The 72,089-nt window shown below is 37.2% G+C and overlaps 1 protein-coding gene and 1 long non-coding RNA gene across 6 annotated transcripts; both read right to left on the bottom strand.

Moving 5' to 3' along the window:
* Positions 1–4,132: 4,132 nt before the first annotated feature.
* LOC148874736 (uncharacterized) lies at positions 4,133–7,539 on the bottom strand. Of its 2 annotated transcripts, XR_016104723.1 has the most exons (4): positions 7,471–7,539; positions 7,085–7,351; positions 6,615–6,877; positions 4,133–4,674 (listed from the first exon to the last, which is right to left on the bottom strand). It is a non-coding gene; the product is annotated as an uncharacterized LOC148874736 (long non-coding RNA). The 2 variants fall into 2 exon arrangements; XR_016104694.1 differs by lacking the exon at positions 7,471–7,539 and having other exon boundaries at positions 7,085–7,444.
* A 6,981-nt stretch (positions 7,540–14,520) lies between these two features.
* Positions 14,521–37,794, bottom strand: LOC148874737 (uncharacterized). 4 transcript variants are annotated; one of them, XM_088942085.1, is made up of 7 exons: positions 37,175–37,794; positions 35,975–36,262; positions 28,909–28,987; positions 16,920–17,079; positions 16,690–16,797; positions 15,882–16,276; positions 14,521–15,749 (listed from the first exon to the last, which is right to left on the bottom strand). In XM_088942085.1, the coding sequence occupies exons 2-7, from the start codon at positions 36,199–36,201 to the stop codon at positions 14,706–14,708; spliced, it is 2,013 nt and encodes a 670-aa protein (XP_088798211.1). In that variant the 5' UTR covers positions 36,202–36,262; positions 37,175–37,794; the 3' UTR covers positions 14,521–14,705. The 4 variants fall into 4 exon arrangements, with proteins under 4 accessions (XP_088798211.1, XP_088798210.1, XP_088798209.1 ...); XM_088942084.1 differs by having other exon boundaries at positions 37,463–37,672; XM_088942083.1 differs by lacking the exon at positions 37,175–37,794 and adding an exon at positions 36,668–37,052.
* Between the last annotated feature and the right edge of the window lie 34,295 nt (positions 37,795–72,089).

Here is a 72,089-nt window from a genome sequence, read left to right on the forward strand (position 1 = left end):
CAAAGCAAACACTTCCTCCAGAGAGGGAAGAGCAAATTCACCTAGTTTTTGTGCTCTCACCAGTTCATATTCAGCCTTCAACCCTACTAGAAATCTGGTTACATCAAGTTATTCCCGCTTGTTGCTGCTGAACTTTGACATCAAATGTAGGGGGATGATAAACATTCAATTCATTCCGAGGATTCTTCGTACTAGCATAATACTCCTCAAGACTTTGATTGCCTTGTTGCAAATTAAAATACTCCTGGTAAAGCTGATATACTCTGAGTGTTGTCTTGTCTAGAGTACGACTTCTTTTCATGGTCCCAAATCTCCTATATTGTATCTAAGAACATAAAATTCACACTAACCTTCAATTCCATATTATTCAACAACTATGTCATAATTTGTGCATTTTCTTGTTCCCACTCGGTGTAACCTTGAGAACCGGCTGAGAGTTTCTCCTTTTTCACATGCTTCACATTCTTCTTAGCCCTAAGAAAGACTTCTACAGGCTTAGCCCAAGGTACATAATTCTCACCATTCAACTTAATAGAGGTCATCTCTGCACACAAAGATAATCAAGGGGAATGATAACACTAGATTTATGTCCACTATTGTCTCCCTCTTCTGCTTTAAAGAAAAAGAAAAAAACTCCACCCACTAGTACTTCACACCACTTCACTTGCTAACCACCACACTACACATGTTTTTTTTTTCTTTCTTAACCCTAACTGTCACTACAGCCCTGCTGTTTCAGCACCATAGAAGATACCCAAATGCACCAAAACACATACTACCAGACCTGAAACTGATTACTACCTATCTCACACTGTATCACCCATTAACCTACTTGTTTGAGCTTCACAAATCAGTCCAGCACTGATCTGATCACCACACCACCTGAAACAGCCCTCTTCGATCCATCGATTAGAGGGTTTCTACAAACCACATGAAACGAGCACCACACAACCAACTGGAGGCATGAAGACCTCCAAAAGGGAAAAACGAAAACTCCTTTTCAGCCTTTCTGTGAAACTCCAAGGGACCGATGAGATCTCTGCAGAAATCTAGGACAAAAGACGAACCAGGAAATTCTGGGTTAACCTGAACTGTTTATAGTGGCTCTGGTACCATGTTAGAGAACAAATCTGTACTGGTTTCAGCCCTAGATTAGTAGAGAATAAAGACAGAAGAAAGAGAGAGGAGAGAAAGAAAAGGAGGAGAAAACTGGTTCGATCTAGAGAATATGTTCTTTCTCTAGTCGGCCAGATTGTATTTATATGTTTCTGATTAAGTACATAAAGACAATTATGCCCCTAATTAAGTATGGGACATATAAGTTAAACGTGAACATAATAGACATTACATCACACTAATAATATACTGAAAAGACAAAACTACCCCTGTATAGTTGACTCTAACAAATACAACAAATACAAATTCCATAAAACTAGGATCTATATCCTCCATTCTTTGTCTCCTTTCAATCCTGTGAAGAACTTCATATATAAAGTGTATGGTTGGCTCATGTTTTCCATGAATTCAGATCCTATCTTATGTTTACATTTGGTAGGAAAGTGAAGGAAAGCCAAATGCAATGCAAAGAAAAGTTGGAAAAAAATCAGAAGTAATAGAAAAGGGTTGCTGTTGTTGTTGCACAAAATCATTAAACAATTGTGAAGCCCATAGCAGGAATAGAGCTAGACAGTGTGAAAAAGACTTGCAGATAGGCTAGCGCGGCATCATAACATAACAAACAGATCAACAGAAGTAGAATAGAGAGAACCTTACTCTCTAATGAGGAAGAGCAGCACACAGATAAAGGTCACTCCATTCAATCCAAACCTTGACCAAAGCATCAGCAAGAAAGTTAGTTGATATGGGACCTATGAAGAAATTTGTCTAAAATATTAGGTTGTCTCATTTTGTTTTCCAAGAACTGGGTAGGATGGAAGAAAGTCAACAATGCAAAGAAAAATTGGAACAAAAGAGGAAGTAAAAGGAAAAGGGGAATATTATTAGTGTGACTTAAAGCCTCCAAGGATCCCCCAGGCGAAGTCATGAGAGGACCCAGAGACTAACCCTATAAATTGGACCTATAAGGTAGCAAGTAGATATTCTGTACAACTGAAAAAGAAAAGAAAAAAATTTGTACATCTTAGTTTTGTATAATTTTGGGAACTTAGATTCATGAACATAAGAAACAAAAAAAATTTTAGAAGATTATCCCTAATTAACCAGGCCCATTCAAAAGGTTACAACCTACAAAGTTTAGAGCCAGGTAAATTGAGAAACCAGGTAACCGATGTAGAAGTTCTTTTAAGTAGGTTCTAGTTGCGATCATTTGATCTTTTAGATTTTTATTTTATTTTCTTCAGTTCTTCATTGCCTCTACCTGAAGGTCAATGAGTCAAGGTGGTTTTAATAGATTTCTATAGGAATAGCAAGAGATTTGGTTCCTTTAGATTATGTCTGTAGGATTTGCCACCAATATGGTTTTGGTTTGGCTATATTGTTTCCACAGGACTCAAAGCAGATTTCACTTCTATGTGGATTGTGTCCATCTCTATGTATGCATTGTTCCCTTTCTCCAAGTAATATTCCGAGATAAATAATCGCCAAAGAACTTCACCCTAAATAGGTTATAACGGCTGGCATGCTGTACGTTAAGTTTTTACCCATTTGGTTGCATTTTCATCTGCATGAGAGGGGCTAGTCTGGCTTGGACCATGGTTGTTCCATGTGCTTCTCTCACACCTTACATGGCTGGACTAGGTAAAAAAGCCATTGTCTAATCCCGAAGAGATTCCCTTTTAGTCTGGTGAAAGCCTTTGAAACCAACATGCATGATTTAATTTGAATTAAAAGTTCTTGTCCATGAAGTTGATTATTTTGCATTCCAGGCTAGACTTCAATATATATATTCTCTCTAACGCCCGTCAGTTGGGGAATTCTTTGAGTTGTCCAGTCACTGTTGAATTGCAGACACTTGGTCACATGGATTTTTGGAATATACAGTTTATTCATTAATTCTGCAGCATCAACTTCACCACTCCCTTAAGTTCAATTATTCAATATACCCTTCCAGAGCATCATTGCTAATGTTGCAGAGATCCAATGTTTGGTGAACCCAATAGATGCTGCTCTTTATCGAGTTTTAATCACCATTTATTGATTATGTTTTGATCCAGGCCACTCGAGGCCCTTAGTGTGTACATCAGGATGTTCTTTTGCTCAGGTCTCATGATCAGAAACCACAACCATCTGCTAAAATTATTGATCATGAGGCCTGAGCAAAAAACATATATTATTTCAGCTTCTGCTTTTAGTTACCATTTAAGCAATGATTGGATGGTAATTATCCCCTGTAATGTTAGATAGCTTATTAACCTATGTTACATGAAACATTGTAAAATCATTAGGTCCAAGCAGGATGATATTCTCTTTTAGTTTTGCAGCTCCCTGCAGTTGTTTAGAAATATATTTATTCTTGTAATGGTCCCTCAACTATCATTTTGATGTGACTATAAATTTGCAAGGATTGTTGCATACCTGTTCCACCTAATTAGTTTGCTCTTTTAAATTGACAAATCCACTTTGATGTTGGCTTTCAACAGTTAGCCTTTTGTGGGTTCATATTAGTTCTAAAAAGCAACTAGGGATGTAAGCTGGTAAGGCTACTGCAGCTTGGACTTTACCCAAGGCCTGAACTACCTCAATCTCAAGCCAATCCACACCATGTATAGAGCGGGCTAGGGTGGGGGGGGGGGGGGAAGAAGGCGGGGTGAGACCATTTTTTAACAAGAGAATGAGCAAAAAAGAATGATAAGGGAAAATGATAAAAATACTTTAACTTGATATCTACATGGAATGGAAGTTATCAAGTAAAATGCATCATAACCCAAAGCCCATTAACTGTCATTCTACAACTTCAACCCAGCCTTAACCCAATTAGGAGCATAGCAAACCCATCTTAATAGGGGTAGCTATCCAGGTTACCCAATCAACCCCTGCCCTCCAAGGGGGCAAGGAGGTAGCTCTTATAATTGGTCTGTTCAGCAATTATGTTCAGACAATCTTGCCAAGTGACCATAATTTTGAGTTCATCAATAGTTAGATTCTTGGCTTAAATAGCCATCAAAATGAATTCATGGAGAATGTAATTAAATTCACTGAAAATGTAAGTCAATAATAAATACAAGCCCAAGAAGTAGAATCTAAAACAAAACCATCACTCTAGAAAATTTTGGTCTTTTCATTGTACACATGTATGCATATAATAGAAATATATGTATTTGTCTGTGATTGGAAAGAGAATCCTGCACGCCTGTATCTTGCAATCTCTACATGGCATTTGAATGTAGTATCTGCAGGTGAAAGTTCCTACTACGAAATGTTGGAGCAGGGGAAGTAATGAAAGCTCCTACTAAGAAATGTTGGAACAGGGGAAGTAATTTAGTAGCTCATTGCATACTCCCGTGTCCATTCCTTTGCTTTCTTTGCATATGTTGCCCTATCATCTCTGTAAAGAAGAGCAATTGGATGGTCGTCAAATTCATCAACTTCAACTGGTTCAAGAAGAAGTGACCATATTGAAAATAGCAGCCCTTGAATAGTAAAGGCAGGAGTCCACTGATCCCAGAGTATGTCAACATGGATGGTGCCATGTTCATCAATATTTGGATGGAAAACCTACAATTCATACAGCATTGAAATATCAATCTCGATAGTCTTCAGAGTTCGTTTTTGATAATGCCACGGGAAACTTTTGTAACATGCTTTCTTCAATAAAAGATGTTAATTTAGAAAACAGGAGAAACACATTTAGGATGAAAGTTTCCCAAAGCATTGGAAATGGCATGCTTAAAATAAATAGGTGATCCAAGATGTCGACCCCATATGGCCAAACTGAAGAACTATTCAGGGAAATTAATTATAAAGGCTTTGTTTGTTTGCACTTGCAGTGCAAAGCTGAATCAGATTCATATTTTACACCCAGTTCAGTTTTGCATCGTTGTGTTTGTAACTATGATTTGCACTCCTACAGTCCTACCTGATACAAAATTTTGCATTTCGTGTCTTGTTTGCACTCATTAGCAGTGCAAATTTTGCATCCCAAAAACTGATACAAAATTTGCACGACTTTCCTGTAGACCACATCATCTTGCTTCCTAGTTCCTTCCAAACAAACAAATAACCCTCCTATTTCTATTATCTTTTCATTTTATTTCCTATTTTGGTTCTCACATGAAAATAAGACAGTCAAATATGAAGCAAAGGTAAACCAGAATCTACATTCAGCCTATTTGCACTTCCATGCATTTACACCAGCTGAATTTATTTGCAATGCAAAAACAAATATGCTGGTTCATGAAAATGCATAGTTGGTTCAGTTTTACATTGATAAATTTTGTACTCTTGCCAAATGTTTTTTGTTTTTTTTTTTTTTGTAATGAGTACAAACATGAATTCCAAGACTGGAATCCACCTTTTCTACATTGACCAACTTTGAGTGCAAAGTTTGTAACCATTGCCCTCATTTTGAATGCAAACATGTCTTGGAAGTTGTGATAGCTATCATTTTCAGTACACAAATATTTTGTTACCAAATGCTTGCAAAATGAACCAGAGTACAAATATCCATCGACTTGGCATTTGCACTACAAACAAAGGCAGCCTAAAGAAATTCGCATTGTAAACAAACTTTGCAAGTGCAAATAAAATTGGCACTGGAAACGAACTGAGCCAAAAGAAGTATGTTTGCAGCAACTACTTGTTGCAGCAGAATCATGTGCTAAACCTTACACTAAATCCAGATCGAAAATGAATTGTGTATGACTTTTCCATTCTGATGTTACATATGCAAAGTCTATTAATAATGGTAGTAATAATATTATAAAACTGTGGTTTAAGAACTGCAGTAAAAACAGAGACTACTTTTGGATAATCCAATCAATGGAGGGGCAAAGTCCCCAAGTTTATGTTTGACATATTCTTTTCAGTTTGTGTCAATACTGCATAAACAGTAAGTAGAAATTAGACTATATAATTAACAAATTAATGTGTCCAAAAAATTAAGTAATGGAAATAAAGGACATCCATTATGATATTAAAAGAATAGCATAGTTCTTCCAGGAAACAGTTAAGCAAAAATGAGATAAGGTCCTACTGTTCCTCCACAATAACTCAAGTAGTGAGTTGGCATTTATGAAAATCATTCTTTTTCCAACTTCTCTATTATTTAATATTTGATAAGTCATTACCAAGACAAAATCAATCTGGTAAATGAATTAGCAACTATGTTTTCAGTAGTGACCTCTTGCCACTGGTGCCAAATTTATAATATTGAATTATGTGTTTCTTCTATGGACCATCCCATTCCGTCATTTTCTAGATTGAATTCTAGAATTACTGTGTTTCTCTGTTCTCAATTTTATCATCCCACCGGCAAAAGGCCACCAAATGTACAGCACTCTGCTCTTAAAGGTGGAGTGCTTGGTGAAAAAAGAACAAAGAGCTTGCTTTAAAATTTGGCACATTTCAGTCCTCAAACTCTACTTAGCATGTGACTGGTGAACTTCAGACCAAAGATATACGGTTAAAAAAGAATGCAAAAGAAAAGAAATGCTTGCCTTAGTTTTAAATTTGATCTGAGGAGGGCTATAGGGGTAATTCTCAGGGATGCTGATAGACAGAAAAAAAAGGCCTCCCTCAAATGGGGTATACATTGGCCCTTGTATCATTCCCTGCCACTCAAAGATGTCATCTTCCACAGGCCCACAACTGCAATGATCCAGCGGTTCTGTCTTCATGCTTTGCAGTTCCTTTAGCAGTCTCATCTTTGCGCACTCCTCGGGATTCAGGGGATGAGAGAAAAGATCCATTTTCCTTTACACTACAAATGAAGCCAAGAGATAAAAAAAATAAAAAAATAAAAAAATAGGGAGCAATATTAAACCAAGAGAAAAAATATTAATCAGAAACAAGAATTCTGCTATAAACCCAAGTTCGAAATCTTTCATAAGAGATGAGAAATGATCAAAGAAAACAGAGAGAGAGAGAGAGAGAGAGAGAGAGAGAGAGATTTTAGATTTATATTTACCATTGTTAGCAGTAAATGGTCTAGCCAGTGGCATTCCAGAAGCTCCTGACCCGGCTACAGCCTACAAGCTCAGGCACCACCTCAGGAGGCTCAAGAAAAATATGATCTCGGACATTCAAGCTCTGACTCTTCTCTTCTCTTATTAAACACACCCACACACACTCTCACCTATCCTTACCCAATTAAACTCTCTCTCTCTCTCTTGCTTTGCTTCTCTTTTTCTTCTTCTCTGTTGAATGAATGAACGGGCAGCTGTTGGCTAGATTTCTACGTAGAAAGAATGCACCAAGCAGATGTGAATATGAATAAAATGTTGTCTTGTTGATCAGAATCAAGACCTTGCAAGATAAAGATAGGAGACTTTGGATTTGAAGCAGGAAACTTACAGTAAAAAATCACGTAATGATAGACTCTTCCCTGCTGGTCAATGCTTGTTTGTTTTATTTCTTCTTTTGTATTGGACCAGTTCCTCATCCTCTGTTTCATCTCAACTCAACCGGGGGAATACGTTATGTTATTTCCCTCCATTCCGACGGTGGATAACAAAGCCACGTCACCTTTTTTTAGATGTTTGAGATCTGAGAAGAGCTTACGACATTCACAAATCACAACTGCTCGGATCCTTCCTAGTAGTAACGAGCCAACACCCACGTCATTGACTAAGGGTCCGTTTGGGCTTCAGCATTGACTACGCCACTTCGGAGAAACTACCAAATATAGTCATATCAGAAAGTCAACTTTTCATGCTTTTGCCTTTTCAGATTTTGTTTACCAAACAGAGATTCTAGGCTCTGTGTGGGGCTCATCTTGCGAAGCCAAAAGCGGCACTAAGGCTTTCATGCAGAGGTTTCTGGCTTTGCAAGCTGAACCCCACACATAAACCCTAGAAGTTATTGTTGGGTGGAAAATTTAGAAAGCCAAATTTGTGCTTTAACTGAGCTAATAAATCAAATTTTCAATGAAGCTAGTGCCCATTTGAGAGGACTTTCAGAGTGCAACTTGTGATGTTCCGAGCATGGTTTTCAAAAGCGGACCAGACCGGATGGTCGGACTGGAAAAACCGGGAACCTGTCAAGTGACCAGTTTCATTTTTCCTCAAAACTGGATTTTCTCCAAAAACCGTTGATTTTGGTCAGTAAACCGATGACCCAGGCAATTAACCGTTTGAATGGTTTTGACTATTTTTTATTTTTTTTTTGTCAGAACGGGCTGATCATTCAGTTCAAATGGTCGAACCATTTGACCTGGGAACCCAACCCCTGACCAATTCATTCTCCGGGTTGATTTTAAAAACCTTGATTAAAACTACCATCTAATTCAACTTGACATTTTAAAGTGAGTGGAAAATGTGAAAGGGCATGAATCCAAGGTTTTTTATCCAAAAAGTACACCTAAAAATTATCATATCACATGCAGTCCACCCCTTTTCTAAACAAAGTTATAATGTGGAGAGGGTTTATTTGTTTTATAAAAGGTTTTTTTTTTTTGTACCAATAAAGAGAAAATTTTCATTAATCATAAAGGTTTTAAAAGCCAGATCGGACACGAAATCATTTTGGGGACTGATTCCTTGACTGAACAGTTCGACCATTTGGTGAATGGACAAACCATTCTGATTAAAAAAAATAAACAATAAAAAATAGTCAAAAACCATAATCCAAGTCAATGAATTTCTGATCAAATCAAAACCAATTGTCTGACCGATTCCTGGATCAACCGGTCAACCATCGGAATTCTAAACACAGGAAGGGTAGGGAGCCAAGGTTCCTGCCAAACTTTTATAGTCTCCCTAGTACCAACTTGCCAAAATAGCCCTCTACTAAGAAGATCACGCCCTTTAATCAAGCTTCTCCAACTCCATGTAGTGGACCGAGGACAATAGTCTCACTAGTGCTCACCCCATGGTTCGTCTTGCTATGTGCACCCCCTAAACCATCTAAAGCCTGGGCTTTTCATGAAGTTTTAAAGCTGGCCTTTCCATTAGTTTCCCTCTCCAAGTAGAAAATGATTGTTTGTCTTCAATGAAGCTTCTGCTGGAGGGTAGAGATGCCAATGGATCGGGTTAAATGGTAAGCTCAGCTTGTTAGGGTCAGATATATTCGGCTTTAGGGTCGGGTCAGGGTTTTGATTATTCAGTCTATGTTGGGTTTATATCAGGTTTGAGTTTTGGCTGATCCACCCCCATTGGTTCATGATACCATGCATATATATAAAGTATTTTTGTAACTTTTGACTTATAATTCTATAGCCTTGAAGCTTAATATTCATTTACATGTTAATTTTGGTTGTCTTTTTTTAATGGGAAAGACGACACCTTATAATCTATAAAACAATTTTTATAACTTAAATTAATGGAATTTAGATCTTCAAAATGTGTTAAAAAAAGTACAGTTGAAATGCTATGGGTCGAATTGGGTTGGTATTGGGTTAAACCCTATAAGGTCAGTCCGGTTTCAGAAAATATGCATTTTAAGACAGGTCAGGTCAAGTTAGTTTTAGATAAACCCATGCCAAACCCGACCCGTTAACATCCTTATTGGACGATTCCCTAACACCACCAACACCACGATGGCCCGCCATATTATTGGCGATTGCAGAAGTTTGGCCTCATCTTTTTTCTAGTTCACCTTTACAGTACTCTCCTCGCCAAACAAACTCAATTGCACATAGATTAGTGAAATTTTCTTGTCCTATCCAAATCACTAGAGCTTGGTCTTCTTCTCCTCCAACCTTCATTCATGATCTTATTGTATCTGATTTCCCCAGTTAATTGAAGTTGCTTTGGATTGTTTCTCTCAAAAAAAAGGTATTACATTTTTTATATTATTATAAAATGGAACTTTCCTTTATGCTTGTAGAGCATGGTTTTTGATATGTTGTTGACCCGAACGGTTGAACTATTTGGCATAGGAACCGTCCAGGCAATCAGTTCCATTTTACCCTAAACTTGATCTTTGGCCAAAAACCGTTGAAAAAGTCAATAACACGTTGATCCGAGCAGTTAAACTATTGATTTGTTTAACGATTTCTGGCTGTTTTTTATTTTTAATTATTTTTATTTTTTTAGTTTTTTATTAGAATAGGCCGTCCGTTCAAACCAAATGGTCAGACCATCAACCTAGAAACTGATAGCTAGAATGATTCTATTTCCGAGTCGTTTTTTAAAACCATGTTGTAGAGTGTAGATTAGAAAGCATGATTTTCTCAATTGACACATCGAGCCTTCAACTACAATCGACAAAGTTTTAATTGCACTGGAGGCCAACCTTCAACTTCTCCATAATCAATCTTCTTAGAAAACATAGCAATAATTGATCTTCCATCTTGTGAAGATTTAAGGGTCGATTTGGCTTGCGGGAACAGGGGTTTGGAATTGGAACCACAATGGCACATTCCAATTCCAGCTATTTAATTGGGTGGAATGGATTTCAATTTCCATTCTTAGCACAATGGAATTCTATGATCATTCCAACCTCTCCCTTTGGGAATAAGAATTTCATCCCACCTTGTCAAAAAGAGTGGGTTCTTTCCACTCACTAATTTAACTATTATTTTTTTTTAAATGTCACTGAATTTGTTAATTTAATAGGCTTTGATATTTTTATTGTAAAAGTAATAATTTCAGGCCCCGTTTGGTTTACAGGAATAGAGGTGTGGAATTGGAACCACAATGGCACATTCCAATTCCAGCTATTTAATTGGGTGGAATGGATTTCAATTCCATTCTTAGCACAATGGAATTCTATGATCATTCCAACCTCTCCCTTTGGGAATAAGAATTTCATCCCACCTTGTCAAAAAGAGTGGGTTCTTTCCACTCACTAATTTAACTATTATTTTTTTTTAAATGTCACTGAATTTGTTAATTTAATAGGCTTTGATATTTTTATTGTAAAAGTAACAATTTCAGGCCCCGTTTGGTTTACAGGAATAGAGGTGTGGAATCGGAATTGGAATGGATTATTCTGATTTTAACTGTTTGATTGGACAGAATCGGAATCCCATTCCCATTCCTGTTGGAATGGCATTCCCCCATTTGAGGGAATAATCATTCCCTCCCCCTCCCTTGGGAATAAAATCCCATTACTGATGATTCCAATTCTCATTCTCATTTCTATTTGAACCAAACAGATTATGAGAATGAACCATTTTGATTCCAATTCTAAAAAATTTTGATTTCGATTCCGACCGTAAACAAAGCGGACCCTCAAAGTTTTAAGTGTCAGAGTTGCAATTTGCACTGGTTTGAGTAAGGCTTTTAAAATTTGAATAGACCCAGCCCAAAATAGTGTAAAATGCTAATTTGGGCCAATCAGCGTTGCATCCCTAGACCTAATAGTCCGATTAATAATTGTGTCGGGACCATGTCTACCCAAAGAAAATTTGAGTTTATAAAATCTTGAAATTTATTTGAGGCCCATTTGGGAGGGCTAAAGGTTCGATGGAGTTGCTTTCATTGAGCGGCTTTGAAGTTACAAAAACAAACTTCACCAGAAAACCACCTTTTTGGCTGAGTCATCCATGTGGGCCCATCTCACAAAGCCAGAAGCCCATGGATTTTAGGGTTTCTCTATAAGAAATTTTCAATTTTTATATATTGGTAATGTAATTAGATTTGAACCAGATAAAAAACCATTCTGGTCACTAAGTTGCAAATAGAATGGTCTGACCATTTGGTTCAACCATTTTATTCGCTTAAACAAAAACATTAAAAAATGTAAATTCTTATTTAATTTTATTTTGGGTTTTACTATATTTTGGTACCATGTCTTAATTTACTTTATTTGTATTGTAATCAAATAAAATAAGCTAAAATTTGAAATAGAAATAGGTCAGAATGTACACTCAAATCATTTGTAGTGTCAATCTGTCATGGTTTTGCATCAGTGCAAATTTATTTGCACTACAACCAAATACAGCTTAAGGCTTGGTTTGAAAGGAATGCAAATACAAATAAGTATAGTACAAATACAAACAAAATAATATAAAATACAAGGCTTTGTACTCTACATATTTATATTTGTAGTCCTTCCAAAGTGAGCCTAAAGGAGTTCAACTACAAAGAATTCACTAATATTGGTTGAACATTAAATACAGAGTTATGTTAAATTCTATGTACTTTGTTATTAATTCACATTTTACAAAGTGTATTTTCATATACTTTGCATGTGGCAATTCTAAATGATGGTAATGATAGTAATAGTGTATCTGAAAATTTCTATAAATATGTATTTTTTTTTTGTTTTTATAATTTTTATTTTGTATTATTAATCGGATACAGATTGTAAAATCCAAATCTAATTACATAAACACATTATCTAAATATGTGATAATTGGATCGAGTTGTGAAGTTTCAAGTATCATTAGAAGGCTTGGCTTCTTGCCTAGATTATTCCTTTTGTAATATTTTATCTTGTTGGTGCATCTTTTTCTTGGTTCATTTATCAAATAAATGTAAGATTTAAATAGAGGGAATTGAATGAAATGAAAAGTAATAATTCAATTTACAATTTAAACCTCACAATTAAATAGAGATTAAATTCAAAAAATAAATGTTTTAGTCAAAAGAAAATTTATAACCTTACTAATATTTTTAATGATAGTGTAAGTATAGAATTATATATGTGCTCAATTATATGTGTTCAATTTTTTCTATAATTTTTTATACTTTTGTGTATAAAAATAATTCTAATATGTCACACTTTCTTTTTTGTTTAATATAATAATTATGTAATAATATACATGTGATTGAATGTTTTTTCCAAAATTTATGTATTTATGTATTTTTAGTTTTATATTTTTGTATTTTATTTATTTTAATTATTTATTTATGACATTAAATGTTAACGCATTTGACCCAAAAGTTGAACTATATTCATTTTTGCCAAAAAGGTCAGTGGTTTGCTGACCAAAATCAACGGTTTTTGAAAAAATTCCAGTTTTGAAAAAAAACAAAACCGGTCACCTGACTGGTTTCCGATTTTTCCGGGCCAACCATTCAATCCAGTCTAGTTTTGAAAACCATGTTCCATGCACACATAGGTCATGAGCAAAAATGCTTAATGTGTTCATTTGACTGCTCAAACCTAGAAATCAAAGGAAAATTGCTTGCTCTTGCTAAGGATCGTACCGGAGAAGACTTAAGAACACTAGTTTCAATCCTTATAAGCTAGAAGTTCTAGACGAAACCCAACAGCCTCGTGGGTTAAAATTCGAAGGCCCCATTTGTTTTTCGGTAAGTTATTTATCCAGGTAAATACACTTATCCAAGTAAATACACTTAGGTTTTTTGGTTGACCAACTCCCCCCTCAAAATCCAAAAAACAAACACCCCCTGAGTACAAAATATTTAAATCATCCGAATATATATTGGAGCTAGATATAAAGTGGCTCAACTCATAAATCAAACCTGAATTTGAAAACAAATTTTTCTTAAAACAATGACATGGAAAACATGTTCTTGGTTTGGTTTGTGTTCTTCTTTGTTTCTAAAACTGAAACCAAAAACATTTTCTTAAATTACTGGTTTGAAAAGCATGTTTTTTAACAATACTATATATCCCAAACAATATTGTTTTCCAACTTTTGTCTTTTTTTTCAAAAGCTATGATTATGATGGTGTCAAAAACATGAATTGTTTATTGAAACAAAACCAACTTGTTTTTTACTTCTCAAAACAAAAATACAATTCAACAATATATTTTAATTTTTCTTTATTGCCTTATTGGTATAGCAATTTAAAAAATATTGTAAAATATCCCCCAATTTTGTTATCAATCCAGCTATCGACTCTCCAATTATGTTAATTTATGGCCCCCTAAATCCAGTACAAACTCCATATTAAATTCCTTTAAATCTCTCCATTTATTTGAAATCTGAATTCAAATGAACTCCTTACTCCTTAGCATAATTTTCTTTGGTAATCAATTCATTACTATAATTAATGTTGCCATATTTCTCTATTAATTAATTATTAATTCCACAAATCCCTCAACTACTTATTTGAATTCAAATTAATCCCCCCCCCCCTAAATCCTATAATTAAATTTAGGATTTAAAATTTCAGTATAAAAACTTGTATAAAATTTTAAATTTCAAATTACACCCACTTCAATATGAAAGATGAGCATCTCACCAGTGCATATTTTAATTCATTTTCCATTTCTAACTGTTTACTGAAGTGTACTATTCATCTCACATAAATAAACCATTAAAATGTATGTTATATGTTATGTTTTCATACCTCTTTTGTAGTCTATCAAGCCTTGAATTTCGTTTTACTGATATTTTTAAGATTTATACAAGTTTCAATTTCTACTGTATCCATTCAATTTGTAGTGTATCCATGTGTATCTTAATTTGCCATTCATATCCATGCATTTCCAAAGCAAATTCCGATGAGTCTCTTGAAATCACCTCTCCAACACTTTTAACCCTGGGCAGATGACAATGAGCTCTTTCCTCAAAAAAACAGTAAACGCCATTTGTAACAATAGCAGTTCAACTTTACAAAATAAAGGGGAAACTTTCATTAAAAAAACATATTAAAAGACCCAGCAAAGAAAGAATTATCATGTTAACCACCAAGTCTGCCTGAAAAGGAAAGAATTCTCTTCTAGTTCTAGTACTGATGCTCCTCAGTAATTACCATTTCCTCCTGTACCGACACAGACATACCCAAGCTTGAATCTTGAACCTGATTTTCTTCTCCATCTTTCAGTTCCTTCTGAACATTACCTTGCATCTGATTCTCGTTCGCATCCTCGTCTACCTGATTCTCGTCTCTATCCTTCTGATCCATCTCCTGAAGCTGATCCGCGTTTCCATCCTTCTCTACCTGATTATCATCTCCATCCTTCTGATCGTTCTGAACCTGATTCTCATTTCCATCCTTCTGTACCTGACTCTCATCTCCATCCTTGTAATCATTCTGAACTTGATTCTTTCCATCCTGCACCTGACTCTCATCTTCATCCTTGTGATCACTCTGAACTTGATTCTTTCCATCCTGCACCCGATTCTCATCTCCATCCTTGTGATCACTCTGAACTTCATTCTCGTTTCCATCCTGTACCTGAGTCTCATCTCCATCCTTGTGATCATTCTGAGTTTGATTCTCGTTTCCATCCTGCACCTGATTCTCATCTCCATCGTTACCTTTGTTCTGAATTTGATTCCCATATGCATCCTTCTGTACCAGATTCTCGTTTCCATCCTTCTGTGTCTGATTCTCATGACCATCTTTCTGATCATTCTGCATTTGATTCTCATTTCCATCCTTATGTACCTGATCTACATCTCCATCCCTCTCATCACCCTGCAGCTCAAAACAATCTTCCTCAGCTAAAATCCCTGGGGCTGCATTAGAAGATTCAGTGCCATTAACAGCTCCTGAAGATGCCTCTATTTCCATTTCTTTGTCCGCAGAATTTCCATCCTCCGAACCTGTTTCACCAGAATTGCTATCACCCTCAACAATATGAGGGGAGTCAACTTCCTCTCCTGTTTTCAGGTCTCCTTCCTCCATTGTTACCTCTGGCACAGAACCTCTTTGCTGGATTGGAACCGCATTACCAATAATTTGGCCTGTCCTCAGTCTTTCCCTGTATTCTTCCATCTCGCTTCTGTACCTTTCTTTATCCTTAACACCTCTCTCCTGATAAACCTGACTCCCACAAATGGAACAAAGAAAAGAGTAGGATTTGGTTCAACGATGTGTAATTCCTAAAATAAAAGTGAAATTCCATATTAATGCATAAAGAAATTCATAGCAAATAAGCTGTGGTGTTTCTCTTACAGCTTTCTCTGTCTCTGTCAGTTTGCTCCATAGATCACCAATCATTTTACTGATCTCTCTATCCTTTCCAGGGTGAAGTGGTTTCAGTCTCGCATGCTGCTCAGCAAAGAAGAAATTGTAACCACTTCTGTTAGGCTTTGGGTGTGCTGGATCTCGCTTTCTCATCTCAGATTTCTTCCGACGCCGGCGCCGGCGCGGTGCTGCAGTATCTTTACCAATACAGTTATCAAAAAAGTTGGCATAGCGTGGCATTTGGCCATCTTGGGGGTCTGTAGTATGGTAAAGAACACCTCGTAATTTCTCTGTGCCAACTGTAACTGTGACAAGATAGCCATGTTCAAATTTCCCATCAATGACTCCAACCACCGGACAACCCACTGCTGATGATGGAGTTGCTGGAAACACAGGAATAAATTAAATAAAACCTCCAAATTAGTAAGAAAAGATTCCATAAATGTAAAACAAATGTTGAAATCTAGAGAACCAGCTTAACGACTAGTATTTTTTAAGAAAAATGATGCCACTCAGCTGCACTCTCAAAAGGGAATAAAATTAACCAACAACCAAACTTATTTTCACCTGTCCAGTTCAGATGTGTAGTGATCAAGCAGGACTAAGAGTTGTATATGAAAAATTGAAGGGATCCAAATTAAATGACGAAGATGCTGAATAGGATCCTCAAAAGGAAGAGTGTTACAGTATTTTTTTCAAAAAAAGTTACCATTCCCAATGTCCAAAACATAGCCCCCCCCCCCTCCTTTTTTTTAATTTTTGCGGGAAACTATACAAGAGAGTGAGAGAAACCTACTTCTCCTCCGCTTGTGAGTTTCTGCTGCTTGTGCTTCTGATGATGCCACTACTGGTTCAAATGATCCTTGAGCTGAAACTTGTGAGGGAGATGAAATATGCACAGACGCTGCAAAATGTATCCTTGTTATAGTTGTTGCAAGGTTAATCTAAGCCTTCTTTTAGTTTCAATTCTTGTCAAGTAAACATAATCTATTACACTCACAAGAGTTTGTTATTTTATGAACTCACCAACAGGAGAGGTCCAACCTTTGGCACGAAAGAAGTAGATTTGCTCATAGTGATGAAGCAAGGAAACATAGTACTTGCGCAAGACAAAAGACGCATTTGTAGCTGTAGAGGGAAAATTGAATACAGCAGTTACATCCTTCCATCTCCTCTCTTTAATGATCTGCACAAGGGAGAAAAGAAAAGATGAAACAAGGCATCCCATGAAAAATACCATGAAAACAAGGCAAGTCCATCCCATGAAAAATACCATGAAAACAAGGCAAGTCCATCCCATGAAAAATACCATGCAAGAAACGTGATCCAATTTTCATTTGACACTTAAATGGTCCCTAATACAAACTTAAATTCATATAGATAGCATTTATAACTAGTAGACTCCTTTATATCAAGAGATAATGTTAATATTTATTCCTTCTACAGCTAAAAAATATATAATTATCGGTTAATTTAGGCCTTCTTTCTGATACCAACACATATATTCATAGGTAAGTTGCAATGGTGATACAAGGGAGGCTTATATTTCCTTCTAATAAGAGACTCAAACCTCAATGAATTCTTCTTAGAAAACCATTTTTTACCTGCTAAAAATAGTCCTGCAGTTGGCATTGACACATGAAAAAGGACACTTTCTGACATTTATTTACTCATTTAATAGGTAGGAGTCATGACATGACAGCAGGTAGAGTAAAAATTTTTTGAAAGGCAGGTAATATGAAATTCACATCATTTTTTAGCCAATCAATATTGTTGCTCTGCATTCATGCAAGGGGAATTCGTATCAAAGAGGGAAAGTTACTACATAGCAAATGTAGGGTTGAATTCAAACAATGTAATGAAACCTTGCCTGGACTAGATGGTCTGACCTTTGAACCATTACTCAGAAAGAGTGCTTATAATTCATTGTTGACCTGGACAGTTGAACCATTCAACCCATCACCCGAAAAGAAAATCAGTTTGGTTTAATCAAGCTTAAACCCCTAAAATTCCAGGGGAAAAAACATTGACAGATTGACTTGGTCAAGGACAATCAACCAGGGTGGTGATTAAACAACCAAATTGTTCAAACCAATCACCAGGTGACAGTTCAATTATGTCCTATAATTTTGAAAGTTTCTAAAGTCTTTATGGTCTAACCGTGCAACATAGATGGATGAACCATCAAAGTGACACCCAGAGGAGAAAACAGTTCGAACTCCAAGCCAATTTTTAAAACACTGCTCAGAAGAGAATTAGAAGTCCTATAAATCCTGGTCACTAGATCCTCAAAAATCATTATAACCATCTAAATCCATTGCATGCTTTCCCAAACCTAACAACTCACTAAAGCTATTAGTTAAAAAGAATACCACCATAGTAATTAAATCCTACAATAAAGAAAGAGATGTATAGTAACTAAAATACATGGCAGCAATCAAGTAGGGCTGCAAATGGATCTTTTAGAATCAAATGGGACTTGGATCAGATTTGAACTACTTGAATCCTAGATTTGCAACCAAGCCAGTATCCAACAGGTCATCCTTCCCTTCTTTTTGAATGAAAGTTACCTTTTCAAAAAAAAATCAATTTGACAAAGCAACTGTAATATTCAAATTTCATTAGCTTCTCTGGATTTAAGATGAAGTTGCTAAAAATGGGAAAATGAAACATGGATCTACACAAACACATGTAAAAAAGATCATTACCAAATGTTGCCATGTTGGTCCCAGCCATCTGGGGTCTTGGGAGGGGTATACTGGGTATGGTCCTAACCTTTGGCATTTTTTTCGCACAAAGTGTTCATCTCAGACTAGAACCCAAGTTCTCACACATGCCAGACCAAGATTTCACCATTACAACAAGTAATGGCCCCTCTACACAAACATGTGAAATCATAATCAAAAATCAAAAGGACCAAAAATAGATGAGTATAAGAAATAAGAAAATACAATCAATATAGTTCTCACAAAAAATAATAGGAAAGAAACACAACAAGAAAAGATCCCTAACAACAATGACTATCCAGATCACCACAACCTAAATGACCCAAATCACAAAAAAGAACAAGAAAAATAGAAACAAACCAATGTATATGAAGTGACCATTTATGAGAAATCAACCTAGGAATAGGTCAATCTGTTCAAGCAATAGGCAAAGCATCCATTTATCCAAAAAGAAGAAAAAGGTAAAAGAAAGAAAGGGAAAAACATGCTGGAGGAACTGATCAATCTATGCTAAGATAAAAAATAAAAAATAAAAAATAAAAATAAAAACCAGATGCACATTAAGTGACTATTTAGTAGGGAATCAGCCTGGGAATCGGTTGTACAGTTCAAACAATGGAGAAACGGCCATTTACTAAGAAAAAAGGAAAAACAAGAAAGAGAAAGAGAAGCTCACAGGGAAGGCCTGATTGACTCCAACTTTGGATCTTCAAACTCCTAACTTATTGCAGGCTTCAATCCAGGTTTATGGTTGAGATTTACTCAGTTGAGCTATTCATTCAGCCACCAAACAACAGTAGGGTTTCTAGTGTAGCATTTGAGACATATGAGTAGGGATATCTCCATCTTTAGGCTTTAGATTAAGCCAGATTACCATTTATGACATGTACTTTTCATGCAATAAGTAGGGTGATCATTTCTAGCTTGACCAAGCCCAGACTGGAAATTTCCAGGCTTGCAACTAGGCTTTGTGTCCAGGCCCAGGCCCACAATATATATATATATATATAAAACACGTTATTTAGAATATTGTATATTAGATAAAGCATAGCATTTATTCTATGCATATATTAGTTTATGTATATTTAATAAAATGCAAGTCATATAGGCCCAGAACCTGGCCCAGTGTGCAAGATGGGCCCAGGCCCAGACTAGAGCCCTTAGCATAGGTGCTAAGCCTGACCCAGCCCACCTCATGATTACTCCTAGTAATAAGAAACGTTATTAGATCTTTAATCATCCTCATTTGCTAAGGAAAGAAAACTAAAGAGTAGCTTATTAAAAATAGCAGCCATCTTCCTTACTTAAGAATGTGAAGGGCATGTAAAACCCTCTTCCTTTTTCTATACCAATAAACATGGGAATTTCTTGAATCCTAAAAGAAGGCTATTAAAAATATTTAAAAAATTGTTCTAACTAAATCCTATATCAAAGGTTGGTGGGTCTTCCAAACTAAATCTTAATTATCTTCCTTAACAAAATCCTAAATCTTAATTGCCTTCCCCTCTTAATGCTAAGCCTGACCCAGCCCACCTCATGATTACTCCTAGTAATAAGAAGCGTTATTAGATCTTTAATCATCCTCATTTGCTAAGGAAAGAAAACTAAAGAGTAGCTTATTAAAAATAGCAGCCATCTTCCTTACTTAAGAATGTGAAGGGCATGTAAAACCCTCTTCCTTTTTCTATACCAATAAACATGGGGATTTCTTGAATCCTAAAAGAAGGCTATTAAAAATATTTAAAAAATTGTTCTAACTAAATCCTATATCAAAGGTTGGTGGGTCTTCCAAACTAAATCTTAATTATCTTCCTTAACAAAATCCTAAATCTTAATTGCCTTCCCCTCTTAACCACAATTAAATTGTATGGTAAAGTCACCAAATCCAAGATATGTGATTTATTTCCCTTCTTAGGTATCACTCATCCTAGAATGATTCTACACAGCCCATTGGATAATTCCAGATTCTTTCTTGCCTTTCTCTCTCTATCTTCATTGTAACTCTATAAATAATTACTATAACCTTTGACAGCTCATAAACTCTATATTAAAGACATTAATTCAACATCCCTAATGGGCTGAGATGTGATTCAGACCAATAAAAAATAGTAAAAATATTTCAGATTATAGAGAGAGTGTAGAAGAAAAAGGGAGAATGAAGAAGGGAGAAAGGAGTTCGATAATCTCCTCTTTCTCCCCCCTCTAATATTTTATTAATCCTACTAAGATTACATAAGTTACAAGTCTGCCCTTAAGTGGGCGTCCACCTCATCAACATACTAAACATAAAGAGAATTAAAGGCCCATTAAGAACAAATAACAGGAACTAATCAATAAGATTGAAATGGGCTAGGGCCCATTCAGCCCAGTCTCTCTACACTCCCCCTCAAGCTGAGCATAGATATCAATCATACCCAACATGCTTATATAGTGAACTAGCTTTCCTTTAGAAACACCTTTTGTCAAAACATCAGCCAACTATTTTTCAGAAGCAATAAATGGCAAATAGACTTCTCCTGAAGCAACTCTCTCCCGTATAAAGTGCCTATCAACTTCTATGTGTTTAGTTATGTCATGCTGAACAGAATTATGTGCAATGTTGATAGCGGCCTAGTTGTTACAATATAACATCATTGGCCTCTCACAATCTATACCCAATTCTTCTAAAAGTGATCTCAACCACAAAAGTTCTGAATCTCCATGTGCCATTGCCACGTACTTTGCTTCAACCGATGATCTAGTCACTACAGACTACTTCTTACTCCTCAACAATACAATGTTCCCTACCACCATAGCACAGTAACCTAAAGTGCACCTCCTATCATCAATACATCCAGCCCAATCAGCATTAGTGTATGCTTCAAGCTTCATGTGTCCATGCTTAGCAAACAAGATACCTTTCCCTGGAATTCCTTTTAGATAACACAACACCCTCTTTTTTTGATGAATGATAAGTGAGTTCATACAACATCCCAGGGAGATGCTCGAGTTGCAGCCCCTCCTTGAATCTTACAAGTAAACTAGGAAAGAAAAGCAAGAATCACAACTAAGCCCAAAACAATTCTTCCCTATTTACCCCTTGCTTAGCTAACACATCTGACAAAGTATTTGCTGATCTCCCCACCCACTGTATAGTGACCAACATATTCCTTGTCAACCAACTAAATTTCTTCATTTCATTCTTGTAACACCACATAGCCTCTTCAGGATTTTTCATCCAACCCACCACCACTTTGGAATCCCCCTCGATTGTTAGGTGTTGTACCCTTAGATGGTTTGCAAATTGCACCCCTTTGTACAACAGCTAAAAGTTCTACCCTGATGGAGTCCCCAATTCCCAAGGGACCTGAGTAGAGCACCAAAATATCTCCCTTCTCATTTCTCAAAGCACCCCCCATTACGGATAATCATGGATTACCCATGCTACTTCCATCAAAGTTCAACTTCAGTGAGCCTTCAGATGGAGGAGACCAGCTTGTAATTGATTTGTCCTTTAGAGATGAACACCTCGCTACTGCTGACCAATTTCTCCAAAGGTCATTAAAGGAGAATTGATGAAAGATTTCCAAGGTCTTCAGCCAAGGCATTGCCCTATTTAACACACAGTCTTTCAATTCCTGACTACTCCTTTCCTTTTCTTGAAAAATTCTAATATTCCTTTCTTCACAAAGAATCCAAATCAAGGCAGCACGAGCACATCTCCACATAATTCTCCCTATTGTTGTAGGCCAATAAAAGGTAGAATGGTTGAAGAGCATGTAAACTTCTGCTGGTAGACTCCAACTACTCCCAAACAACGAAAGTAGATATGCCCAAAGCTCACGGTGAGGATTGTTACCATCTATTAACACAAAACCCTCTTAGCAACTACTAAATGCGCAACTCTAGGAGAATGGATGAATTGGCTAAATACACTAAATGCTTGGGAAATATCTAGTAGAGTCATGCAAATATACAATAACTTCCCAACTAGTCTCTAAAACACGCCCCTATTAGTCAAAAGTTCACCATCAGTAGCTAACAACTTATGATTTAGGTCTATACGAGTGGAAGCTAGTCGAGCACCCAGTTTGTCAGTCTACAAGAAGATCAAGAGCATACTTACACTACGAAATGAAGATACCATCCTTAGACCTGGTAACTTCAATTCCCAAGAAATATCTGAGTTCACCCAAGTCTTTAATCTCAAACTCAATGTTAAGAAATCTTCTGAGATGAGTAACTTCTTGAGTATTATTACCAATAACCACAATGTCATCAACATAGACAATCAGAATGGTCACTAAGGAATCTCTCCTCTTAACAACAAGATATGAACAGATTGAGTCTGTGTGTACCTAAAAGTAACAAGGGAAGCCCAAAATCTGTCAGACTAGGCTCTAGGAGATTGCTTAAGGCCATAAAGGGACTTCTTCAGTTTACAGACTTTCGCTTGCATCTCTTCCCATACACCCCTTGAGGTAAAGAAAGCATTTTTAACATCAAATTGATGAAGTGGCCAATCAAAAGTAGCAGCTAAAGATAGCAAAACTCAAACTGAAGTCATTTTGGCCACTGGAGCAAAAGTCTCAATGTAATCAATACCATACATCCGAGTGTATCCTTTAGCAACCAAACAGGCCACAAATCTTTCGATGGTACCATCTGAACGATACTTGATAGTGAACACCCACTTACGGCCAACTGGTTCCTTTCCCTCGAGCAAATCCACAATTTCCCAAGTATTGTTCTTATGCAAAACATCTAATTTAGTCATCATAGCATCCCTCCATTCTGGTTTGGATAAGGCTTCTAGGACAGATCTGGGAGTCACATGTGTGTAAACAAAAGCAAGAAAGGAATAGTAGGAAGGGAAAAGAAGGTTGTAGGATAGGTGTTTGGAAATGCAATGAGTTGTACATTTTTGTTTGCCTTTGAGAAAAGCATTAGTGAGATCAAGGTCAGGGAAGGTATCAGAAGTGGTAGAAGGGGGCTGACATGTTACCTCAGTAGTGATGGGAGGTGCAAGAGGCTCATCTGAAAGTGTGGAAACAACTTGCACATCCCTGAGTATATCTCTGGTACGACCTTTGAACAATAAGATGGGAAGAAAATGTTGGAGGACGAGTATGAAGGGGAGCAAGAACATGAGAAGAAGACCCAATAGAAGACTCGATGAGAGGAGACTCAATAGAAGACTCGATGGGGATTGGAAGAGGGACAAATGGAAGCATCGCAAACGACTCCTCTGAATGCTCCCCCTCAAGAGAAGTACCAAAGAAAGGAACAAACTTAGCAAATGTGACAACTCCAAAAATAAAGCGACTGCCACAAACTAGATCTAAACAGCAATACCCCTTTTGTGTGGAGAAATATCCCAAGAATACATACTTATGTCTCTAATGACTATGAATATGAACATAACAAGTGCACCCATATACTCGGAGAGAAAGAGAGAAGAGATCCTCATTTGGAAATAAGAGGCTAAAGGGGGTTTTAAACCCAGAACTCGGGAAGGCGTCTGGTTATTAATGTAGCTGTAAGGACAACATCCCCCCAAAACTCAACATGAACATGAGAAGCAAAAAGGAGGCTCCTCGCAACCTCAACGACAAGTCGGTTCTTCCTTTCCACCACTCCATTTTATTGTGGAGTGTAGGAACAAGAACTTTAATGAATAACTCCAAAGTTATCAAAGTAGGAAGGGCTCTTCTCAAAATATTCCTTTGCATTATCATATCGGAATATTTTGATCCAAGTATTAAACTGGGTAAGAATAAGTCATGAAATTTTTGTACAATATTGGGCACTTCATCCCGAGATTATAGTTTTCAAGGCGCCAAGGCGAGGCTAGGTGACAGGGGGGCACCTTGTCGCCTAGTCACCTAAGCAAGTGCCTAAGCGATGGATTCTTTTAAGTAAAAACATGTATCCTAGGGTGGTTTGCTAGGTTCCATAATCATATTTCCTTAATATTCATAATTTTCATATGAAAAGTACAAACTTCATGCTAAAGTATAGAAAATCAAAAAATATGGGGGCTAAACCCTTATTTTTGTTATAGGAAAAGAAGAAAAGAAAAGGTGTAAGAAGAAGAAAAAGAAATTAGTATATACACACACAAAATTAGTAAAGGAAAAGAAGAAAATGTGTTGATTGGACAACACTTTATGTTCTTCCTTATTGGTTCAAGTTTTGAAGTCTTTGAGGGTTCAATACAACATTTAGTAATGTTTGTGTTGATTAAACCTAACAAATAAGAAAATAATAAAAAGAAATTACTATATAAACACACAAAATGAATATTTTAGTTTAAAAATGACTATTTTATAATTATAACCTCAAAAAATTAAGAATTAAAGGTTTTTATAACACACTATAGAAAACTGCTTGGCGATTAAGTGAGGTGAGCCTCCAAGGGCACCTTCTCGCCTAGGCGTTGCCTTGACAACTATGCCCGAGATGTCATAAGATAAATCTAGGTGTAACGAGAAAAATCATCAATGAAAAGAATGAAATACTTGTAACCCCCCATAGCAGATAAATGATATGGCCCCCATACATCAGAGTACACAATATGGAAAGGAGAAACTAACCTTTTATTACTCAATGAAAAAGATTGTCTACAATGTTTTGCAAGTTCACATGACCCACAATGAAGAGTCGATAGGGATATTCCCTTAAACATTTCTGAAAACAAACGACTTAAAACTGAAAAAGACAAATGACCAAATCTCAAATGACATAACATGACTCTATGAACTGACTCTAGACTTGTTCATCGGTTGGGCTTCGAGCCCAATTTTACACTGTCTTGGGCTCGGGCTTCGGGTTGGGCCCATTAGAATTTTGACAAAAACCAAGCCCGAGCCCGACTCATGAACAGGTCTAACTGACTCTAATGAGAGACTCCAAAGCTACTCCACTAGGTGGTCCAGGACTTTGATCAAAGATATCCAACAAATATATTTCCTTCGCCTCATGGCCACTCCTGACCGTCCTTTGAGTTTTCAAGTCCTAAAAAACATAATGAGTAGGAAAGAAGGTTACACTGCAATTCATTAAACTAGCTAAGATACTAACAGATAAAAGGTTAGTGTTAAGTTTGGGAACATGAAGGACAGAGGACAAAAACATCCCATTTCCACAAAATAATTTTTCCTAATTTTTTTGTAATTTTTGTAATTTCTATAAATTAAATATTAGTGAAAAACCATTTCTATCAATACTTTTCGGCATGAAACCAGCTTATTTTGGTGCAGAGGGTCTAATATTCCCTTTACCAGAGATGGGAGCAAGAGACCCATCAACAAGGGAAATCTGCTCTCTACCAGAGAGGAACTGGTATGAAAAAAAAAGGTTAGATATGTTGGTCATATGGTCTGATGCACCAGAATCTATAATCCAAGGAATTCTACAATTACCTAAGGCTATAGTATGATTTGCAAAAGCACGAATACCTGAATGGAGAAATGAGGATGAATAGGTGTTGCCTGAGGAGGAAGCTGCAACAGTAATCTCTAAGTGATTAATTAACCTCCCATATCTCTCAAATTCTGCCTTTACAGTTGCTAACTGCTCCACAACAGATTTTTCTTCGCTTTCTCTATTTCCACCTTCAGGAGCTATAGCAACATTTGCATTCTTAGGCTTTCCATATTGACCACCTTTCTTAAAGTTGTTGTTCTGAAACCTATCTGGAAGATCTAGATGAAGTTTCCAACAAGTATCCTAAGTATGTTTCGGTTTCTTGCAGTATTCACATATCACCTCTTTCTTCTCAATTGGCCCCTTTGGTTTTATTGCAGCATGTGCAAAATGTTCTAGAAGTGGTGGACCCTGTAGCTGTACTTATCGCCTGCTCTCTTCACTCCTCGCCATAGAATATGCCTGAGCAAGTGTTACTTTATCCTTAACCAAAATATTCTATCTCGTAATATCAAATTCAGGGTTGAGTCCTGTAAGAAACTCAAACACCTTGTTTCTTTCCACAAATTTCCTGAATGTCTCTGCATCCTAAGTGCTTTCCCATACAACTGCTTCCATAACATCAATCTCCTACCATAGTGACTTCAACATTGGGTAGTAGACAACTACTCTTCTCCCCATGTTTCAAAATTTTCAAATCATTCTTCAATTTGTAGTCCCTTATAACATTCAATTTCTGAGAATATGTTTCTGTAACACTACCCTAAATCTCCTTGGCTGATGTCATCCAAAGATAATGTTGACTTATGTGGGGCTGCATAGAATTTACCAACCATCCAATAACTGTGCATTTATCTTGCATCCATTTCTCATATGTAGGATCAGTCTCTTCCGATTTCTCCTTACTACCCGTGAGAAACCCTGTTTACCTCTACTACAGGCATGAATCTTTATAGATTGTGCCCAAGCTAAATAATATGTTCCATCAAGCTTGGTTGTAGTCACTCCTGTCAAAATGGAATCTACGAGACCAACACCCGACACCAGGATCTGCTTCATCTCACTTTCAAATTGCTCCATGGATCAAATGAAAATCAAAAAACAAGGTTTTCAAGCTTTATAGACCTAACTAAGGTCAAACCAACACTTAAAAATCCCAAAACTAAGGTTCGACTGTACCTAGCCTTTGGGGAGAAAGAGAGAAGAAGTAGTCGCTCCAACCAGAGCTTCACAAACCTCTTCCAACTACAACTGCCAACTTTTGGAGATCAAAAAGAACCCTCCAAGCCTTGAGCGCCACACCTAAATAGTCTCTTTAACCTATAATTGGAAACTCTCTAGCCAACTAGGGTAAAATCAACAACCCCACTTTCTTGGCAATCTACAGCCAGATTTTAAGTCTACAAACCCTCTACCAACTAGGCATACAAGTTCTCTGAATAATCAACAACTTATCTCTCCATACACACTTCTAATCAAAAGGTGTATGGGAAAATAAAAGATAAAAATAAAAGAGAGAAGGAAGACTTGCTCTGATACCAAGATGTGATTCAGACCAATAAAAATAGTAAAAATATTTCAGATTATAACAAAAGAGGAAGAGAAGAAGAAGAAGACAGCAAGAAGAAGGGAGAATGGAGAAGGGAGAAAGGAGTTCGATAATCTCCTCTTTCTCCCCTCTAATCTTTTATTAATCTTACTAAGATTACATAAATTACGTCTGCCCTTAAGTGGGCATCCACCTCATCAACATATTTAGAAAACATAAAGAGAATTAAAGGCCCATAAAGAAAAGACCCATTAAGAACAAATAACAAGAACTAATCAATAAGTTAGAAATGGGCTAGGGCCCATTCAGCCCAATCTCTCTACAGGCTGAAACTGATCAATGTATGTTTTCTTTTATTTTAATTGAAACTAAAGTTTCTTGTTTGAATCATTTTTGTCCTTTTTTGTGCCAAACCATCAGTAATTACTTTCAGAATTGGAAACCCTTGTTATTTTCATTGAAACTAAAAGTTCCTTCTCACTACTTCCATCATTCAAAATATCTCTACAAAGTTTCACCAGAAAATTCCATCTCTACACTTAGTTTTTTATTTTCTATTTTCCATCGTCCAACAGAGAATATGCAATCTTTAGCGATTTGACCCAGGATTATTCCAACCTAAGGAAATCTTTCTTAGTCCTTAAACCTTCCCTAAACCCCATTCTAGCATACCAATATCTTCATAGACTCACCCTTGCACTATAGACATCATACGTCACTTGGTTATTAGAGAAACCATGAGCCAATCCTACACAATTGTTATTAGAGAAGGTGACCCTATATCAACAGCATTGTTAATATAAAAAATTATGTTTCCTTCAACAAGCAAGTAAATTTTTACGCTATATAAGAGGCAACATGCATCTTCATCAAGATTTGCATTTCTATACAACACAAGACAAGCTATGGTGCAAGTTGTACTCCCATGGGCTACCGCTTAGTGCAACGGCAAATCCTCAGGCAAACAAGCTTGAGGCCATTAGTTTGAACCACCTCGTGCAAAAAAAAAAGACAAATTTAGGTTTGTATCAAATCCACCCATCTCAAGATTCTGCATTAAATAATGGCCTTTTTTTATAAACTCTACATCTGAACTGTGATATAAATATCCAGTACCTTACTTAAAAAGGACATCAAACTTATTTTTGATAGAAAAGAAGGAAAGAAACTTCATCTTAAATATGATGTATGCAAGACAAAATGTGATCATATATAGAAAATGAATACAAACAACATTAAATTCCTTACACATGTAATCCACCATAGAAATCACGAACAAGATCAGAATAAGCATGAGAAGTAAAACAACAAGATGTAGATTGTTCAATCTCACTTGTTCAATGCCACCACGTGAAGTCACTTCCACAAAGAGCCGATGCAAGTTTAGCTCCTTTCCTCCTATAGTTGGTATCCTAGTAATATACATGCCAAGAGGAAAAAAAGGAATATTAATAGCAGAAATGAGAAAACCAAGAGTCACAGACATGTCATATCATAAGAAGAGGGGATCCTAGATAATAGAATGCCCACAGAAAACATTAAGTCTTAATAATCGAAAAGAGGTATGAGTGACAAATATGTCATTTTCATGAGAAAGATAAGGATAGTTCATTAAAAGGGCAAAAAGACCCTAAAAGAAATACAGTAAGACACTGTAAGAACATATCTAAGAGTCACACATACACCATATCATAAGCAAGTATACCCAAAGGGAAACAGCATTTTCTTCTGTCATGGCAACACTTAGACAAAATTAAGATTATATTCAACTTTAGTTAGTTACATCAAGCATTATATACCCAAAGGCAGAAAAAGAATTTCCTAATTGGCACCAAAACCAACCATATTGAGAGTTGAGACAAAATATTTATAAAACATCTATGTTCAATGGCCCATCTTCTTCTTCTTCTCGATAGACCAACATTGAAAGGGATATATTTAAGATAAATATCAATAGAAAGATGGACTTTCTTCTTATTTCTTAATAGGGAGAGATGAAGTAAATGAAGTATCTACGTATTCTTCTAATGTGTGCGATGTGAAATGAGAGAAAGAGGGGCTTTTTCCTGACAAGTAAATGGCATTTTGGGTTTGATTAGTTAGAAAGGTGAGAAAGGAAATGTTGAATTGGTAAGATCTCCTATTGGTTGTAGCGAAGACTTGGGATCGAATCCCACCTGCACTTGGGTTAAGGGATGGTCTCTTCTCAATTCTTTCCACCACTAGATTCCAAAAACTAACCAATCTGGTGTTTATTACTTAGAGGTAACCCTAAATATCTTAATGGCCACTCCCCACCATTCTCTCACCTTTTCATTCCAAATGAATAAATCACATATTTTCAAATCTAAAGGAGTAGGGCCTCCTATAGTACTCTGCTGAAATGGGTAATTCTAAGCAAAGTACCCCTCAAACTCAAAAGGCCGCTTTATCCCAATCTTGCAGATTTGACCATGTTAACCTAGTTTGTCCCAAAGGAATTCCTCTCAACTCAAAGGCATCAATAAAATCATTAAATTTCCTCATGATAGTACCCTTTGCCTTGCATTATTTGACTTGTTAACAAATCTGATCACATTAAAGTCTCCTCCTAAACAACAAAGCCATCCCAAAGCCCTGTTACATCTACAAGCTCTTCCCACATCAAATATCTCTCCCTAAGAGTTTGGCCCATTCAAACCCATCTTGAACACTCTTCAACTTTACAGATACTGCAAAATTCCTTACCAACTCTTTAATGCAATGTATTCTTTCCTTTTCCACACTATTATTATCCCTCCCAAAGCTACCCAGGACAAAGCAACCAATTTGCTTCTTATACAAGGAGAGTTGTGTCATGTTAGCAGTCGGCATTAAAACTTTTGCCAAACTCTTATGGTCATGGATACTGAATTATCTTTTCGTTCTCATAACAATGGATATGGCACTTAATAGAATGGAATTGTGAAACAAGATTCATGTAGCCGACCCCATATGGTTAAGACAAGAGGCTTAGATGAGGAGGAGGATGACAAGATTAGCTTCTTTTGTTTCTCTTTGGTTCTCAATCAATTGTTCCAACTGATAACCAGTGTCTGCTTCAACATTCATAACCCCTACAAAGAAAGAAAATCAAGTGGATATGTATTTGGAGTTTGGTCTATTTGAGAGGAGAGGTAAGCTAGAACTTTCTTGTTAAAATGACTTACTGTATACATTGATGAGTTTCATACTAAGGTGGCCCATCAGCTTCTCACAAGTGAAGATTTTACAAGTTTCCCACTAAATGATATTATGACAAAAAGGCACGAGGCTTCTACAGATTCATTAAAAAACAAACTCACATCATCACATTGGGATTTGCATTCTCAGAGGACCATCAAATTGAAATTTCATAGTTGTTCACTTGTTCTCTTGGAAATCTAGAAAATTCAAGAGTTTGGAATGTTTCAGAAATTCAAACTAGGAGGTAGTCTATCATTTACTCATGATCTTTTGGAGTTAGGAATTGGGCACTCATGTTCCATTGAGTTTTCAGAATTTTGAGGTGGAAGGAGATCCTCAAGTTATTACCAAGTGGATGAATAATGAAGCCTCACCAAATGCTATTTATCAAAAAAAAAAAAAAAGCTTCAGTAAACGACACTTCATTAGAGAGGCTAAAACATCTTATTCATTAGTCAAAAGATTGGCGAGTGATCTAGCTGACAGAATAGCTAGGTCAGGGATGGGCAAAATAGAACTACATTGGGTAAGGCCTGTTTCCATAGAAAATGGGCTGGCAAGGCATATGAAGGTTCAAGTTTATTGGGATATCTTAATTGAAGACTGGTTAGAGACTTCTATAGGTCCCTTTACATTTCTCTTGCAACTTCCTGAAATATATTTCATTTATCATGATGATTAATTAATAAGTGATTTTGTTATTGATCAAAAAGAAATGTTTCCTTTATTTCAACATGAATGATAAATTTAATAAAGTTGATACTTTATTAAAAGGTTCAAGTTTATTGGGATATCTTAATTGAAGACTGGTTAGAGACTCCTATAGGTCCCTTTACATTTCTCTTGCAACTTCATGATATATTTCATTTATCATGATGATTAATTAATAAGTGATTTTGTTATTGATCAAAAAGAAATGTTTCCTTTATTTCAACATGAATGATAAATTTATAAAAGTTGATACTTTTTTAAAAGGCCATTACTCAATGTTGGTCCTAGATATTTGGGGTCTTAGGACAGGTAAACTGGATATGGACCTAACATTTGGTCCTTTTTTCCACAAAAAGGTCATTCTCTCACTCAAACTCACATTCTCACACTTGTCAACCAAAGACTTACCATTAAAATGCTTTATCATTTATCCTTCTATCAAAGAATAATTGATAATTTGTTATAATTAATATTATATGCTTAGAAACCATTTGATAATGGCATAAGGGGCTGAATTAAATGTCGTATTGCTTTGTGTTTTAGCCGGTAAAATAATTAAATAATAAAATATTCAAGGGTATTGCTGATCAAAAAAAAGTTCAAGGGTATCATAGTCAGCACAACTTTTCGGGCATTGAGGAGCTCATCCTTAATAACCAGTTCACTAAAAGAGAAAGCAAAAACTATTCACATACTTTTCAAGGCATCTAGGCGATTATGGGCGACATGGAGGCCTAATCACCTAGTCACCTTGGCAGGTGCCTAGGCAACGCCTAGGCAACGCCTAGGCGATAAGAATTATATTATATAAAGAACTAACTTCTCACTAGTTCCCTAGTGAAAAGTGGAAAATCACCACATCTAAAAGAGACAAATCTTTTACATATATTAATTTCATTATTTTCAAAAATAATACTACTGTAGTAAGTATTTGATAGAGCTTCATATAAATTAGCAGCTAAAAAAGGTTAGTAACTTTATATGATAAATATTCAAGACTGATTGTAAGTAAAATATTAAAAACAAGGATGGAATTTATGTTTTATTTAATTAGAGAGAGAATAGAAAAAAATAACCTCTTTATACTTCTTTCTTTCCTTCTTTTTCTCTTCTCATAACCCTTTGATCTTTTAAATTTCAATAGTAAAACATTAAAACAAAGTACAACTGTTATATATAGCATATATTAAAATGGATTAACACACATACATTAAATACTAGAATTAGTGTCAATGTTTCTCAAATTATGGGGCTACATTAAGTACTAACCCTACTTAAATTGTAGAGGGGCCATAGATTTATTTTCTTTCTTTTTTTGGGGGGGTTGCATAAGAGTACTTGTAGAATTTGGGGTGCCATGGTGGAAGGGGATTCTTTCAAACCAAACTACCACCAAAGCTTTGTTCATGCTTATACCACAAGGCTAGTAATAAAATGAATAAGGATCATATATTTCTAAATCCAAGGTAACTTTAATGGTCTTACTGAACAAATTACAACAATAAAAACCTACCACATTTGACCTCTCATTTTCTACAAAGACTAAAGAGAATTACTTCTTGAACAAAACTTCTTTGTGTGATAAACAGCCTAAGAGTACAAATTACCAGAAAGTCATGGTATCGAAAGAGCTTTGACCAATCAAAGCACCCTGTGAATTTTGATGAACACCACCTGATTGGTCACCCCCTTATGATACCGGTTGATTGTCTAAGTTTTTCCGACATCATGTCTTTCCAATATCATAATCAAACCCATTTTTATTTGTAGCAGGTTGTATAAATTATTACCTAGATTTCAACCAACCAAAGAGTTTATTAGAATTATGGTGATTATCCCCATAAACTAATGAAATGCTTGATTGGCTTTCCAAGTTACAGGATTTTCAAGGCCTTGTGCCTTTACCGCCTACAGTACTTGTTAGAAACTTAAAATAAGAGTTAAATGCAAGATGGTCATGACCAGAACAATATCAAGATGTGGAAATCAGAACAATAGCAAATGAATAGCTTGATGCATTCTTTATGTGACCAGTATTTGGATCGTCTCTTTTGAATAATTTAAGGAAATGAAATGACATCAGGAATGGCATAAATTTCCCAATGCATGATCATCAGGCATTATTGACAGCTTAAGCATCTGTATCATTACAAATGGCATAAATTGGACCTTCGGGTGTTATAGGCAGCTTAAGTGTCTGCATCACTCACAGGCACGCTAGAGGAGTTTCAACATGGTAATGACAAATGAAATCAAGAGATGGTAGCCTCCGGCTTATAATTCCCCATACCTCAGTTGAGAGGACAACGTACAATGCATATAAATATGCATGTAGATGTATAGAAAAAGGGAAAGAATGTTCATGGTCTGGATCAATACTGTGATACTGTAACATCTAACAGGTCTTTTATGAAGAAGAGGAAAAAAAGATAAAGAAAAGAGTGAATCCAATTTAGTGGTGTCTTACCAAATTTAGTATCCCAACTTTTATGATCAAACAAAACATTCCATTAAGATATTAAAAATTCACAATTACAACCAAGATTAACTTTGATACCTTAAACAATTTATTACCATGATAATAAATTAAGAACAAGATTGATATCCCATGCGTGGGCTACCATGATTCTCTTAAATGTAGGTTTTTCTTTTATTTTGTATCGACAGGAAAGAGGGTATAAACTTAAATCACAAGAAAAGATCATCCAGATCTCCTAGTAAGTGGTTATGTGATAATGACAGAAGTTGCTCAAATGAATGATTAATTCCTTTGTCTTTTAGGCTATGTCTGGTTTGAAGGAAAAGGTAGGGAAAGGAAGGGAAAGGTATCAAAACCAATACAAGGTTTGTAAAGGTTTCCTTACCTTTCCTTTCCTTTCTCTACTTTTTCCTTCAAATCAAATATAGCCTTAGTGAACAAAATAATTAAATAATAAAAACATTCAAGGGTATAGTAATTTATTGAGCTCCATCTTCAACCATTAAGAAGCCCACAACCACCATAAAAACTTTTTCACTAAAAAGCAAAGCAATAAGCTTTTCATTCAGACATTTCAGCTGTTAGCAAGCGGCTGCTCAGAGGGAGAGAGAAATTCTCTTAAATGTAGAACTCCTTTTTGTGGTGAGGCCTAGACATAAGAGAGAACATGTAGGTCTGCTGTTCTTTGTGTGTGTGTGTAAGAGAGAGAGAAAACACATGCAAACGTTGCATAAGTGTAGGTTGCTTGTTTCTTATATAACAGTAACTAACCAGCAGTGATACAAGTAATTAGTTAAGGATCCTTAAATTTTTTTAATTTATCATCAGCCTTAAAACTTTTTAGTTTAGAGAATACCTATTGTGAAGCTAATTAAGGACTAATCCTTCTCAAACTGCATGGGCGGGCATGTCAAGAACTTAAAGGAGACTCATGAGGAACAACCCCCCCCAAAAAAAAAAAACCCAAGCCCGCTGGTTCTGCCCTGCATATACACCAGCAGGCTAGTAAGCTCCATACATTTCAAACACAACGGAATCCTTTTTTTTATGCATGCGAATATCCCACCCCACACCCCTGGCAGTGAATCCATATTTTTTAATAATGGCCAAAATGCACCTATAAAAGTTTCCACGTTTCACTTTATCCAATTACTAACAAAATCTTTTCCAAAGCAAAACTTCTCTACATGAAGAACAAGTTAGATGCTTTCATTTGGTACTAAGCTGAATCAAGCCATGACCTAGAGCCTCCAATAAAAAACTGTATTTATTGCGTGTCTATCCCTAAAAGCTCATAATGCACTTAAAAGATCTTAAACAAGACTTATTGGCAATTGAAGGGAAAAAGCATGCCATTCATGTTAGCAGTACAGCAAGTTGTGGTAATCAGAAAGACCCCATAAGAATAGCTAGAGACATCCTTTATGCGACCAAATATTTGGCTTCTCGGTTGCCCCTTTTCAGTTATTGAAGGAAATAACCTACATTGAGGGAATGGAATGTATCTTCCGATGCAAGACCCTGAGCCTATGGTGTTACTGACAGTTTAAGGGTCTGCATCATTCACAGGCACTAGTCTATACATTATACCTCTTCATACCTCAGTCCAGAAAACAACATAATTATATACCGCTACTGGCTGAGTATGGAGAACCAACAGTGACATATCTATAAAGTTCTGTATATGCAAAAAAGGAAGAAATAGAAGAAAAAGTTAATCCAACTCATTTATGTCTAATTAAATACAGTATCCATCTTTCAAACAAGGAGAGATTCCTCTAAAATCTTATCCCTACAACCAACATTAACTACTGGGCCCTCTGGACCCTGATTCTGATTTGTTAAATCGTTGCACATGTAAACAGAACAGAAGAAAGAAGAAGTTTACAACTAAACCAAAATCCAAATATAGCATTTGTGCTTGACAAAAAAAAAAGAAAGAAAGAAAGAAAGAAGAATATTAAATTTGCACGATGGAAAGTAACCCAAGATAAATCAGCCTCACATGAATTTGGTTCCCATAGCAGCATGAAGCTTCTGTAGAGTATCCATGAAGAGCGTTGGATTAGCTACAACATCCTGATACTTTGCAAGAGCTGGGGGATAAAGGTGGAAGTTTGGTGGCGCTTCTCTTATTGGTAATGGGCTGTCGTAATATGTAGATGGGGAAACCGCTGTTAACTCCCTCTTACCACCCACACGTTCCTCTGCCTCTCTACCCCGTTCAACCATAACTCAAAACCACGTTACTTCCAAATAGACAAATAGACAATCCTCTGAATGCTTGTCGTTGCTGTCATTCCATAAACAAAACAGCCACTCAATAAATAAATACCACAATATAGCTAAAAGCAGAAGAAACAAAACAAAACCCATCAACAACGTTGAAATGCAGCCGCATTGTATTGCATGCAAAACCAGAAGAACAAAAAACCAGCAAACAATACACAGAGAATAAGAAACATAACCGCCATACCCACCAGCATGCAAGGCCCAGTCGCCCAGAAACAGAGTTAAAAAGAGAGAAGAGAAACAAACCCATAAATGTTTAAAGAAGATAACTTAGAAACATCGAAAGCATTTATATTTTATTCGGTCATTAATCATAGAAAATAAAAATGAAAAAAAAATAACAGGCATTGCATGAAAATGTGCTAATTATTTTGAATATATATTTTAAATAACGCCAAGGGAATACCCAGACGAATAGCTGGGAAAGAACCCAGATGACTCCCTGTGACCAGGTAGAGAGATGCAAAACCCAAGAAATCTCTATTATACGGCAAAGCTGGCAAAGCAGCCATGAATCACCCCTTAGAGTACTAAACATGAATGCCCTTCAACCCTTCACACAGAGTCCAGAGAGAGACCCTTCAGGTCCTTTACTCCATAGGCCATTAGGGGGGCCTTGAGTCTCTTGACAAATGAAAAGATAACACCACAAGCAAGCGAAGACCACTCAACAGGGCTACAATACGAGGGGCTCTATTGCCCTCCCTGCCCAACCAGTGACTGACATACAGAGACATGACATTAACTTTGTATATTATTTTACATATGACAAAGTCCCCTCCTCTATTCCCCCTGACACTGTTCAATCGAAAACTGTGTTTAACTTTAAAACAAACATCCAAAATAAGATATAACAACAGCTTATTTTAATGGATTTTCAGACCCCGTTCCCTCCTCGTTTATACATTTTTACCTTGATGACAGCACAACCAACCATGACCACCTCCTGAAATTTCAAATCAGACAGTCCTTCTTCTTTCATGGAAGACAAAGAACCCAATAAATTATTTCATTTTCGTTTCTTTATATCTCTTCCTAATCTTTAACCCATAATGCTATTTCAAACAAATGAAATATAAGAAGCCCAAACGAAAAAAAATAAAATAAAATAAAATAATAATTTCTTTTCTTTCTTTCCCACATAGAAGCTTACAGAGAGAGAAAATAAACTCTTTAAAAAAGATAAATAAACAGAACCCACCTCAAAGAATACTTCTTTTTTTATTCAAACAAGAGCAAATGCCAAATGAGACGTATACACACTAACCCTTAAAAACTCATTAAAGAATCCTTTTCTGGGTTGGTCTCTTTTTTTTTTTTTTGTTATATTGATTTGATGTTCATGAAGATGATGAACGAACAAATATCAGCCCTAAAAAAACAAAAATCCATATAAATCGAAAAAAAAAAAGAATGAATGAAACAAAAGGCAATAATAATGAAAATTATTAAGATTATGTGGTAAATGGGTTGGATGGCGTGATATTAGCAAAACGTGTCGTATTGACTCCCGGTGTAAACGGCACATCTCTCACATTAAAGGATAAGAACCGACTTGAGGTAGACGTGGTTGCATAACAGCAGCTGGTGGAGTTAATACTGCATTTATCATTTTAGACTAAGTCTCCTATTACTCTCTCTGGCTCTCTCTCTCTCACCCACCAACCAACCCAAGTTACAAGACTCCTCCCTTACCAGCTTTTAGGGTTTGAGTTTTTTTTTGGGTTTTGATCCTTGACCAACCAACCCCATTTGATAATATTTAATACATGCTATTGTTATACACCCACCAGTAACCACTGATCAATATCCCCATTTAATTAATATTGTTTATTATTGATGGTTGTTGTTTGTTATTTTTAGGGTTTCTATGTATCTCTGTCTATCTTGGTTGCCTAGTTACAGAGGTCTCTTGGTAGGGTCTACTAACGGCATTTGTTGTAGTACACTTTTGTTGCCAGTTTGGTACACTTCTTTTGACGTTTCAGTGGAACTAGGGTTTGGACCTTGGTGGAGCCCATTAGAAGATCTCCTCCACCTATGAGACTTGAATTGGACCTGTTTGTGGTGGACCAACTGTTTTTTTCATGCTCTTTGCTGGATTTTTCTTCAACAGTTCTTCTGGGCCTACTTCCATCCATTTGTGCTTTTTGTGGATGAATCAATCTTTTCTAATTTGGCCTTTTGGTATGTGTAAAAAGCAGATTTGCTTGACAGCCCATGAATCTTGTAGATGGCAGAGGAAAGGGTTCCGATCTAAATCCCATTTTATTCCCCCATCATGCATTAGCCATCTGTCTAGCTTTTTGTCCATGTCAGGCCCATTCTTTTGTTGATTTGGTCCTCTTTTTCTCTCTCTTCTTGAATTTCCATGTAAAATGGACAAAAATGAATTCCTACTTTTTTTTGCACTTTTGACTCTATTTGCTTGTAGTACAAATTTGAATCAGATACAAACTTTGCACGTAGTTCGGTTTTATATCCATATTTTTATAATTATATGTTTTACACTCCTTTCTAATATGTATATTTTTTTGTTTCATTGGCAGTTCAAATTTTGCATCTTAAAAACTGATGTAAATTTGAAACTACCTTCCTCCTGCATCAATTCTGTCACATAGAATGGGGACCATGTTATCTTGCTTCCTACCTGACTCCGAGACAAACATCCCTCCTACCACCGTTCATATAAGGTTGGAACCACATCGTTTTACTTCTCACAAATAAAGAGGATAGTCGAATTTAAAACAAAAGTAAATCAGATTATGCACTGAACCTATTTGCACTCTCATTCCCATACCAATTGCACCAATGAAACCAACTAAGCCTTTGGGTGTGTGTATGGCTCATCTTGGGAATAATTCCTGTAGTGGCTGAATTCAAAACTTATTGTTTTGTCTTTAGTGAAAAACAATATTTTTACTTTTCATAAAAATAAATGGGTTACACAAAACGGGGGTAGCAAGCGTGGTTTTTAAAAACGAACCAGTGACTAAACCGGTCAGGGGATTTGGATCAGTTCGAACGGTCTGACCATTTGACCCAAACGGTCGACCTGTTCTGACAACAAAATTAAAAAAATTGAAAACGGTCAAAACCGTTTGAACGATTAACCGGCCAGTTCAATGTTTTGTTGACCAAAATCAACGGTTTTGGGGGGGAAAGCGGTTTTGGGGGAAAATGGAACTTACCAAGTGACTGGTTCCTAGTTTTTCCAGTCCAACCGTCCAGTCCGGTCCGATTTTGAAAACCATGCTTTAAAGAGGTCATGGGTTCCTTAATGGCAAAAGTTGAGCTCCCACTTCTTACACTTTTAGTATGCATTATGGTTTATTTCAATGTTTCAAAAACCGACCTGGAATTGGATGAAATGATGAGAGATCCATCACATGGACGCCCAAAGATTGCGGAATAAGGGGCGAATTTCAAAAAATTTTCTTCTCCCTACATCTGGGAATCACATTCCCTATTTAGAAAATCATATTTTCAAGGATAAATCTTGAACCTTAAACTGAACCAAATCTGAACCAAAAGGAATGGGAGAGAATAATACCTGATACAGAGAAGTAATATCTCCCAACGAAAGTGTTCACGCCCAAGGAAGGATCCAAAGACTGCTCCCACTGAAGAACTGATGTCAAGATCCAATCTTGACTTCTCCCACAGCTGGAGATCGAACTGGCAAACAGGCGACAAGAGTAGGGAGGCGGCAAGAGAGTATTCGCAAGGTGCAAAATTCTCTCTTCTTGATTTCAGCACTAAAGAGGATCTGATATGTTTCTTATTGGTTTCTCTCAAGGCTGTCGCCCCCTCCTTCTTTTTGTTAACTTAAAAGATCAGCTCCTAATCCCATTAGGAGGTGCTTATCCAAATCATATTTGGATCGGCCTTCTCTTCTAGTGATAAGGATAAACCCTTATCTTATCTGCAGATTAGATTAGCTTTATCCTAATCCCATTAGGAGGTTTCTAGATCTGAATCACATTTAGATCTGGACTCTCTGAGTGGATAGGATTAAGACCCTATCCTATCTGCTAATCCATCTCAGAATTCGCCCCTTTAATTAACTAAATAAATAGCCCAGTTCGAAATGGGCTTTAGGCCCATTAAGCTTATGTGCTCACTCAACCTTCCTAACTGCTGCCCGATTGGGCTTCCTTGTATGGCGTGGGACCCAAGCATTGATCTATACATCAACCACATGGGTTCGGCCCAGCCTTTGTTACAAGGCCTGGTCGAATACACTGTTAAAGACAGTGCACCCCCTGAAACCCATCAAAAGGGCTCTATGGGCCCAACACTTACCCTAAGTGGTCCCTGGGCCAAGCCACCTTGTAACACCCAGGGACTGTGGGCAGATGCAAGATTAGCCCATCAGGTATTATCCTCAATGGTCTTACACTTAACCTCTCAGCCCTTAATGATCATACACTGCCCGATAAGAGAGGACTTCTCCCTCGGCTGCAAGGAACAGTGTTGCACTCTCCACTTATATGGATCACGAGAATTAAAACCTTTTACAAACATTTTAGAAACCATAATATATATACTTTCATATCTCATATAAAATATACTTTGCAAAACAAATCTCAACGGTTGAAATCGGCTGCCGGCAGTCTTGGTTTCCAACAGTGAGAGCGCATCCCCGATCATTACCTTTGTCCGACACCTAGTGCAGTATCATAATCAAGTCTAAGGGTCGGGTGTAACTTTCCAGTTTTTGCCCATCAATCTCCAAGGTCCAGGGCAATACTGGAAATCTGGTCCAGTTCAAAGATTCAATCAATTCCACACTGTATGTGCCTGGGGTCTCACCCCGGTAACTGAGACAAGCCACCCCAATCGACTTGATGGCACCATAGTGTCAGCCTTGTCAGGATAGGTCTCCCCAGACCGACCCACTGGCTGTGAACATTCTAAACTAACACAAGTCTTAATAAGTGTCCAGTTTAAGGGTATTACACAGAAACATACCAAGGGAACATGAAACAAATATGCACTTTTATTCTTTTACAATAAACTCATAAAGTACATCAATTTTGATTGAAGCTATGGGCATACAAAACTGTCTAACATTGGAACCATTCTTGTCATCGATTTCAAGGTCGACGGTTCGACCGTCCGATTTGAAAGGATAGCCTATTGCTGACAAAAAATTTAAAAAAGAAATAAAATAAAAATAAAAATGGCCAAAATCCATTTAACAGATCAAATGAGTTAATGGTTTGACGACTCAGATTAATGGGTCATTGACCAATTTAGAGGGGTTTGGCCAAAGACTGAGTTTGGGGTAAAAAAGAACCAATTGCCTGAAAAGTTTCTGGATTTAACAATCCAACCATCCAAGTCAAAGTGGCCGAATTGGAAGCTTATTGCTTTGTCTTTAGTGAAAGAGCTTTTTAAAAGAAGTTATAACTTATAGGCTCCGGGTCCTTAATGGCTAAAGCTGAATTCAACTTTTTTGCACTTTAGGGATGGCTTATCTTGGGATAGTAGATGAAGTGGGCTCCTTAATGGTTGAAGCTGAGGTTAATGGTTGAAGCTGAGGTTAGTAGATTACTATAGTGAGTGCAACAAGCCATTCGGTTCAGTGACTCCAGCCATTAAAAGCCCCAGCAAATGGCTGTCTTTTTTTTTTCATTTTTACCAACTTACCATGAGTAAAACCTGATATTTGAACCGGTGATCTGGATATTGGATAGGCAGCCAGCTTGGAATTCTCTAAGGCTGCATTTGGAAACGATACAAATGGAGTGTAAATCCTGGTTCAGGGTAAATTTGTACTTTGATTCACTTTTGTCTGTGTTTGACAATATTATATTTATGCATTGACAAATGACAAAAAACACATTTTCTAATGCATATTTGCATTGATAAGAATATGTAAAAGTACATGAATAAAAAAGAAGTAAATTTGCATTCAACTGAACTTTTGAAAAAAAAAATATGCTTTTTTGGAATTAGTGTTTCAGCTAAAAATCTGTATGGTAAAAAAATAAATTTATTGATACAAAACTAACCCAACTTTACAATTTATATAGACTATTTTACACTTATTTGCATTAGTTCCAAGCACAGCCTAAGGCATTAATAAAAATGCCCTCCACAATTGTAATTGCATAATAGCCACATTAGAACCTACTTGAAATCCACCTCCAAACTTTGTATTAGGTTGGTTGAACGTAGAAGTGTAATGTGGGCAGTGTCAGGCCGGCACACCCACTTTTCGCTGGCCACATGCATTATAACGGCTTGTGACATACAGGCGGGCCTTGGTGGGCCATGCCTGCTCAACATGAATCCCCAAGAAAGAAACCCAACATGGTCCAAGGCCCGGGCCACAGGTCAGCCTGTTTTTTTAGAAAAAAATAAAAATTTTAAATAAATTAATAAGATAGACAAGAAATGAAAAGAAAAAAGAACAACTTAAAATTTTATTTCATATGAATTTTAAAGTATGCAATTATTTATATATAAAATAATAAAATGAATTTGAAAAAATAGTTACAATAAAATTGGAATAAAACAGTATAATAAAATTGAAAATAAAATTATATACATAATATATATGCATACATATTAATATATTATTATATATGAGTACATAATATGTATATGTAATATTATTACATATACATGTATATATACATATTATGTGTGGGTGTCGTGCCAAGCTCAAAACCCTAACCAGGGCCTAGCATAGCCCATAGGCGGCCCAAACCACTTTACAACTCTAGTTGTAGACTTTAGCTACTTCTCCCAATGCTGCACACAGGCTGTATTTGGTTGCAATGCAATTTTATTTATACTAGTAAAAATGATAGAGAGTGCAGATGAAAAAAATGGAAATTATGGTTTAATTTTGTTTTGGGTTTCACTTTATTCTGCTTCATATCTCATTTTAATTCATTTGCATTACAATCAAGCAAATTAAAGTATCATTATAAACAAAAATAAATCAAAATTAATTTGCACCATAATCATTTGCACTACATAGTTTTGTATCAGTTTAATATTAATATATATATACCCATAGTGTCAAAGCAAAGGAATGAATCCACAGATGAAGTCCCCTACATTTGAACTACCATAGTTTTGCATCAGTGCAAATAAATTTGCACTGCACCCAAATGCAGCCATAGTATCAAAGCAAGGGAATGATTTGCCATACATGAAGTCCCCTAAGGCTGCATTTGGAAATGATGCAAATGGAGTATAAATCCCAATTCAGTATAAATTTGCACTCTAGCTCACTTGCATGTATGGCAAATGATATTTTCATTCCATGTATGGCTTGATAATAAGAGTTACTTACATGTATTTTCTAATGCATATTTACATTGATAATAAGATGTAAAAGTATATCAATAAAAAAGAAGTAAATTTGCATTTAAGTGGGCTTTTGATAGAAAAAAAAGTCATATGCTTTATTAGAATTGTGTTTGCATCATTACAGCTAAAAGTCTGTTTGGTAAAAAGGTAAATTTGTCAATGCAAAATTAACCCAACTTTACAATTTATATGGACTATTTTACATTTTACATATTTGCATTCACACTTATTTGCATCGTTTCCAAACACAACCTAAATTTCTGATTACCCAATAGTTTAAATGGTCACTCAGCACCCCTCAAGGGCAGGATCAAACCCATTAACTACAGGCTCTCTGTGGCAAGGTCATAATCCGTCTCCATAGGCCATACCCATAACCCCCAACCCTGATGGCACAGGATTTGATCCCAAGTTTCCACTATACATAACTAGCCAACCATACAACTTACCATCTTGATTCCTTGATCCGTTTGTGATGTATAATATATAACCAGCCCCCTCCCCTCCCCGCACCCCCCACCCCCGTAAAAAAAAAGTCCCATAAGACCTAAATATTGCTATGGGATGAGGCCAATCTGGTCCAGTTGTACCAACTATGGTATAGTTTGTTTTGTCCAGGTTGATTCAAGACTTTGTCCCCTTAAATCAAGGTTTTTAAAACTGGATCAGACAGGGATGGCCCATTCTGACAAAAAATAAAATTTAAAAAATAAAAATGGCCAAAACCGCTGTTCGGGTCAATGATTCATTGATTAAGTCAATAAATTTTTGCCAAAAAACAGTTTCTGGGTAAAACAGTGATCGATTCCCAATTCTTCCACTCCGACTGCCGGCCCAGTTTTGAAAACACTGTGTTAAATAGTTCATAAATGTGAGTGTGCTCCGGTTCACTAAATCATGGGCCTCAACTATTTAATAAACAAACCTTAATATTAGGTCCATCCTTTCCCAAGGTCTGAAAGTTTAAAAAAACAAAAACAAAAACCAAGCATGACTTGTCAATTTTCGAGTTGGTGAGATTTGGCCTTTTCAGCCAAATCCAGCCCAATAAGAAAAAAGTACACATTTTCCCCCTTTTTTTCCATTTATTAATGAAAAGAAAAACAATTAAAAGATGTAATATCCTAAAAGTTTAAAAGCTTTGAGCAGCTATTGGACCACTGCAGGTGAGTCACCCATGATTTGACATGGCTAAAGTCATGGCCAATTAAAACTATTTATACGACCACATGGCCAGTGGTTCTAATATTGGCCATGTTGGAGAATAGGTGAGTAAGGGTGCAATTTGGGCGTGTTCGGGTTGGGCTTTTTGTAAAATTTTGAATAGGCCTAATTTATAGCTCAAGTCCAAAACAGTGTAAAATGCTAATTTGGACCAGCCCGGGTTTCACCCTTGATTATAAGTCATATGGGTGAAATAAAATTTGAATGGGACGGCCCCATCAGATGGGATACAGGATTATCATATTGACTATATATACTTATAAAAAGTCAACAATAATACCCATGATGGTTGGGCCCAATTGTATAATAGATGAGCCTAAAATTTTACCCTAGAGAGGCCCATACTATGAAATCTATGGCACAATGGGCTAGTGGCCCAATTCAAGGCTAGGTAATCCATTGGACAAGTCCAATTTATTTGGACCCTTATCGAAAGGTACATGCACTCCTCCCAACTACCAAAGACTCTTTGCTTATATTAAATTTTTTAATGAATGGTTGAGGAAATAATTTGAACTAAAAACAAGGAGGTTGCAAGGTAATACTATGTTTTGCTTCATTGTTCGCCCTGTTATTTTCATTCCATGTAGCTATCAAACCAAACACAGCCTAATTGTTACACCTTGAATTTAAATTTTGTAACCTTTAGGTTACTTTTTTGGTTAAAAGTACTGGTCTCCCAACAATCTCTTAAGGCTGTGTTTGGTTTGAAAGTAAATGTAGGGGCCTTCTTTTTTTTTTTGGTAACAAGTCTTCTAACAATCACTAAGGGGTGTTCTACAAGTGTTCAGATTTCCTCCTCACACCCACCTTACAGCATGTTGTAGCCGCACATCAGGAACATCTCCTATATACCATTCCCAATGCACGTTGCAAGTGCTGTGAGGTGGGTGCGAGGAGGAAATCCGGAATCATTCTACAACATGAAGGTTTTTTTTTTGCACTTGTTTTTCAAATTGATACATCAGCATGAAAAAAAGGTTTTTGAACTATATTTTTGTTTATAGAGGTAAAAATAAGTTGGTTTCTTTGATACCGGAAAGACGTGGTACCAGAAGAGATTTGACCAATCAAAGCACCACCATAGATTTGATGAATAACACCTGATTTGTCACATTTTTTTTTATGATATCAGTTGATTGGCTGTAAGTTATTCCAATATCATGTTTTTCCAGTATCATAGTTCATAATTGAACCCATATATGCATGTATGTATGTATGCATGTATATGTTTTGGGAACGGTCAAAATAATGGTTTTTAAAATAAAATCAAAATTTTATAGTATAGAAATTATATAATTTATGGATCAATGATATTAAATAACCAAATGAAAACTTTAAAACTAGAAATTCAAGAACATATATATCTTTTGTTTCAGTCTCTAAAACAGAAAACATATACACATTTGCACGAATAGCTATAGTTTATAAAATGACTCCATCTTTCACACTCAAAAGCTATAGTTTATCGCATTTGCACGAATAGCTGAAAGATAATAATTTTTGTTGGGCAGAATTACCATATTGACAAGCCTTATAAAAAGCCAGTAATAATACCCACGATGATTGGGCCCAACTTGTTTAGAAGATGAGCCTAGAGAGGCCCATACCATGAAATGTATGGCACAAAGGACTAGTGGCCCAATCCAAGGTAAGGTAACCCATTGAACAAGTCCAATCCATTTGGACCTTATCGAAAGGTACTGGTTGCATCAACTCATAGCCAATAGAATGTTGCATTCCTCCCAACTACCAAAGACTCTTGCTTTTATTATTCTTCTATTAAATAGTTAAGGAAATAAATTGAACTAAAAGGAGGAGGTTGCAAGGTAATACTATGTTGTCCTTCCTCCACTTATTCATTATGTTACTTTCATCCTATCTAACTATCAAACCAAGCACAACCTAATTAACTTCTACATAATTTGAATTGAAATTTTGGAACTTTAGGATACTTTTTGGTTAAAATCACTAGTCTCACAACAATCACTTTTTTTTGGTAATAAGTCTTCCAACAATCACTGCCAAAAAAAATCTTCCAACAATCATTAAGGCTGCATTTGGAAACGATGCAAATAGAGGGTAAATCTCGTTTCAGGGTAAATTTGCATTCTGGTTCACTTTTGGCAATATTAAATGTTTGCATTGACAAATGATAGATTAATGCATATTTACATTGAAGCTAAAAGTTTGTTTGATTAGAAGGTAAATTTGTCAAAGCAAAACTAACCCAACTTTGCAATTTATATGAACCGTTTTACGCTCTACATATTTGCAATCACACTTATTTGCATAATTTCCAAACGCATCTTAAAGGGGTGTTCTATAACATGAATGTTTTTTTTTTTTTCATTTGTTTTTGAAATTGATGCATCAGCAAAAGATAAGGTCATGAACTTTTTTTTTTTTTTCATGAAAGTCAAAAATAAGTTGGCTCTCTCTCTGTCTCTCTCACTCTCTCTGGGAATGGTCAAAATAATGGTTTTTTTTTTTAAAACAAAACAACAAAATTTTGTAATGTAGAAATTATATGATTTATGGAAACGTGATATTAAAAAACCAAACAATAACATGTTTTGAAACCAGAAATTCAAGAACATGTTTTGGTTTCAAACTTTCAGTATTGAAAAAAAAAACATATACACAACCAATAACATGTTTTTTTTTGTGTTTATGTTTTGAGAAACAACCTGTTTTCAAAACAAACGGTTTTGATTTGTTTTTGGAACCATTAGCAAAAAAGGATGATCAAATAAAAAGTATATAGATTGCTAACTTGGTATTGAAGTAAATATAGTTTAATCAAGATTCTAGATCCACTGTTTAGTCCACATTTGGCATTGTTCTTGTGTATTTTTGTTGTTGAGGAAATTCCTGTTTGGGAACAGGAATCATGTTTGTTATTCTTGAAAAATAACTTACATGTCTAGCAAATTGTTCATAAGGAATAAACAACATGAATAGGGAATGGGAGGGGGAACGTTGCTCATCTGATCTTTGAAGTGCTACTTATAAACAAGATGACTTGGAATCCTAAAAGTGTAGGTTAATTTGTCCAAATTTCAAAACTACATATGAGAAATAAAAAAAAAAAAAATCAATAAAGAACGTAGTTCATATTATTATTTGCTCCAATTCACAGTGGGTAGGAAATCCCGAGTGATACAACAGGAGTATCCCATAATCCCCCCAACTTAAATGTAGGCAGGATTCGATCCCACGTCTCTCTGCAACCAACAGGAAACCTTACCAACCAACCAGTTGATGAATTATGATTAACGCATATAAGCACCATGTAAACCAAAAACAGAATCAATTCTGCTATCATTGTAAATTGAGAAAGCATTATATAGTTAATACATAAAACGACAAAGAGGTACAAAACAAGCAGCCAATTTGATAGAGGAGGAATGTCACACACAATAGGTAGAGATTACATGTGAAAAAATTGGGTCAGTAAAGAAGAGTCGCCCCATAAGCCAAGTTCAATAAACCCAATTTCTCAACTGAGTTGTTAGAGAGCACTTGTGAAAATTTGATAATTACACCTACATCGGGTTGGCAAGATCATAGATTATTGGTTGATGATTCCTCTTTGAGGTGTGGTTTTCCTTTTGAAGGTAACAAGGAACCAAGCCAAGGGTTTTCGCTCTCTCTGTATTCAACCAGGCCTTCTATTGACTACTGGAATCAAGTTACAATTGTATTGTTGGAGTTCTGAGAGAGAGAGAGAGAGTCAACTCATCATCATCAATCACAACAGTTAGATGTGTGAGACAATGGATATATATACACCCTGAGGCAAATAAGTAAATTCGTAGTCAAGAACACATGCGGGATGTGAGGTAACTGGAGAAGCAAAATCAAGGCCTTACAACTATGTCAATAAGGATAAAACGACGAAGTTGCAGAAAATCATCTACAATAGAGCAAAGGGCGTCTAGCAAGACAAAATTGTTAGAGAATAAAACCTATTTGAGGACCTCACCTAACAATATAAAGCTCAATTTGGAAAGAGTACAAACGCAAATATATAGAGTGCAAAACCTTATATTTTGTATTATTTTATATGTATTTGCATTGTACATATTTGCATTTGTATCCCTTCAAATATGAGTGCAAAACCTTGTCTTGTATTGTTTTATATGTATTTGCACCTTACATATTTATATCTGTATTCCTTCCAAACCGAGCTTAAGCTTTTAGGTTGAATGGTTTTCTAAGATGGTATCAGAGCCACTTTGACAAAGTGGTCTAGTTATCGGTTCTCGTCACACCCATTATAATTAATTCAACACAAGGTATGGATGGGCCTGTGCTGTCCACACTTCAAGCCCAATGGGCTTTTGTGTGAGGAAGCATGTTAAAGAATAAAACTTATTCAATGACCTCACTTAACAACTTAAGCTTTTAGGTTGAATGATTCTTTAAGAAAAAACTCACCTGAGTAAGATAGGGGAAACCGAGCCTCGCCTAGCAAAACAAAGCCTCATGAGGCTAGCTAAGAGAAGATAAGCCTCACCTAGCCTGGTTGAAAATATGTATTGTGTAAATACATACAAAATAATATAAAATAAAAGGTTTTGTACTCTACGAATTTATATTTATACTCCCTCCAAACTGAGCGTAAATGGTTTTTTTTTTTTTATTAAAAACTGTGTAGACAAAGTATCTTATATTTGTGACATGGATTATTTTAAGTTATGGTACTAGTCAGGACCTGTGTACTAGCATTGTTAATCAAAATTAAAGCAGAAGGAATCTTATATAATTCCTAAATAGGCCAAGCCAATTCAGATCCACCCCAAACATTACTTTTGTGTTCATGTATTGTTTAACAAATTTTTCGTTATTTTCAGTTATATTTATTGACTTTTGTTTTTAGATAAATATTATTAAATTATACTATTTTGTTATTTTTAAATTAAACTTAAATCGATTTTATTTTTAACAATAATGTTTGAAATGCTTGGGCTTTGCTAAATAAAATTAAAGTATAAGAAGCCTCAAGACATTTTTCGTTTAGGAACATCTGGTAAAAGTCTAACGCTATTATTATTTTTTGATTATGTAATCTTAGACAAATTTATATTATGTTTTTATGGATTTTAAAATAAAAATTGTTTTGTAATTAAAACACTTTTATTATTTTTACATGGAATTTTAAAGGATTTTTAAATTTTGGTAATACTTGTTAATTATTAATTTCATTAATATTTTACATATATTAGTTATAGTTAGATAAGTTTGCATTAATTTTTATTATTTTTAATTTACTTTATATTGAAAATTTTATTTTTTATTGATTTTATGAATTTTATTATTTTAAAATGAATAAGGTTGAGTTTAAATTATTAGCTTAATAAATTAATTAAGTTATTAGTTAATATATTCATTAAATGAGTAATTAAGTTACCAATTTTTATTATTTATTTGACATTGCAAGAGAATTATATGCAAACTCCGTCCTTGACTTGTCCCTGATTTGGGGCAAAAAAAAAAAAATGCCCATCCTATTCGAAGTGGGCCCAAATTGCCATCCTTAGATGCTGATATGGATAACTATGTTTTAGGTATATAGAACAAATTATGGTTAATTAAGATTGATCAATTTAGTTATTCGCCTTCTGTCGAACTATTTTAATCTATTATGTTGCTACGTAAATTGAGTGACACTTAAGTATTTAATTATGTGATCCATTTTAGTTGTTTAACAAAATTTTATTAAACTTATTAAGCTAAGTAAGCTAATATAATTTGATTTTAAAGTAGAGAGTTTATTAGAAATAACAATTAATAAGTATCCTAATATAATTATTTGATTTGAAGTCGTTAAGTTTGTGAAGTTAATTAGGTTAAATAAGGTAGTTTTATTAAGATAAGTTAATAAATTTAACAAAAGTTATTTATGATAAGTTAAGTTAAACTAATGTGAGTTATTTAATTAAGTTAATTGAGTCATTTAATACAAGTCAATTAATAAAGCCTAGTTAATTAAATTGACAAATTTAAGTTCATGAATTTGACTTATTAATTGAGATTCGCTAAACAACTTTTTATTTAAAGTAAATTGCTGAAACCTCCCCTGAAGTTTCAGGTTGTTATTAAAACCTCCCCTGAAGTTTGTAATTGCAATCACCTCCCTTGAACTTTATGATATAGTTTAAGCAGACCCCTTTTGTTATCCTCTGAAAAGAGGCATGCAAATGTACAAAATACCAATGCAATTACTTTGGCAAAAAATGTCTATTTCCATGTTTTCTCTACATATGAATTGTTACCCCAAATTCTTAGAATTTCTAATTTGAAATTGACTTATTTTCAAAAGTTGTCATTCATATCAATCATTTAAAGGTAGAGCTGCAACCTTAAATTTTCTTTTTCTTTTTGTTTTAATAAACTTTGTATTATTTTATCCGTAGAACCAGCCTCAATAGTAATTGTATGGGTATTTTAGACATTTTATGCCTTTTTTAGAAGATTCTAATATAGGGGGTCTACTTGCAACTGTTAGAAAATTTAGGGGAGGTGATTGCAATTACCAAATTTCAAGGTAGGTTTTAGCAACATTCCAATAAATTTCAAGGGAGGTTTCAACCATTTATCTTTTTATTTATTAATTTAACCCAAAATAAATTAGATGAAAGGATATACATGATAGGACACGAGAGAGAGAGAGAGAGAGAGAGAGAGAGAGAGATGGAGGGAGTTTTTAAGGAAAACATTAGATGGTGGGAATGTGAAATAGTTTGGAGATGTTTTAGGAATTTTTTTCTTCAGAATTTTAGGAGAAGGTTTATATAGGGGTAAAATACTTAACCCTACCCCCTGATTTTTCACCCAAATATTGAAACATCCCCTAGGACCTCCTCTTTCCTCTATGAGATGATATCAATGGACAAAAGCCACCCATATGTTGACTTTCCATCCACATCTTTTAAAACGTGACATCATGTGCAAGTTAAGTTTTTTAAAATCCAAATTATACGCTTTCCGTGCATTGTTGTGTCTTACATAACATCATGAAAATACAATAAAAAAGATAAAAATACCAAGAAAATAAACAATCTAAGTGTTATGAGTGTGAGGGCATTTCTATCCTTTTGTATTTTGTATTTTTATTTTTTGTATTTGGGCACCTATTCAAGGGCACCTTTGTAATTTTGCTTACGAAAAAGAAATGAAAAGTCTCTTGGTGTGAACAGTGCCAGACCAAGCATTTTCGACACTTCCTTCCTTCCTTCTTCTTCTTCTCCTCCTCCTCCTCCTCCTCCTCCTCTCTTTTCAACATCTCTAAACTTTACATCTTGGTATCAAAGCTACACACGATCAAGAAAACTCTCTGTTGTTGGTCGTGACTCATAGATCTACTGACTTTAGCACGTTGCCGGTTGACTTCAGCAATCCATATAGTCGGTGACATCTTCATGGGTTTTTGATAATCTCTGGTTTGCCCTAATTTTAGGGGAATTTTGGTATAAGTTTCATGGTGGTTTGAAGTTGTTTTGGATTTTTCTTTGATTTTTTGGATGAAAATTGGTGAAAAATCTAGATTTGCAATTTAGGGTTTACATGCTCGTATGGTGGATTGGTTGATGCTGAAACCTCTTGTGTTTGAGTTGTGGTAAATCCCTGGGACTGTAGGAAGTAGTCCTAAATTTTTTAGAGCCCTAAAACTTTTTTTGAGAATTTTTTTCTTCCCATATTTTGCCGCTAGTACTTATTTTTCCTAGGTTTTTTGCTATAACTCATGTCTAACCTTGTGGAAAAGGTGTTTGGGAGTTCAACTGTTGTTGGAAGGTTGTGGTACTGGTGAAAATTTTATTTTGGAGGGGCTGTGATCAATGGATTCACACAAAGACATCCGTGTACCTACCTATGCTCTCCCGGGAAGCAATAACAATGTCGGAAGACAAATTACTATTATAAAACTTGATGGGACAAATTTTCTTGAATGGTCTCAATCAGCCAAGCTTACAATTGGTGGAAGAGATAAGCTCAAATTTATTACCGGTAAGGAAGCTAAGTCGAAGCCTGAAGATTCACACTATTCCAAATGGGAGTAGGATAATCAACTGGTTATGTCATGGATTGTATGCTCTATGGAGCAAACAACGCTCATAACTATATGTTCCTTCCAATAGCTAAAGATATTTGGGACAAACTAACTGCAACTTATTCTCAAGTGAAAAACACTACTAGAATCTATCAATTGCGAAGAGAAGCATGTAATATGCGACAGAAGGAGAAATCAATGTCCATGTATTTCTCCTCCTTACAATCAATTTGGGAAGAAATTGATCATCTTGAGGATTTGGAATGGAAAGATCTCGTTGATGCTGAACAATACAGGAAGTACACTAAAAAAACTCGAGTTTTCTATTTTCTTGTTGGGATAAATGCTGATTATGACTTTACTAGGCAACACATTCTTAGTGCTAATATTTTGTCACTCTCCACAACATATTCTCTTGTACATAATGAAGAGAGTAGGGGGAATGCTATGATGCAAGTGTCTATAGGTGAGCACACTACTCTTGTGTCCACAAAAGCCTAAGCAGAGTTTTGATAAACATGAAGAGGAATTTTGTGAATACTGTAAGAAGCCAAAGCATACCAACGATAGATGCTAGAAACTAAATCCCCACTTGAAACCTAAGAAGTTTTAAAACTGGAAAGAAAGTAAATGCTCATGTTGCTACTACAAGTCATGATTCTCAGACTCACATGCTTGAGGGAAATCCTGTTGCTCCAAAATCTACTCATGACATCTCTGATGTATGGAAAAATTGAGAGGCATATTACTCCATCTTGAAAACAACAGGTTGCCTACATCTACTAATTCAAATGCTTCTTCCAATGCCTTTGCAAAATTAGGTACTACACTTGCGTGTTATGTTCCACCCTCTAGCTCTAGGATAATTGACACGAGTCATTGATCATATGGTTGGTATGCCTTTCTACTTTACCACTTATAGACTTTTTCAGGGAAAGGTACGATTATCGTTGCTAATGGATCCCAGACCCCAATGTCGAGTTTGGGTGAAGTTAAACTTACCAATAGCCTTGCTCTGAACTTTGTACTCCATGTTCCACAATTGCATAGAAATCTCTTATCTGTTAGTTCTCTTATAAAGTCTCATAATTGCTTTATAACCTTCTTTCTATCTCATTGTGTTTTTCAGGACCTTAGTATGAGAAAGACGATTGGCAGTGGACATGAAGCCAATAGAGTTTATCTTCTTGATCAATCTCCAATGTTAGGGTTGATGTGGCAGTTTGTGTCTTGTCGTGATGAGAAACTAAGTTAACTGAAATTGTGGCATCATCGTCTAGGCATGTGCCTTTTGGTTCCTTGAAGTTTTTATTTCCTAGTTTATTTCAGTCCTTGCCTAGTTTTGGTCTGTAATGTGAAGCCTGTCAACTATCAAAGCAATGTAGAACAACATTTTTTGCAAGTAACAAAAGAAGTAATGTTGCTTTTCATTTAACACATACTGATGTTTGGGGACCTTATTCTATTCAAGAGTCGAGATGAAGTTCCTTCAATTGTGAAAGGCTTCTTTAGTATGGTGGAGACACAGCTTGAGATGAACATTAAGATTATTAGATCTGACAACACCAAGAAGTACTTTGAAAAGCACTTACAAACCTTCCTTGAAGAAAAATGAATAGTTCACCAGAGCTCTTGCCCTTATACTCCCCAACAAAATGGGGTATCAGAGAGGAAAAATAAACATGTGATTGGAGTTGCCAGAGGCTTGTTATTCCAGATGCATGTTCCAACTCAGTTTTGGGGGGGGGGGTGCTACTTAAACAACTGTATATCTTATTAATAGACTTCCCTCGCGGACCCTGTATCTACAATCTCCTCATCAACTTTTTTTTTTTTTTATGAGGATACATTCCATCTTCCTTCCAAAGTTTTTGGGTGTGTTTGTTTCATTCATGACATGAGTCCTAGGCTAAAATTTGATCCAAAGTCTATCAAGTGTTTCTTCTTGGGATATTCTTTAGTCCAAAAGGAGTATCGTTGTTATGACCCTTGTTCTGGAAAAAGGTTGTGTCCAAATATGTCACATTCTTTGAGTCTACTCCCTTCTTCTCTATCTCTCGTCCTTCTCTTCAGGGGGAGAATGTTAGTGAAAATCAAACTCCCTTTTGCATGCCGATTCCTACAATTGATATCGTTAGTCCTTCATCTCCTCCTCCTCCTCCTCCTCCTCCCTATGGTCGTAGTAGTCCTCCTCTTGTCCCTCCTCCTTTGCCTCCTCTTATTTCTCGGTCTTGGCATTAGTGGTTCATCAGACAAAGAAAGATGATGACTCCAAAGATTGAATGTCCATTACAATTTGACCTTCCAGACTCAAGTAATTTTGATTCTGAACCTCTTCTTATTTCTGATGCCTGTGTTGAAACTATTGTTGAGCCTCCTCTTATAGATTCTGACCTCAACCTTCCTATTGCAATTTGTAAAGCAAAACAGACATGTGCTAAGTATCCTATCTCAAACTATGTCTCTTATAATACTTTGTCACCCTCTTATTGTGCCTATATCTCTTCTATTACTTCTATTTTCATCTCTCACAGTGTTATCGAGGCAGTGCAATTTCCACATTGGAAGGATGCAATGAACTAGGAAATTGGGGCACTAAAAAAAACTAGACATGGGAAATTATTTCTCTTCCAAAAAGCAAAATTCTTGTTGGATGAAAGTGTTTTACACAGTGAAGCATAAAGCTGATGGCTCAATCGAAAGGTACAAAGCTCGACCTGTGGCAAAAAGGTACACCCAGTCTCATGGCATTGATTACAATGAAACATTTGCGCCACTAGCCAAGATGAATTCAATTCGAGTTACCATGTCTCTTATTGCCAACTATTCTTGGTCCTTGTATCAAATGAATGTTAAGAGCGCTTTCCTTAATAGAGACCTATAGGAAGAAGTTTACATGGAACTTCCTCCCGGAGTAAACATCCCTGGGAGTGAAGGAAATGTTTGTCATTTGAAGAAATCCCTTTATGGCCTTAAACAGTCCCCTCAAGTTTGGTTTGACAGATTCAGGAAAGTTGTCTTAAAAGTTGGCTTCTCACAGTCACAAGTTGACCATACCCTGCTTATTAGGAGAGAAAATGGAAAAATAACTATATTGATATTATATGTCACTGATATTGTTATCACAGGGGATGGTATCTTTGGGATTGTTGGATTGAAGTCTTTCCTTGCTACTAAATTCGAAATTAAGGATCTCGGAATTCTCCGATATTTCCTTGGGATTGAGGTAGCAAGGTCAAAGATGGGCATCTATATTTCTCAAAGGAAATATGTCGTTGATTTGCGTCAGGAAGTAGGAAAATTGGATTGTAAACCCACTAAAACTCTAATTGATCTCAATCATAAGCTGGGAGTTGATGATAAAGATGTTCTTCTTGACAAAGGTGTGTATCAGAGACTTGTTGGTCGCCTTCTCTACCTATGTCTGACTAGACTAGATATATCATATGCTGTGGGTGTGGTCAGCCAATACATGCACAAACCTAGATCATCTCATATGCAAGTAGTGAAAATAACACTTGCCTATTTGTATGAATGTCCGGGAAAGGGGATATTGTATTCTAATTATGGGCGTCAGAAGGTAGAGGCCTATTCTGATGCTGATTGAGTAGGTTCTATTGATGATAGGTGGTCTACTTTTGGCTATTGTACTTTGGTGGGTGGTAATGTTGCATCTTAGAGAAGTAAGAAGCAATCAGTTGTGGTTCGATCTAGTGTAGAGATAGAGTCTAGAGCTAGGGGTGAGCAAAAAAATTGATAACCGAATCAGTCAGTTTGGTTTTGGTTTGATATTCTTAAAAAACCAAAAATTTTGATTCAGTTTTGGTTAACATTTTACAAAAACCGACGGTTAACTGAACCGACCGGTGTATATAATGTATATAAGGTATTATATATTATATATTATATATTATACATTATATTTATATTTTTAAAATTGAATAACCTTACCATTGTGTGTTTGTCACACTGAAAAGGCATCCGTCACTCTGTCTGCCTATTGTCTGTCACGCCAGGTTAGCTTGGCGCCTTTTCAATTTTCAAACATGTCCAAGAAAAAGTAAAAGCTTAACCTTAGTACCTTATCTCTCCATGTAAATTTGTTAATTTAAAATTCAAATATCCAATAAACAAACACGCATGCGTCTGTCTTCGCCTGGCGCCATTTTACTTTTTTCTCTTTTCAAGTTTTGCCTCTTGGAAACCTAAACCGTAATAGGCAGTAGGCTTTCTCTCTCTTGTGATTCTTCACTTTTTCCTCATTGACTATCTGTCTTTCTAGTTTTTCCTCTGGCACGTCCTTCGACCGATGGCCTCTCAAGTCTCACATAGTGGCCAGTTCTCCTCTTGCTTTGGTGCTTACCTACACCCCTTTCTCTCTGTCACCTATCATCTCTATCTCTGTTGCGTCAACCATCAAGACGCCAGTTGCTGCCTCAACTCTGGTTTTTTCTGCTCACCCCTACAACAACCAACCAAGATTCTGGTCACCACCTTAACTCTACCAGAACAGCCACCTCCCAGGCTTTGTCGCTATTTCTCTCATCTCTCATCTTCGCGGCTCCACCACCTCTCAGGTTGGGTAAATTTTCCCTTTTTTCTTAATTTTGAGTGCAAAAAAAACCAAAAAACTGAACCGCAGTTAAACGATCCACCAGTTAACCGATGGACGAGTTAACTGGTTACTTCAGTTCGGTTTCGGTTTAGATTTTTAAAAAACCGATCAATTTGGTTCGGTTCCAAAAAAACCCACAGTTTGGTTAACCCCTATATAGAGCTATGGCACATGGAGTATCGGAATTTTTGTGGTTGAAGAACTTGTTAACAAAAATGGAAGTGCAAATTGATACTCGAATGTTATTGTAACAACCAAGCTGCCATAAATATAGCCCACAATCATGTTCAATATGACTGTACAAAGAATATATAGGTTGATTGGAATTTCATTAGAAAAAGAGTTGCCAGTGGAGAGATTTGTCTACCATATGTGAGGTCAGAAGACCAGTTGGCTGATTGTCTTACTAAAGGTGTTCCCAAATCAAAGCTCGACAACAATTTGAACAAGCTAAGCATGATAAATATCTATGTTCAGATTGAGGGAAAGTGTTAAGAGTGTGAGGGCATTTTTGTCCTTTTGTGTTTTTTTGTATTTGGGCACCTCTATAATTCTCAACACTTCCTTCTTCTTCTTCTTCTTCTTCTTCTTCTTCTTCTCTCTTTCTCTTCAACATCTCTAAACTTTACAACTTTAAGCTTAAATCCAAGATGCCCCTTCAACTACAACTCCAACTGAAACTATAACTCTAAGATAAAAATGAGCATGCAAAGACAAGAGATGATTGAAGTTAACAAAAGGATGGGTGGTTATGTGAAAGACCTTTTAAGACATTATCAGAGGTGTATTAGCGAAAACTAGATGTAGTTGTGATGTAAGCTACCATGAATTTTTCATTGATCAAAGATTGAAAACAATGCTTTATTGGAAAAAAGTAGATGTTGCAGGGATATAAACAACTGTGAAACTTTCATTGATCAAAGATTGAAAACAATGTTTTTTTCGAAGCCTGTTTCAAGGCTCGACTCGAAAAGATCAAGCAGGCGCTGGAAGAGACAAGGAACACCCTCTAGATCCTCCTCCAGCAGGCAGCCCTGATTGAACAATCTCCCTTCAGTTCGGCTCCCGCCGCCAGCTGTCATGCCTCCAATCCAGCTCCTGCTACACCAGAACAACCCATCAAAATCAACCCTACCCCCACACAAGCAGGGCAACATTCTTCTGTCCAGCACAAAATCTTCCCCCAAGTTAACCTAGGTAAAAGACTCCACTTAGCCGAGAGGAGCTAAAAGATTATGTTCAAGGGCTAGTGGTGGAGAGCTGCAACCGGGCCCAGGATTCGGTCATTCTACAAAAGCGCTACTCTGACAGAATCCTGTAAAAATCCTATTCTGTTGGATATACCCCTCCTCAGTAGTGGCCCCAATACGACGGACAGAGGGGAAGCCCACAGGAGCACATCAACAAGTTCGAAGATGTTCAAGGGTCTTTCACCCTCGATGGTGACCTAAAAGTCCATGAGTTTTCAAAATCTTTAGTGGGCCAGCACATGCATGGTTTGTCAACCTCACCACCGGAAGCATATATTCATGGATCAAATTGGCCAAAAGATTCTTGTCCAAATGGTTCACGTTGGAGAGAAAACTAACGATGGCCGATCTAAGGAACATAGAGCAACGATCAGGAGAAGACCTTTTGGCTTACATCATGAGGGTTCAGAAGTTAGCCCATGCAATGTTCAATGAACAAGCCACGGAAAAAGGTTTTGTTGAACAGTGCATTCAAGGAATGAAAGTTGCCTATAGAATAGGCAGTGAGAATGTTGAGATAGAAACATTCAGTCAACTGTGGTGCTGCGCAGAAAGGACAACGTGCATAGTCAAAAGTGTTACAGTCCAATCCTAGCTCAAACCAAGACAATTCAGAAGAAATGAGGCCTACGCAGTTAACCGTAGGCCCCACAATAGCCCAGGGCCCAGGCCAAGGCCCTATTTTCGAAATAATGGCCAAGGTAGAAGAAACGACCTGCTAGTTTCTCCTTTTCCTTGCACAAGAGAGGAAGTAGTGATAATAATGAACACATTAGTGGAGGAAAGGATAATCAACCTACCACCACCGCTAGTCGGAATGGATTCGGAGAAAGACAGGCACAAAGGACGATAGTACAACTACCACCAATCTCTGCACCACAACCTGATGGGTTGTTTCTCACTAAGAAGGTTGTTCATGCAAAAGGTGAAATTGGACGATTTTGTGAAGCGAAACCCCACGCAGGTAGAGATCGATCCACTCCCAACCTACACTCAAGGAGGAAGCATCAACGTAGTGGGAGCATCAGCCCAGTACCAACCAAACCTGCTAAAATAAAAGTTAGAGCAAAGCTCGAAGCTACATCACTTTTTCAACAAACAAGGTGCAAGCTCGTCAACAAGGAAGTTAGCCATTAGAGCCTTAGTGGAGGTGTTCAAAAGACCCCTAGAATCCTATCAACCTGACTGCACTAGCATAGAATTCATGCCAGAGGATATTCTAGCAGTAGACTCTCACCACAACCGGCCCCTATATGTCACAGCAAGGGTGGGAGGTTTTGAGATGAGAAGATCCATGGTCGATCCTAGCAACTCGGTCAACCTCATCTCTATTCACACTTTGAAATTAATGAATATACAATAGTATACAGTAAAGGTCTTGCCCATGGAAGTGACCGACTTCAATGGAAACACGTTTGTAATGGAGGGATCCATTGAGTTGCAGGTATTAATTGGGCAGTTCTCTGTCACATAGGAATTCCATGTCATTTCGAGCAAAACCGCGTATCATACTCTGCTAGGGTGACCACTGATACACAACTTGGTCCTTGTTCCATCGACATTTCACTAGTGCATCAAGGCCAAACATAAGGGACGCATGATCAGGTTTCTAGCAACTAGGGTCCCCTTTGGCAAGTCAGAAGCTCATTTACAGGAGGCGATTTACCACACGGAGCTAGCCAATGAAGGCAAGATGAGAGTGGTCAAAGTAGGAGTGCAGCTTCCAAATCCACGAACAATCCCCCAACCACGCAAGAAAAGAATAAAAGAATGAGGTGTGTACGGGTGACCAACGACGATGGGAAGAGCTATTACACCATCATCACGACCTATGAAGATGGTGAGCCACCAACAACCAAAAGAGCTATCCCAGAGGTACGATTTTGTGTTTAGCCATCGATATATAAGATGTTATCATGACTAGTGTATTCTAGTGACTATGCTCAAGTTATATATACCTATGCTTTTTTCTAAAGAAAAGAGAAGACCATGCATCCAAAAGAGAATGAAAGTCGCACTTCCTTTAATAAGACATGCCCGTGAATTGTGTTCCAACCATAATTATTTCACCGGACCATCTCCACAAAAGGACATCGTGATGATCTCATTGCAAGACACTATCTCACAACTGGAGAAAACGTCACCCATATTGAAGGTACAATATCATATAAAGAAGAGAAAACTATCTACACGCAAACCACCAACGAAATTAAAGGGCACTAAAACTTACCTGCGATAATAGTTAGGGGAAGAGGAGACTATAGAATATTACGATGATTGTCAGGCACCTCCTAGACATATGAAAGACTCCGTTGAGATAGTGGAGGAATTTTTAGAAGAAATTAACATGGTCGCAAAGGGAGAAGAAAAAATGTCATTGTACATCTCAACCAAACTAGGAGTTGAGGATAGAGAAAACATGATCACACTACTGAAAGGTAAGAACCTTTCCCTATCGCAAAACGTTATAGCCCATTCAAATGGCTAATCTGTGTGCACTCTCATAGAGTTCCAAGATGTCTTCGCTTAGTCATATGACTAGATGCCAGGGTTGGACTTAGCCCTAGTTAGGCACACCTTATGTATAGATCCCAAAGTTAAGCCTATAAAGCAACCTCATAGAGTCTTCAATCCAGAAGTAACCTTGAAGATCAAAGAAGAAGTGGAATGGCTTCTGAAAACAGGGTTCATCAAGCCATAGCACACCCCCAATGGTTAGCAAACATAGTGCTAGTAAAGAAGAAGAATGGGCAACTCAGTTTTGTACTTTAAAAGTTTAGTTATCTGGCCGTAGTACACTTGCGAAAGGTAACCCCCCCCAACCTTATCATAGGAGTTGTGTTGATTTTAGAGACCTGAATAAAGTCTGCCCAAAGGACGAGTTTCCCCTGTTGAACATGCACTTACTGATAGATTCAACAGTGGGAAACCAACTCTTCTCCTTCCTAGATGCCAACAGTGGGTAAAATCAAATCTTCATAGACCCCGTGGATGCACCTTACACGACCTTTAGGATGCCCATTGGGAACTTCTATTACAAAATGATGGTAGGGGCCACGTACCAAAGAGTGATGACGAGTGTCTTCCATGATAAGAGATGCCTAAGGAGATTGAGTGTTATGTATATGATATAGTGATTATGGCGAAGAGGAGGGAAGATCATCCCAGTGTGTTAAGAAAGGTGTTCAACCGGTGTTGAACCTTCAATCTAAGGCTCAACCCTTTGAAATGTACATTTGAAGTACAGTCTGGGAAGTTTCTAGGATATAGAGTAGACCTAGCTGGGATCCATCCGAATGAAAGCAAAGTAAGAACGGTCCTAAATCTCCCACCGTTGGGCGATGAACGTCAGTTAAAAACCTTCTTAGGGAAGGTATCCTACCTTAGAAGATTCATCCCCGGTCTCGCAATGCAGCCACGCTATTGATGAAATTAGTGAAAAAGTTGGTGGAATTCAAGTGGATAGAAGAGCATCAGAAGGCTTTCCAGCTACTAAATAGTGCCCTTGATAAGGCCCCAACCAATGGCCGGGAGTTTAGAGTTTACATCGCGTCGAACCTAGGGGCAATAGGCTGCCTGTTGGTGCAGGAGGATAATGAAGGAGTCAAATGCCCAACATATCATGCCAGCCGGACTCTCAAGTCGGTCGAAAAGAACTACTCACACATGGAACAATAATGCTTGGCATTGGTGTTCGCTGCACTGAAATTCAAACATTATATCCTAGGACAGAAGAAGGTTAGGTTAATCGCACACAGCGACCCAATAATGTTCTTCATGGACAGATCCCCTCCTTCTAGGAGGCTGGTTAAATGGATGATGCAGGTTAGTGAATACACGATTGAGTACACTCAGCATAGAGCTGTCAAATGTCAAGCAACGGTAGATCTCTTGGCCTCCTTCCCTACTACTGGTGATTTTCCATTATCAAAGGACATCCTAGGAGAAATTCCCATGATCGCACATCGGCCAGTGCTGGAGTCAAGTTAACGTCACCTGCCTGTAGCACTTCTATAATAGGAGTCTCTGGCTCAAAAGGAGCCTTGAACCCTACATCTCTAGAGACCTCGGCGTTGACAGGAGAAGCAGCGGGGACCTCTTCATGTCAAACTGCCGACTTTGGGTCTTCTGCCATCTGACCCTCCTCTCGCATCACAACTTCAGGAACGGTGTTGCTGACACCAATGTTTTCAGCAACTCATGCGCCATGACTAGGGGCTGCGATAATCTCATCTCCGCGATCAATTGCTTGATGATAGGTGTAACCAGCAGGTCTGGAAATGATCGAAGCAGTACACTAATAGAAAATAACAAACGCATGCTTACCGCTTGGTCCACGTCGAGGACTCCCAAATCCCCTACACCAAGCTGAGCCTCTTCCGTGCCCATACGCTTCAAAGTAAAAGACTAAACACTAGTAAGCTATAATCTGATCATTAGACTGTGGCCTTTCCACCCCTTGGGGGTAGACCTCATAGGTAAAATCCATCCACCTTCCTGGGGAAACTACTTCATCATAGTAGCCATGGATTATTTCATCAAGTGGTGCCTTTGCGAAGGATCTATGCAAAAAATATAGTGAACTTCCTCAGATAACACATAGTCCACCGATTCAGAGTCCCCATGAGGATTCTGACAAACAACAACCTATCTATAAAAAACCAGGAAGCTCGAGACCCTTTAGAACAACACATGGCAAGACTAGGTACTTCGACAACGTATTACCCACATGGAAATGAGCAACCAGAAGCCACAAACAAGACCTTGCTAAGGATTTTGAGTAAGACGATGGTAGACAATCAGAGGGATTGGTCAGAAACTCTGGGATTATCACACAACAATTAGGAAAAGCACTCAGGCAACACCTTACTCTTTAGTATATGGTCAACAAGCAGTGCTACCGGCTGAAATATAAATAGTTTCTGCTCGTGTGGCATTTGCGATGGGTAAGAAATTCAAAACAAAAGACATGAACCAACTACTCAGCGAAGAGCTAGAATGCATTGATGAGAAAAGGAAAAAGGCTTTACAAAAACAACTATAAACAGGCCTTAACTGTAAATTTCAACAGATTAGTGAAGCCCCAAAATTTTAGAAAGGGGGACAAAGTCCTCAAAACTTCGCTCAATATCAGACAAGGCAAGTCTGTTGGGAAGTTTTCCCCTACTTGAGATGGACCATATGTGATTAAGGAAGCCCACTCATCTGGTTATTATGTGTTACAGACTGCAAACACTGACAAAGAGGTAGAAACAATGACTGGCAACTGGTTGAAACCATACTTCGAATAGAGCAAAGTTGCACAAGACAAACCCCTTCATGTATCTGTTATAAATGCATATATCTATTGTATGATCGACTGATTCCTATGCAATATCGCAAGTCTTCATAAAAAAAATTGTATCTATCTTATTGAGATAAAGAGTGATGAATTTCTCATACATATGCTTGCAACTTACAATTATGTATTTGTCATAATGAAAACCAGTTTTTTGTTTTTTTTTTCCTGTGATGAAGTCTTGATGTAGATACACATTCCAAGAGTATGATAAGGTTATGATTCTTCATACACATAAGCTTAGTCTAGTATAATCCGTGCACTAATTCTAAAATGCATCTCACATATATTTGATTATAACCATGTCTCCTGGTAACCGCAGGTGTGCTCACATTCCCTGGCAACCCTAGGTGCGCTCACATTCCTTGGCTACCCCAAGTGCACTCAGATTCCCCGACAACCCTGGGAAGGCCATGGCAACCGTAGGCATGCTCACATTCCCTAGCAACCCTAGAAAGGCCCTGGTAACCTCAGAAGCACTCACATTCTCTGGCAACCCCAAGCACACTTAGATTACCTAACAACACTAGGAAGGCCCTGGCAACCCCAGGCACGCTCATTTCACCCGACAACCCCAAGTTTGCATTTGATTTTTCTAGCAAACCCAATAAGGCCCTGGCAACGTCAGGCACACCCACATCACCGGGCAACCCCTGCATGGCTTTGATGATGTCATGAATGGTTCTTACTTAACTTACAAATGCAAATACACCGTTCAACTTATAAATGCAATAATCCGAGGGAAAACAAACTTAAGCCATCCCCTACATAGACAATGATACCTTTCTAGGAACAATGTTCGTTGCAGTAGTTTTCTCATGTGACAATCAAAAACTCATCACAAATGGTGACAAAGGACTCGGGTTCAAACCCTAATCATACTGCACATATAGAGACTTATTTTCTTAGGCACGACAACATTCGTCTCAATCCTTAGGAAAGTTGTATCATCTTGTCAAAAGGTTCAATCCCCATTTCCTATACGCATGCTAAGTTGTTTGCATTATATAGAGATAACCTTATCACACCTTGCAAAATTTTCAAGAAATAGAACAGTAGTTGATTTTTTTCTTCTCTCTAACGAATTGTGATTAGAGGCTAATTATGATAACCGATTACCAGGAAACATACAGAGCTGTTCACTCATGGTAAAGGTTCACAAAATATTCGATTTTGATTATTGGGTTTTATTTTATATCTATAGATGAAATTTGTGATAATACCGTGACTCTGAATACTCGCACCATGACAAACAATCGTGTTAGGTCTTTAACCTAAAAGTGTGCTCAATTTGTTTTGATAAGTACTTATGGCATGAAGACATTTAGTCTTTGATTTTTTTAGGATGGTAGAGCTCAACAATTAATGAACACACGGTATATTTTCCTCTAAACACCATACCTCACGAAATCACAGACATTACCACAATAAAGAGAGATGAGTCAATAAAATTTGTTTCACTAAAAAGTTGCGATAATGCTTTCCTCACTACAATAACACTTAGTTATGTTAAAAAATTTTGCATAGCAAGATCAAAAAGAATATTACCATTGGAGTTCTACATAAGGAGACAACAGTAAGAAATCTTTCGAAAAAGTTGATTTTGTGTGGAGGCAAATAACCAGGAATTGTGCAGGCAATCACATCAAACATGAAACAATTGCAATAGTAGAAGCCACTGGCAACAATATGCACATCATATTTTAGTATAATTCTAAAAGAAGTCTTTACAAAAATACAAGATGTCACTATTTCGACCAATCTTTTCTCATGGCACTAATAAACTCCAAGACTTGGCTACATTCCTCAAAGTCCCAGAGATCTTTCAACTCTGCTTCATATTTGGCAAGGATTTTCCTCTGCCTAGCGCATTCATCCAAGAGCAAATCAAGCTTCCATGTTGTCTTCGTGATACTAATCTCGACAACCCTTCAGCGAAGGCGCGCATCCATCAGCGAGTGAAATACGATGAACTAAGACACTTTGAGGCCAGCTTTCCAGGATGCATGAGCTAGCATGACGACCCGCTCTTCAATCTAAGTCATAAAGAAGCCCATAAAAGAAAATGAGCCGCAGGCCTCCAACCAGCGGACAAAATCTTACCATGAAACCTCTTCCACCGGGTGGTTCATCACGTGGTCCATTATCGTCCTGACAATGTTCAAAGAAGGCCCCAAAACTTCCAGATGCAAGTTCACCGCCGACATCCATCCAGCTCGTATGGCAGTCGAAGCAAATCTCGCTACTGAACCAGATACACTGTACTGATCGCCCTTGCGATGGCTCTGAGCTTGGACGGGGTCTAAAGATGCATAATGCAAAGGAGGATGTCATGATTATCACAGTACTGCCCTAGCTCTAGTCGTATATGAGCCAAATCCTCCTTATACGTCATCTCATCCAATAGGAAAACAACCTCAGGTTTCGCATCCCCGTCCCCAAGCTGATCCTCCAAGCCTATCAGGACCCCAACTTCCACAATGGGAGTCTCTGGCTCAGAAGGAGACCTGAACCCAACATCTCCAGAGACTTTGACATTGACAGGAGAAGCAGCAGAGACCTCTTCACGACAAACTGTCGACTCTAGGTCTTCCACCATCTGACCCTCCTCTCACATCATAGCTTTAGGAACGGTGTTGCTGACACCAATGTCCCCAGCAACTCATTCGCCATGACTAGGGGCTGCGATAATCTCATCTTCACGATCAAATGCTTGATGACAGGCATAACCAGCAGGTCTGGAAACGATCAAAGCAGTACACTGATAGAAAATAACAAACACACATTTACCGCTTGGTCCACATCGAGGAATCCCGAATCCTCTACACCAAGCTGAGCCTCTTCCGTGCCCACGTGCTTCAAAGTAAAAGACTAAACGCTAGTTAGCTATAATCACAACACAAACTCGCAAAATCAATACAAAGAGTTGTAGCAACAAACGCATCAACAAGATAGTTTTTTTTTACTCACCAAGTCGACCCCTTCTGCAAAGGCTGCTGGGATCTTCATGCCGAGCGAAATATCACCAGTTCCAACAGTATATAAAGAGAGAAAAACCGAACATGAATCAGTCACATGTTACAAAATCAAAATAGAACAATAATGGAAAAGCGTATTAAAAGAATCAATCGTGTAACGAGTCTTCCTCTCCCAGTACCTTCTTTCAAGGCCAGGGGACCATTTTCTTCACACGTCCACTTGAAAGTAGACACAGGTGACCTTCTGGGGTGGGTCAATGATTGCTGGTTGCACTAATCCCGCATCAGAGTGATTTCCCTCGCTGGGCGATTGTGGCAGAGGGTTCTGACCTAGACTTAGACTGACGCTCCTGAGTTGGCAATGAGGCAATATCTGAAGCAGTAGTTTGTGGTACAACCGTTGGGTAAATCAGGCTAAGGAATGTCAGGCGGGGTACTCTCGCTGATCTCGGCCTTTTCACCAACGGATGACTACTTTCTCCTTCCTCAATGGGATGCTTCCCGTCGCGTTTCGTCAACTCTCTTTCTGGTACGGGCAAAGGAGGAGCGACTGGGTTGTCCCCTTGGTTGGCCTTTCGGTGGGGCCATGACGTGATGGAGGCGGTGACCGGCAGATAGAAACTCCTGGAAACCTCCAAAGAGTACATAAAGATAGGAAAAATGCAGGGAAGTACAACCCTACGCCTCGCATAACCTGCAATGGGGAATCAAGTACACCCAAGGAACACCAATTCATGATACCAAGACCAGAAGACGTCTTCCCCAGTTGACTTTAAGAACTGGGCACCTATATTGTTGTAACCGGACTAATGGAGGACTTAATTCAGCTGATAAACTCTCAATAGGGCCTCCCCCGTGCGATCCAAGTACGCGAGGACGTCGGGCCAAGTTATTATCCATGCTATGCCCACGGCAGGGTTCCGGGCCTCGATGGTGCCCTGCTGATCACCACCCTCTGGAACTGTCATACCTACGCAGAGAGGCATCGCATGGCGAACTTTTTGTTTGTATGGCCTCCAGATAAAGCCGTCAAGCAAAGCCAAGACTCTTGGCATTTATATGATACAGATTGGTAAGGGTAGCCACATAGACACATTAATTTTGTGCTGGAGACGACATCGAACATCCCTCCCCTACCTCGGGATACAAGCATTAGGGGCCAAAAACCCCTTTCAGCATCGGCAATCATAGTCATCTCCCTCTCAGACAACATTTCTACCTTTATCAATTTCCCTAACAAAATCAGGAAAAGGACATTCAATCTTTTTCTCCTTCTTCTCCACTTTCTTCCTAGTCTTCTTCTCTACCCCTTGTCGATGAGGAGCCATGGACAAAAAATGGATTGGGAATAGAAAAAATAGTCGCTAAGTGAATAAAGGGATCTGGTCAGCACAACAAGCAGTCCCCACGTGTTGGGAATGATAAACGGCATTGGGGAAGTTGAACAGGCGCAAGTACGAGATCCCAGCTGATGCTTGACGAAAAAGTAACTCCTGCTAGTTTATAGATACACCCTCTAAAACAACCCATTAATGTAAATGCAGCGCCACATCAACAACCACCACTTTAAATATCGGGTATTGAAATCGCTCCACACGAGTGAACATGCCACATTTATTTATGGAATGACAAATGAGAAATTGTCAATTATAACCGCCATGCGACAATCACTCAATGGCTTTCTTGATTTCAATCAACAACGGAATATGATACTTCGTCGAATCATTTATCGTCGACCAACACCACACATCGAGCACAACTCTTGTACCACCAAACAGGGGGTTTTGCCCATATTGAAGCACTAATGACATTGTCTTTTGCTAATTCCCTTTCTACAAGTGGTTAAGGGGGACGAAACTCGCAAATCCAATGCAGAATTGCCCACTGGCAGAAAGGAAATCATCAAAAGACAAGGGGGCTAGATCAAAGTAGAGATGAAAAGCAATCAACAGACAAGCACCTAACTTTTACCAGAGGTCAATAATGCGCAAAGATATTCAATCATCTAAATAACCGATTCACAACCTGTTAATAGACAAGGAGCTGATGATACCCAAATTGATACCCTTCCTATCACAAAAATTCACAATATGGAATAGGATTACCAAATCCAACGCATGGACATTCACCAACTCATCATAGAACTGCAAAGCAAATCCAAAAACAAAATGTTTATTCTTAAAATTATACTTATTGATAAGTAGTGGGCTAATGTAAGTACATAGTGTTCGCTCAATCCCTCAGAGCACAATAAACATTGGATCGATATTACATGGACACCTGTGAATAACCCATAATCGATTTTTCACTGCGATAAATCTATAGCACATCGAGGTTTGTGATGAACCTACGTTTCATCGCAAATCTACAATGAACTCATTCCTAGCGCAAGCTTAAAATGAATACAAGCTGAACCCGTAAAGTAGTCCACACACACCTAACCCGATGATAAACCCTGAGCCGTTACGGAGTCACAATTCACCAAAATCAGAACCGAATACTGGTTGCATGTGAAACTTTAAGTCACGCGCGTGACCAGGAGCCATGTAGGCATACTTAAAGGTCACTCATTTAGAGATGACATCACTAGCGCCACATCAGCTAAGTGAGAAGCGAAAGGCGGTAACACACACGAGTTATGAAGATCTTTTAGTAGAAAGGAAAGCCAATCTTAGAGAGATCCCAAAAGAACACGTGGTGAAACCCTAGCAATGCTCCTTAATGACGGGCAGCAAATTTATTATTCTCCTTCCTAGTAGAATATAAATGTTTTTGTCTACTTCCTTTTAGGATCTCGTGATCCTTCCCTTTAAATAGGGGATCCCTTTATGACGAAGGGTATTCACTCATTCTTTAATTAATTTTGTCATCAAGCTCCCTATTTAGCTACCTCCTCACCTCTTTTGCCCTAACCTCCTAATCGATTCCTCGTAACCGGTCCTCCTTCGTCTTTCAAGACGACCACCTCCCAAGCCTGATCATCCCTACCTACACCTAGGTTAAATATATGGCTTGAATCAAATATTGGAGTACTATTATGTTCTCATATGTGGATCATTATCTATTTAATAACAAAAAGTGAGATTAGTAGGATTAAATTATAAATATGAGTTTAACATATCAACTATTGATATTCAAAGCTCACAATTAAAAACTTTGCCTCCAATGTTATAAACGTAGATTTCAAATGTTCAAAGTTTGTGACAAATAATAATTATCTAATGTACAAGTAAACTAAAGGGTAAGTTTCTTAAACTACCCTTATGGTTTAGCTAATTGACTAAGTATACCCCACTTTTTGACTATTTTTTAACCTTATCCATATTGTTTAAGAAAATTATCATTGTTGTCAAAATATTGACAAAATGACTAAAATGTCTATTTTTCCCTTAATCTAAATTGGAATCTCCACTTCTTCATCTTCCTCACTTTAGTCTTCTGAAAGGAAGGGAGATCCATTATATGGATGGCCGAACCATGCAGGGTGGCTGCGCAAATTTTCAAAAATTTTCTTTCTCCCTTTCGGTAATCATATTCCCTGATTTAGAAAAACTGCATTTTTCAATGTTTGTTCTTGAAACAAGCCAGACCAAATTTGAAACCAAGGTTAAGGGATGAATATACTTGATACAGAATCAATAGTAGTTCCCAACGCAGGTGTTCATGCCCAAAGAGTTCACCAAATCCTTCATCCACTGAAGATGACACAGCTTAGGATGAGGCAGGATCAGTAAAAGGATTCTTCAGCAAGAATCACGTAGGAATTTGATCAAGCTTCAAGATTGTTTCGTCCAGCAAGAAACAATATCAAGATCGAATCTTGATCACTCCAAGAACTGGAGATCGAACAGGGTAGGGCGACAAGAGCAGAGGGAAAAAGCAGATTGCAGAAAAGAATAATGTTTTCTATAGAATTAACCCCCCAATTCAAATCCTTTCAAGATCAGCTTCCTAATCAAATTAGGTAAGGGTTCTTTGATCCAAATCTTTATTTGGATCTGGAATATTAAGTGGATAAGACTTATCTTATCCTCTTGCTGATACCTATCCAGATATAAACCCAAATTCGCCCCTTTTAATTAATCTCGTTAAACCCAGTTTGAATTAGGCTTTAGGCCCATTAAACTTTCAGGCCCACTTCGTTTTAATTGCTAGCTACTTTGGCTCTCTTTATATGGCGTGGGACCCGAACATTGATCTCCACAAAAGCCATATGGGTTCATCCTAATCTCTGTTACATGTCCTGACCAAATTCACTACTAAAGACAGTAAACCCTTGAGCCCATCGATGTGGGCTCTTAGTAGGCCCAACATATACACTAAATGGTCCCTAGGTCCAGCCACCACATGAAGGCCCTGCAATTATGGACTTAAGTGAGATTAGCCTATTAGGTAAAATCCCTAAATAGTTTTACACTTAACCTCTCATCCCATAATGATCAAACACTACCCGACAAAAGATGACCTCTCCCTCGGCTGCAAGGTACAATGTTGCACTCTCTGCTCACATGGATCCCAAGATTTAAAACATTTTACAACCATTTTGTGGAACCATAATATATATGTATATCTCTATATAAATATATTTTGCAAAAACAAATCTCAACAAATTTGAAATCAACTTCCGGCAATTTAGGTTTTCACCAAAGAGAGCGCATTCATCGATCATTCACTTTGTCTGACAAAGAGGCTAATTCTGCCACAATGATCACCCACTCAGGTGAATTCTTAAACTGTTCCAACATACCTAGGTTTTGACCCCGCTAAGGATCTCACTAATTGAATATCAAAGACATTTCAAGCCAACACCTAGTGTAGTACCATAATCGAGTTTTGGGATTAGGTGTAACTTTCCAGTTCTACCCACCTCCAATGTCGGAACTACTAGGTCCCAGTAGCAAGAAAGGGCATACACTATCTAAAATCTTCGCCACCCAGGTCCATCACCTCACCTCCAATGTCGGAATTACTAGGTCCCAATAGCAAGAAATCCATGGATCCTCTATTTTAATGCATTAGGACCATTTAACAAGGT

The sequence above is a fragment of the Nelumbo lutea genome, chromosome 1 (genome assembly GCF_056320005.1).
Source record: "Nelumbo lutea isolate HS-2025 chromosome 1, American lotus-T2T, whole genome shotgun sequence".
NCBI classification, from domain to species: Eukaryota; Viridiplantae; Streptophyta; class Magnoliopsida; order Proteales; family Nelumbonaceae; genus Nelumbo; species Nelumbo lutea.

Bases quoted from the DNA above. Each gene is read 5' to 3' on its own strand.
- LOC148874737 (XM_088942085.1), bottom strand. From the start codon at position 36,201: ATGGTTGAACGGGGTAGAGAGGCAGAGGAACGTGTGGGTGGTAAGAGG. The intron at 17,080-28,908 runs GTGAGATTGAAC...TCCCTTGTGCAG, and splicing joins CACGTGGTGGCATTGAACAA to ATCATTAAAGAGAGGAGATG. The intron at 15,750-15,881 runs GTAAGAGAAACA...TGTGGGAGTCAG, and splicing joins TGACAGAGACAGAGAAAGCT to GTTTATCAGGAGAGAGGTGT.